This window comes from Salvelinus alpinus, chromosome 35 (genome assembly GCF_045679555.1).
Source record: "Salvelinus alpinus chromosome 35, SLU_Salpinus.1, whole genome shotgun sequence".
Lineage (NCBI taxonomy): Eukaryota > Metazoa > Chordata > Actinopteri > Salmoniformes > Salmonidae > Salvelinus > Salvelinus alpinus.
The window spans coordinates 25,117,891-25,189,979 of record NC_092120.1 but is presented as its reverse complement, the minus strand read 5'-3'; the positions used below and the strand labels follow the sequence as shown (position 1 = coordinate 25,189,979).

General features: G+C 42.4%; 1 protein-coding gene across 17 annotated transcripts; it reads left to right on the top strand.

Annotated features, from left to right (window-relative positions):
- The first annotated feature begins 26,491 nt into the window (after positions 1-26,491).
- Positions 26,492-52,820, top strand: LOC139564014 (transcription elongation factor A protein 3-like). 17 transcript variants are annotated; one of them, XM_071383156.1, is made up of 18 exons: positions 26,492-26,929; positions 30,276-30,514; positions 35,596-35,658; positions 35,923-36,028; positions 36,134-36,242; positions 40,471-40,557; positions 40,850-40,933; positions 43,797-43,853; positions 44,193-44,258; positions 47,676-47,744; positions 50,345-50,407; positions 50,570-50,644; positions 50,756-50,913; positions 51,155-51,215; positions 51,417-51,567; positions 51,712-51,858; positions 52,236-52,307; positions 52,458-52,820. In XM_071383156.1, exons 3-18 carry the CDS (start codon positions 35,638-35,640, stop codon positions 52,464-52,466), a joined length of 1,335 nt encoding a protein of 444 aa, XP_071239257.1. In that variant the 5' UTR covers positions 26,492-26,929; positions 30,276-30,514; positions 35,596-35,637; the 3' UTR covers positions 52,467-52,820. The 17 variants fall into 17 exon arrangements, with proteins under 17 accessions (XP_071239257.1, XP_071239250.1, XP_071239254.1 ...); XM_071383149.1 differs by lacking the exon at positions 30,276-30,514; XM_071383153.1 differs by lacking the exons at positions 30,276-30,514; positions 40,850-40,933.
- The last annotated feature ends 19,269 nt before the right edge of the window (positions 52,821-72,089 follow it).

Here is a 72,089-nt window from a genome sequence, read left to right as displayed (position 1 = left end):
TTTTTAACTGCATTGTTGTTTTAGGGGCTTGTAAGCACTTCACTGTGGCAAATACAATTTTATTTGATTTAAAGGGAATTCATTTAAGGGGAGTTATACTTGTAAGGGGTGCGTACTGGCGGCAGAGAAGTCAGGCGCAGGAGTGCAAAAACTGTGTTACAATGGTGCAGTTTAATAATAACAACCACCGGAAACCGAACAAACAATGGGTACAAAACCCGTTGCACACCAGATAAACCTGCACATGCACTTACAATAAACAGTTCCGGACAAGGACATGGGGGAAGAAGGTTAAATACACAACATGTAATGATGGAATTGAAACCAGGTGTGTGGGAAGACAAGACAAAACAAATGGAAAATGAAAAGTGGATCGATGATGGCTAGAAGACCGGCGACGCCGAACGCCGCCCTGGAAAAGGAGAGGAACCAACTTCGGCGGAAGTCGTGACAATCCTAAATGTTTATTGCATGACTACCTAGTAAAGTTCGGAATACTGCAGCCAATGTTAATTGGTGATGTGTCCCAAAAGTATTGATATATTAAGTTTCCGACAGGATCGGGCATCAGCAAAAAAAAGTTGTGTAGTGAAAGTTTTCAAAATTATTACAACCAACCAGAATCAATTATTAATACATAATGCAGCTTTAATATTTAAATAAATGTATGATTTCTTAGAGTGGGTAAACTGAGCATTATACAAAATAGTTATGTAATGTATGTCAAGGGACTATATAATGTTACAATATGGGCAATGTTACCATAAAAACATCTTAAAACTTCTTGGAAATAGGGGGCGCCCTTTTCACTTTTGGATAAAATGGTGCCCAAATTAAACGGCCTCGAACTCTGTCCTAGATCATATGATATGCATATTATTATTACTATTGGATAGAAAACTCTGAAGTTTCTAAAACTGTTTGAATTATATCTGTGAGTAAAACAGAACTCATTTGGCAGGCAAACTTCCAAACAGGAAGTGAAAATTCTGAAATGGGTCTCTGTGAAAGGCATCGCCTATTCAATTGCCTTGTATTTATGGATCTGTATGCACTTCATACGCCTTCCACTAGATGTCAACAGGCAGTAGAACGTGGAATGAGGTGTCTAGCCTGATGTGGGACCGAATGAGAGCTTTTGGAGTGACAGGTCAGCCATATTGGCAGTACTTGGAAACGCACCTGGGTATGTCATATCTTTGTCTGCAATGCGTTAGGTAGACACGAAGAAATGCTCCGTCTGGGACGTTATTGGATATATATGAGAAAAACATCCTGAAGATTGATTCTCAACTGAGTTTGACCAGTTTATTCGACTTTTATTATCACATTTAGAAGTTTTTATTCAATGCGTCAAATCTTCATGGACACGTGAGCTACACATGCTAGCCAAAGTTGCTAATTCGACAGAAGAAATGGACAATAAAACAAAACAACGATTTATTGTGGAACTAGGATTCCTGGCACTGCATTCTGATGAAAGTTCATCAAAGGTAAGGGAATATTTATGATGTTATTTCGTATTTTTGTTGACTCCAACATGGCGGAGAATGGCTGAGCGCTGTCTCAGATTATTGCATGCTGTGCTTTTTACTAAAGTAATTTTTTTAAATCTAACACAGCGGTTGCATTAAGAACCAGTGTATCTTTAATTATATGTACAACATGTATTTTTCAGCAAAGTTTATGATGAGTTTTTCTGTTAGATTACGTGGCTCTAAAATTTCGCCGGACATTTTGGAGCAATTTGTGACCATGGCGCCAATGTAAAACCACGATTTGTAGCTATAAATATGCACATTTTCGAACAAAACATAAATGTATTGTATAACATGATGTCATAAGACTGTCATCTGATGAAGTTGTTCAAAGGTTAGTGATTAATTTTATCTCTATTTGTGGGTTTTGTGAAAGCTATCTTTACGGTGAAAAAATGGCGTTGTGTTTTGGGCTATTGTGGTGAGCTAACATAAATATATGTTGTGTTTTCGCTGTAAAACATTTTAAAAATCAGACATGTTGGCTGGATTCACAAGATGTTTATCTTTCATTTGCTGTATTGGACTTGTGATTTCATGAAATTATATTATATCCCTGTGGCGCTAGGCTAGGCTATGCTAGTCAGCGTTTCTGATGACAATGATCCCGGATCCAGGATGGGTATTCCAGAAAGGTTAAAGTAAATATGGACAACATTTCATTTACATGTGCTATGGCAATAAAAACAGACACTAGCTGCTAGACAGCTTGTGGTGCAGCTAGTTGATGAGGGTTAGGGAGAAGCGCCGGTGGGACTTTTTGAGCTAAGTGTCCAAGGGCAGTAAAGGATATCAGGGTGCCTAGGAACTTGAAGCTGCTGATCATCTCCATGTCAATGTACAGTAGATGGGAGAATGGTCATTAAGTCTAACCATCTACTTTGTTTTGCTTACGCTGAGGCTGTTGTCCTCTCACCATTATGTCAGGTCCCACAGCTCCACATTTTTGTATTAATACAAATTTGTTATTACAGGGTTTTCACCCAGAGGCCTGAGTCTGCTAACCAGTTTGTGAGGCAGGATGGAAAGCAGAGCTATAAACGAAAATGCACTCTGACGCACGTAAAATGCATAATTGACAAATTTGTTTGGACAATAGGCAAACTGGAGTTGGTCCAGTGAATGTTTGCAACCATGTGCTACACAATATCTATTGTTCCAGTTTTTAAAATCGATATCTATTGTTCCAGTTTTTTAAATCGATATCGACCGGGCTGCAGTGGAGATGGTAAGAAGCGTCGATATCATGGGGACCTAACTTCTAACGTCCTTTCCTGGTACACCCACAGACACTGCAGTCAAAAATGCCAACCAGCAGCTCTCCATCCTACGGTAGCTGAAGAAGTTTTGCCTGACTTCAAACATGAACAAGAGTGTCGGATTGAAGTGTCTGAAAAAATTTCAACAGAACCATAAGAGCAGATTCCTTTAAAAAAAATCTTTACTGGCACAGTGGTTTTAAAATAATTCCTTGACTCCAAGAACCATAGATTATTTGTAGTTCATAACACAGTGGTGGGCCGTCAGGGCCAGCAACGCCTTCTCTGCTGGCCTAAACATCATCAGACTATAATTTTTTTTTTTTAATATATTTTCCCACAAATATGTATTAAATTATTCCCCAGAGTAAGAGTTATACTCTTCATTTCATAGCTTTCCTCTTGGTTGCACTGCTTCCAGCCCCAGGTTGAGATTTGGAGGGCTGGTCTTTATGTTAGATCTTTTATCCAATCATATTCAGCCATCATGTGTTGCCAGGGGTCTAAAATCTGCCCTCAGGCCTTCAGAATCAACAATGCGGGCGCTTGTAGCTTAAAGTGAATGGAAATGAAAATTTTGTGTCAACCAATCAGCTTTAGAGTTGGCTATTGTACGCCTGCTGGCTGGCTCCAGTGTTACACAGGAGCCAGCTAGCAGGCGTAGTGCGTGCACGTCTTTTGATTGGATTACCAATATTGAGAGGCAGGTCCTATGGGCAGGTCTATGCAGAACCTCAGAAATAGGAAACTGAATTTGACGAATTAATTAACGAATTAATTTGCGTACTACTTAGCTGTTTTTTCAACCCACAATGGCGGAAGGAGGAGAAGATATCGATTTGGTCGAGGATATAATTATAACGCCATTCTCAAGACGAACTTTTCAAGAAAAGTTAGACATTGTAAGGTAAGGTCGCCCGACGCCGACGCTACAAAGCCTGTCACAGGCGGGAAAGGGGTTCGTTCGCCACTTTCAAAGTTCCAACTACGAGCGCTATCAATGGCTCACAGGCTCCGAGAAGCACTGCAAACTGTACTGCTGGGAATGCCTATTATTTGCAAGTGATCGATTTGGTGTTTGGAGCCACATTGGCTTTGCAACTTGAGTTGTCTAACCAAGGCAGCAACGAGACACCAAAGTACGGCTGGGCACTTACAAGCAATGGTGCTTTTGAAAACTTTTGGGGACACCCGAGTGGATCTACAGCTCAACGAACAAGCGCGCAGGGCAACGGAGCTGCACAATGAAAAGGTGAAGAAAAATAGGGAAATATTGAAAAGACTCATTGTGTCATGTTTTTGGGTAAACACTGTTTACCCAAAAAATGTCAATTTTTGTCAATTTCAAGGTGACGCAACGCCTGGTTATACTCCGTTTCTGTCTAAATGTATAGTGTCTAGAGCCATGGCATCATAATGATGGTAATAAGAGGTGGATTAATTCGGGTGGGACTGTGTAGGACCTCACTGAAGGCCCAGGCCCCAGGCCCACGGCACGCCACTGTCATAACATTAACACACAACTGACATTAACTTCTACTTGCTACGCATCCCGGATCCGGGAGCACCCCCCACAGTAAAAAAGCTGACTAGCATAGCCTAGCATAGCGTCACAAGTAAATACTAGCATCTAAATATCATTAAATCACAAGTCCAAGACACCAGATGAAAGATACAGATCTTGTGAATCCAGCCATCATTTCTGATTTTTAAAATGTTTTACAGGGAAGACACAATATGTAAATCTATTAGCTAACCACGATAGCAAAAGACACAACTTATTTTTTCCACCATTTTTTTCCTGCATGGGTAGCTATCACAATTTCGACCAAATAAAGATATATATAGCCACTAACCAAGAAACAACTTCATAAGATGACAGTCTGATAACATATTTATTGTATAGCATATGTTTTTTTAGAAAAATGTGCATATTTCAGGTATAAATCACAGTTCTACATTGCAGCTGCAATCTGAAATAGTGCCGAAGCTGCCAGAATAATTACAGAGACCAACGTCAAATACCTAATTACTCATCTTAAAACATTTCTGAAAAATACACAGCGTACAGCAAATGAAAGCCCAACATCTTGTGAATCCAGCCAATGTGTCAGATTTTTTAAGTGTTTTACAGCGAAAACACAATATAGCATTATATTAGCTTAGCACAATAGCCAGAAACACAAGCAATTTACCAGCAGCACAGGTTAGCGATCGTAACAATACAGCAAAAGATATATAATTTTGGACTAACCTTGATATACTTCCTCAGATGACAGTCCTGTAACATCATATTACACAATGCATATAGGTTTTGTTCGAAAATGTGCATATTTAGCAGCACAAATCGTGGTTATACAATGTGATCAGTGGCAACAGGTCATGCAATCTGGGCGGCGCCATCTTGGAAAGGCACCTAATCTAATCAATAAATAATCGTAAACTTGACTAAAAAATACAGGTTGGACAGCAAATGAAAGATGCATTAGTTATTAATGCAACCGCTGAGTTAGATTTTTAAAATTAACGTTACTAGACATACAGTGTGCGTTACAGCCAGACTAGTGCCGCAATAATGGCGGACAAATGCGTTTACATTTTTCCACATAAATACGGAATAACATCATAAATAGCTCTTACTTTTGGACGAGCTTCCATCAGAATCTTGGGCAAGTGGTCCTTTGTCCAAAAGAATCGTTGCTTGGTTGTAAAACGTCGTCTTCAACTTCGGAATTAGCAGCTAACAATAGCTATGTGGCCACAACATGCCCAAATCCTCAAAACGCAATACTAAGGAAATTCCGAAAATAGCAATATACTCGCATAAACTGATATAACTCGGTTTAAAATAACTTCGTTATGATGTTTAACACCTATATCGAATTAAATTACAGACGGATATAGCTAAGGCCGATAACTGAGCGTTTCAAAATGCCATTCTGAGGTCTTGCTTTGCGCAATGACGAACGACGAAAAGAGAGCTCCCCTCGTTCCTTGGGCTTTTATAAGCTCTGAGAACTACGTAGAAACTCCATTCCACTTCTCATTGGTTACTGACATCCAGGGGAAGGCGGGTGCAGTTCATGTCGACCCATAGGATACATACAGAGCTTTAAACTGATCTGAGAACAGAGCCTCGTTTTCAGACCTTCGCAGTTCCTGTCATGGATTTCGCTGCAGAAAGAGTTCTGGTTCACCCACAGACATAATTCAAACGGTTTTAGAAACTAGAGATTGTTTTCTATCCAATAGTAATAATAATATGCATATTGTACGAGCAAGAATTGAGTATGAGGCAGTTTAATTTGGAGACGATATTTTCCAAAGTGGAAACAGCACCCCCTATATTGAGAAAAGGTTGCTTGACCGGTTCCCTTCTGCAAAACACAATTCATGGTTCCCTTCTGCAAGACACAATTGTGTAAAAATAAAGCAGAAGGAATGGGAACCCTATTCCTTTGAAGCAGTACTATATGGTACTGGGTATATACTTGAAGTTGTTATTTTACCCTAATAGGCTTCCATGGAATGTAAATATGACAAAAATGAAGTGAACGTGCACATTTAAGTCTACTCTGTTCGAAAACTGATATGTTGTAGATGTCAGCAAAGGTTTTACAAGGTTGTCACTGGCCAAATTTGCTTTATGTTAGCTTTTCAGTGTTTTCATGCTAATTGCGAGCTAACACTAGCGTTGAAATGACAGTCAGTCAGGCTGAAGAAGTTCCCTACCTTCAGCTGTTGTTTTGCTTAAATAAATGGCTTTGGGCTAAAAACGTAACTCAAAAACATGTCCTGCTTTAGTACTAGCTGATAAGTCACATTTAGGTTGCTTGTCTTCCTTTAGTCAATGATAAAGCAAAATAGAGACAACATAGTCCAAAAGTCGACAACTACCAGGATTTTGAGCAGAATGTTTTTGTAGTATCTCCATTGTCTAATCTATGTATGCCTGGCCCTGCATTCAAGCAACAATCTTGCTAGTATGTAATTTACCTTGATAGTATTAACATAGTCCAATGTGTTTCTGTAGCTGTTATAGTTGACATGTTTTTTCAGCAGGGCTTTTAATAAAACACAAGACAGCGCCGTTCACTGCGGCTAGCAGTATGGCCGGGCAGAGTTTGAGGCTAACTATATAATATGGCCGGGGTTCGAGGCTACCAACGTTAATTTAGTTAACTAGCCAGTATCTGACTTAGCTTATGCTAAGCACTGCTGATCCTGGTGCTAGATTAATGTTAGATGAAGCAGATGCTACGCTACAGCACTGTTTGCTAGCACAGATTGGAATATGTTCCGGGATTCCTCCGATGGCATTGAGGGGAACACCACATCAGTCATTGGCTTCATCAATAAGTGCATCGATGACGTTGTCCCCACAGTAACCGTACGTACATACCCCAACCAGAAGCCATGGAATACAGGCAGCATCCGCACTGAGCTAAAGGCTAGAGCTGCCGCTTTCAAGGAGCGGGACTCTAACCCGGAATCTTATAAGAAATCTCGCTATGCCCTCCAACAAACCATCAAACAGGCAAAGCGTCAATACAGGACTAAGATCGAATCGTACTACACTAGCTCTGACGCACGTCAGATGTGGCAGGGTTTGCAAACCATTACAGACTACAAAGGGAAGCACAGCCAATAGCTGCCCAGTGACACGAGCCTACCGGACGAGCTAAACAACTTCTATGCTCGCTTCGAGGCAAATAACACTGAAACATGCATGAGAGCACCAGCTGTTCAGGAAGACTGTGTGATCACACTCTCCGCAGCCAATGTGAGTAAGGTCAACATTCACATGGCCAGACGGATTACCAGGACGTGTACTGCGAGCATGCGCTGACCAACTGGCAAGTGTCTTGACTGACATTTTCAACCTCTCCCTGTCCGAGTCTGTAATACCAACATGTTTTAAGCAGACCACCATGGTGCCTGTGCCCAAGAACACTAAGGTAACCTGCCTAAATGACTACCGACCCGTAGCACTCACGTCTGTAGCCAGGAAGTGCTTTGAAAGGCTGGTGATGGCTCACATCAACACCATCATCCCAGAAACTCTAGACCCACTCCAATTTGCATACCGCCCCAACAGATCCACAGATGATGCAGTCTCTATTGCACTCCACACTGCCCTTTCCCACCTGGACAAAAGGAACACCTATGTGAGAATGCTATTCATTGACTACAGCTCAGCGTTCAACACCATAATGCCCTCAAAGCTTATCAATAAGCTAAGGACCCTGGGACTAAACACCTCTCTTTGCAACTGGATCCTGGACTTCCTGACTTCCCCAGGTGGTAAGGGTCAGTAACAACACATCCGCCACACTGATCCTCAACACAGGGGCCCCTCAGGTGTGCGTGCTCAGTCCCCTCTTGTTCTCCCTGTTCACTCATGACTGCACGGCCAGGCACGACTCAATCACCATCTATAAATTTGCCGATGACACAACAGCGGTAGGCCTGATCACCAACAAGACAGCCTATAGGGAGGCGATCAGAGACCTGGCCGTGTGGTGCCAGGACAACAACCTCTCGCTCAACGTGATCAAGACAAAAGAGATGATTGTGGACCACAGGAAAAAGAGGACCGAGCACGACGGAGCTGCAGCGGAGAAGGTTGAGAGCTTCAAGTTCCTTGGTGTCCACATCACCAACAAACGAACATGGCCCAAGCACACCAAGATAGTTGTGAAGGCACGACAAAACCTATTCCCCCTCAGGAGACTGAAAATATTTGGCATGGGTCCTCCGATCCTCAAAAGGTTCTACAGCTGCACCATCGAGAGCATCACTGCCTGGTATGGCAACTGCTCGGCCTCCGACCGCAAGGCACGACAGAGGGTAGTGCGAACGGCCCAATACATCACTGGGGCCAAGCTTCCTGCCATCCAGGACCTCTATACCAGGCGGTGTCAAAGGAAGGCCCTAATTGTCAAAGACTCCAGCCAACCTCATAGACTGTTCTCTCTGCTACCGCACGGCAAGCGGTACCGGAGCACCAAGCTTCTACACCCAAGCCATAAGACTCCTGAACATCTAGTCAACAGGCTACCCAGACTATTTGCATTGCCCCCCCTCTCTTCCTCTTTATACCACTGCTACTCTTGTTGTCATCTATGCATAGTGACTTTAATAACTCTACCTACATGTACATACTACCTCAACTAACCAGTGCCCCCGCACATTGACTCTGTATCGGTACCCCCCTGTATATAGTGTCGCTATGGCTATTTTACTGCTGCTCTTTAATTACTTGTTACAATTATCTCTTAGTCTTATCCGTATTTTTTTTAAACTGCATTGTTGGTAAGTAAGCATTTCACTGTTGTATTTGGTGCATGTGACTAATACAATTTGATTTGAACTATTCACCACATTTTATGTACTGCAGTACTAGATAGCTGTAGCTTATCCTTTCAGGACTAGATTAGTTGGGTGGACAACATGTCAGTTCATGCTGCTAAAGCTCTCATTAGGTTGGAGAACTTTCGTCATAATTACTGTGTAAGTCTGTGCAAGGGGGTGAGAACCATGAGCCTCCTAGGTTTTTTTAAATTTATTTTTAATCTTAAAAAAAAATATATATATATATATTTTTTTTTAAATTATTATATATATTTTTTTTAGGGGTGGATCAGCTTAATATTGCGGAAAGAATGTTGCTTCCAATGTAATTGTCTGCATCATTTCCAATCCCCCATATTTTTTGGGGTAAATATATATATCCATACACGCATGCATACATATACACATATATACATACACATACCTATATAGACATACATACTTTTTTAAAGAATATACCTTTATTATTATTCCCCGCAACCCTACCACCGCTCCCCCAATTGGAGTAAACTAATAAACACTTCTGCTTTTACCTTCAATTTATACATCTTATACCTATTTTACAGACACAGTCTACTTTACAATAGTTCTCTCTTGTTTGTTCTTAGTCCTTCCTCTATTTCTGTTGTCCATCCAATTTTATTTCCACTTGTAACTGTGCTATTTCACAAAAGCTCCGCACCTATACACATTTCACAGATCCCGCATGCCCTACATTGTTTATCCTGTTATTAGTCCCACCCTTCAGTTCCACTCAACCCCTCCCATCTATCTTCCAACATCATCCATTTCTGATTTTTATTTGCCATATATTTTTCAACTGTGCTGTGATGCTTCACAAAAGATTTGAACCTTCCTATTCTCATAGCTTCTACAGATTGTAAATTAAAAATAAACATTTTTGCTAAAATAATTATTATATTATTGATTGATTGACTATGGCTTTTCAAATCCCCCAGTATTGCTATCTGTAGCGTTAGTTCTAGGCAAAGACTCCTAAGTTTTGTATAGAAGTTAAATTAAATAGCTGTCCTCCGGCTACACCATGGTGCTACACCAGAGAGTGCTGTTGAGGCTACTGTAAACCTTCATTATAAAACAGTGTGTTTTAATAAATAATTTGATGACGTGAATATATTTAGCATAGTTTTATCTCAAAAGGATACATTTAAATAGGGAAACATTAAACAAGTTTTCTGAAATTCACTGAGTAGGATGGTCCTTCCCTTCCTCCTCTGAGAACCCTCACTGGTGCACACTGCATAGCACAGAAGAAGCCTATCGATCCCAATGGCTAGCTGACTACACGACCACTTTTGCTAGGTGAAGCTGACCAGCCTAAACTTCCTTTAAATGTTCATAAGTACACTTATTGACTCAGTGTAACTCACTTTCTACATCTCATGGCTCCTCATTTCACCCAACATTTCTCCTTCTCCGTTCTCTAAGTTCCACCTCTGTTCTCGTCTTTCCAGCAAACCGATTCGCTGAGAGGAAAACTTTTTGCAACTTTTTTTTGGTTGAGAAAACTGTCCAGTTCTCAGCAAGTGTCTCTTAAATCAGAGGTTCTTAAAGTGGGGTCTGCGGAGGTACTGCATGGGGTCGTGGCCAGATAAAAAAATATTACATACATATTACATAAAGCTTTTAGCACGATGTCTGGTCACTACAAGTACTTGGTGATGCCATTTGGCTTAGCCAATGCTCCGTCAGTGTTCCAGGCATTCGTCTAAGGAGGTGTTCCTGGACATGCTCGGATGCCAGGTGGTTGTGTATATCGACCACATCCTGGTCTACTTGGCTACCTTGGAGGATCACATTGCTCACGTCCGAGTAGTCCTGGAATGCCTCCTGGCTAACCAACTGTTTGTCAAGGCCGAGAAGTGCCAATTTTGTCAGGAGACTGTCTCCTTGCTAGGCTACCAAATGAGCCCACAAGGAGTGAAGATGGACGTCAAGAAGGTAGATGAAGTCAGGTTATGGCCAGTTCCAACCACCATAAAAGGGTTACAACAGTTTTTGGGGTTTGCCAATTTCTACCATCGTTTCATCAGGAACTTTAGCTCCATCGTCGCTCCTCTTTCCTCAAGGGTGGTCCCCGTAGGTTGGTGGGGAGTCCAGCAGCTGATGAGGCCTTCCGCCTATTGAAGTGACGTTTCACCTCCGCCCCATTGCTCAAACACCCAGATCCCACGATAGCCTTTGTTCTGGAGATGGACGCTTCAGAGGTGGGCGTGGGGTCAGTTTTGTCTCAACAACAAGGTAATTCACAAAAAGTGTGTCCGTGTGCGTATTACTCCAAGAAACTGTTCCCTGTAGAGAGGAATTACGACGTTGGCGATCGAGAGCTCCTGGCGGTGAAGTTGGCATTAAAGGAGTGGAGACACTGGCTGGAGGGCGCCTAGGACCCATTTGTCATCCTCACCAACCATCGGAACCTGGAGCACATACGAACAGCGAGGAGGCTGAATCCGCACCAAGCAAGGTGGGCCCTTTTCTTTACGAGATTTGACTTCACGCTAACCTATCGCCCAGGCTCAAAGAACACCAACGCTGATGCCCTGTCCCATCTCTACGATTCGGGAGAGGGTCCTGAATGCACCCATAATCCCTTCCTCTCGAGTTGTAGCCCCCCTGTGGTCTGGGACGTAGATGTGGACATTTGCCAGGCTCTAGAGAAGGAGCCCGCACCCACTACCTGTCCTCCTGAGCGTATCTACATTCCCACGGGGATAAGGGATCAGCTGCGGATCTGGGAGCACACAGCTGTTGTTGCTGGAAATCTATATTTTATTATTTATTTCACCTTTATTTAACCAGGTAGGCTAGTTGAGAACAAGTTCTCATATGCAACTGCGACCTGGCCAAGAGAAAGCATAGCAGTTCAACACATACAACAACACAGAGTTACACATGGAATAAACAACATACAGTCAATATTACAGTAGAAAAAAAAGGAAAACAAAAGTCTATATACAGTGAGTGCAAATGAGGTAGGATAAGGGAGTTAAGGCAATAAATAGGCCATGGTGGTGAAGTAATTACAATATAGCAATTAAACACTGGAATGGTAGATGTGCAGAAGATGAATGTGCAAGTAGAGAACTGGAAGGAAAGGTGGCCAAAGTATGAATTGGCTTTGGGGGTGACCAGTGAGATATACCTGCTGGAGTGCAAGGTACGAGTGGGTGCTGTTATGGTAACCAGTGAGCTGTGATAAGGTGGGCTTTACCTAGCAGAGACTTGTAGATGACCTGGAGCTAGTGGGTTTGGCGATGAGAGGGCCAGCCAACGAGAGCGTACAGGTCGCAGTGGTGGGTAGTATATGGGGCTTTGGTGACAAAATGGATAGCACTGTGATAGACCGCATCCAATTTGTTGAGTAGAGTGTTGGAGGCTATTTTATAAATGACATCGCCGAAGTCGAGGATCGGTAGGATGGTCAGTTTTACAAGTGTATGTTTAGCAGCATGAGTGAAGGATTCTTTGTTGCGAAATAGGAAGCCGATTCTAGATTTAATTTTGGATTGGAGATGCTTAATGTGAGTCTGGAAAGAGAGTTTACAGTCTATCCAGACACCTAGGTATTTGTAGTTATCCACATACTCACATAATCCATACAGAGTTGTGATGCTGGACAGGTGGGGGCAGTGATTGGTTGAAGAGCATGCATTTAGTTTTACTTGCATTTAAGAGCAGTTGGAGGCCATGGAAGGAGAGTTGTATGGCATTAAAGCTCGTCTTGAGGTTAGTTAACAGTGTCCAACGAAGGGCCAAATGTATAAAGAATGGTGTTGTCTGCATAGAGGTGGATCAGAGAATCACCAGCAGCAAGAGCGACATCATTGATGTATACAGAGAAGAGTGTCGGCCCGAGAATTGAACCCTGTGGCAACCCCCATAGAGAATGCCAGAGGTCTGGACAACAGGTCCTCCGATTTGACACACTGAACTCTATCAGAGAAGTAGTTGGTAAACCAGGCGAGGAAATCATTTGAGAAACCAAGGCTGTTGAGTCTCCCAATAAGAATGTGGTGATTGACAGAGTCTAAAGCCTTGGCCAGGTCGATGAATATAGCTGCACCATAACGTCTCCTATCAATGGCGGTTATGATATCAGTTAGGACCTTGAGCATGGCTGAGGTGCACCCATGACCAGCTCTGAAACCAGATTGCATAGGGGAGAAGATACGGTGAGATTCGAAATGGTCGGTAATCTGTTTGTTCACTTGGCTTTCGAAAAACCTTAGAAAGGCAGGGTAGGATAGATTTTGGTCTGTAGCAGTTTGGGTCTAGAGTGTCTCTCCCTTTGAAGAGGGGGATGACTGCTGCAGCTTTCCAATCTTTGGGAATCTCAGACGATACGAAAGAGAGGTTGAACAGGCTAGTGATACGGGTTGCAACAATTTCGGCACATAATTTTAGAAAGAGAGGGTCCAGATTGTCTATCCCGGCTGATTTGTAGGGGTCCAGATTTAGCAGCTCCTTCAGAACATCAGCTATCTGGTTTTGGGTGAAGGAGAAATTGGGAGGCTTGGGCGAGTTGCTGTGGGGGGTGCAGGGCTGTTGACCGAGGTAGGGGTAGCCAGGGGGAAGGCATGGTCAGCCGTAGAAAAATGCTTATTGAAATTCTCAATTTTAGTGGATTTATCGGTGGTGACAGTGTTTCTAGCCTCAGTGCAGTGGGCAGCTAGGAGGAGGTGCTCTTATTCTCCATGGACTTTACAGTATCCCAGAACTTTTTTGAGTTTGTGCTACAGGATGCAAATTTCTGCCTGAAAAAGCTAGCCTTGGCTTTCCTAACTGCCTATGGATATTGGTTCCAAAATTCCCTGAAAAGTTGCATATCACGGGGGCTATTCGATGCTAATACAGAACGCCACAGGATGTTTTTGTGCTGGTCAAGAGCAGTCAGGTCTGGAGTGAACCAAGGGCTATATCTGTTCCTGGTTAAAAAAAAATTGAAAGGGGCATGCTTATTTAAGATGGCACTTTTAATGAATGACCAGGCATCCTCTACTGACGGGATGAAGTCAATATCCTTCCAGGATACCCGGGCCAGGTCGATTAGAAAGGCCTGCTCACTGAAGTGTTTTAGGGAGCGTTTGACAGTGATGAGGGGTTGTCATTTGATCGCGGACCCATTACGGATGCAGGCAATGAGGCAGTGATCGCTGAGATCTTGGTTGAAAACAGCAGAGGTATATTTGGAGGGCAAGTTGGTTAGGATGATATCTATGAGGGTGCCCGTGTTTACAGATTTGGGGTTGTACCTGGTGGGTTCATTGATAATTTGTGTGAGATTGAGGACATCAAGCTTAGACTGTAGGATGACCGGGGTGTTAAAACCTCTTGAAGCTAGGGGGCAGTATTTTGATGGTCGGATAAAAAACGTTCCCAAAGTAAACTGCCTATTTCTCAGGCCCAGAAGATATAATATGCATATAATTGTCAGATTAGGATAGAAACCACTCTAAAGTTTCCAAAACTGTCAAAATATTGTCTGGGAGTACAACAGAACTGATATTGCAGGCGAAAACCTGAGGAAAATCCAACCAGGAAGTGCTGTTTTTCTGAAACTACTCTGTTCCATTGCAAGCCTATCCCCCATTTAAAGGGATATCATTCAGATTCCTTTCCCTATGGCTTCCACAGTGTGTGAACAGTCTTTAGACATAGTTTCAACCTTTATTCTGAAAAATGAGCGAGAATGATCACATCGCGTCAGTGGATAGCCAGATGTCCTTAGATTTGTTCATGCGTGCGCCACTGGTAGCGAGACATTTTCTTTCTCTCTTGTATTGAAAAGTTTAGCGTCCGGTTGAAATATTAGCGATTATTTATTGTAAAAACAACCTGAGGATTGATTATAAAAACTTTCAACATGTTTCAACTAACTTTACGGTACTATTTGGAATTTTTGTCTGCCCGTCGTGACCTGCACGAGCCTGTGGATTATTCAACAAAACGCGCCAACCAAATGGAGTTTTTTGGATATAAAAATAATCTTTATCGAACAAAACAAACATTTGTTGTGTAACTGGGAGTCTCGTGAGTGCAAACATCCGAAGATCATCAAAGGTAAGCGATTCATTTTATTGCTTTTCTGACTTTCGTGACCAATCTACTTTGCTGCTAGGTGTTTGTAATGTTTTGTCTACTGAGAGCTGTCCTCACATAATCGCATGGTTTGCTTTCGCTGTAAAGCTTTTTTGAAATCTGACACGCCAGGTGGATTAACAAGCTAAGCTGTGTTTTGGTATATTACACTTGTGATTTCATGAAAAGTAAATCTTTTTAGTAATTTAATTTGAATTTGTCGCTCTGCAATACAGCAGATGTTGACGAAAATTATCCCGCTAATGGGATTGGTGCGCCAAGAGGTTTTAAGCATGTCCCATGTCCCAGTTTAGGTCACCTAGCAGTACGAGCTCTGAAGATTGATAGGGGCAATCAGTTCACATGTGGTGTCCAGGGCACAGCTGGGGGCAGAGGGTGGCCTATAGCAAGCGGCAACGGTGAGAGACTTGTTTCTGGAAAGGTGAATTTTTAAAAGTAGAAGCTCAAATTGTTCGGGTACAGACCTGGATAGTAAGACAGAACTCTGCAGGCTAACTCCGCCCCCTTTGGCAGTTCTATCTTGTCGGAAAATGTTATAGTTAGGGATGGAAATGTCTGGGTTTTTGGTAGTCTTCCTGAGCCAGGATTCAGACACGGCTAGGACATCCGGGTTGGCAGAGTGTGCTAGGGCAGTGAATAAAACAAACTTAGGGAGGAGGCTTCTAATGTTAACATGCATGAAACCAAGGCTTTTACGGTTAAAGAAGTCAACAAATGAGAGCGCCTGGGGAATAGGAGTGGAGCTAGGCACTGCAGGGCCTAGGTTAACCTTCACATCACCAGAGGAACAGAGGAGGAGTAGGATAAGGGTACGGCTAAAGACTAAAATAACTGGTCGCCTAGTACGTTCAGAACAGAGAGTAAAAGGAACCGATTTCTGGGCGTGGAGAATTGATTCAAGGCATAATGTACAGACAAAGGTATGGTAAGATGTGAATACAGTGGGGGTAAACCTGTGCATAGTGACGATGAAAGAGATATTGTCTCTAGGAATATAATTTAAACCAGGTGATGTCACCGAATGTGTTGGAGGTGGAATTAAAGTGTTCACTAAGGCGTATTGAGCAGGGCTAGAGGCTCTACAGTGAAACAAGGCAATAAATACTAACCAAAACAGCAATCGACAAGGCATGTATATATTTCTTATAGTAGTCAATCTATCTCCGAGAAGTATTGGTGGCCTACCTTGGCATAGGACATTATTCGCTACGTCAACTCCTGTTTCGTATGTGCTCAAACCAAATCTCCCCGCCATGCTCCAGCAGGGAAACTCCGTCCCCTTCCTGTGCCTCAGCGTCCCTGGTCTCATCTATCCATTAACTTTGTCACTGATATACAGTGTAGACATGGTTAATGTTGTAAATTACTATTGTAGCTGGAAATGGCAGATTTTGTTAATGGAATATCTACATAGGCGTACAGAGGCCCATTATCAGCAACCATCACTCCTGTGTTCCAATGGAATGTTGTGTTAGCTAATCCAAGTTTATCATTTTAAAAGGCTAAATGATTATTAGAAAACACTTTTGCATTTATGTTAGCACAGCTGTCCTGATTAAAGAAGCAATAAAACTGGCCTTCTTTAAACTAGTTGAGTATCTGGAGCGTCAGCATTTGTGTGTTCAATTATAGGCTCAAAATGGCCAGAAACAAAGAACTTTCTTCTGAAACTCTTCAGTATTCTTCTGAGAAATTAAGGCTATTCCATGCGATAAATTTCCAAGAAACTGAAGATCTCTTACAGCGCTATGTACTACTCCCTTCACAGAACAGCGCAAACTGGCTCTAACCAGAATATAAAGATGAGTGGGAGGCCTCGGTGCACAACTGAGCAAGAGGACAAGTACATTAGAATGTCTAGTTTGAGAAACAGACACCTCACAAGTTCTCAACTGGCAGCTTCATTAAATAGTACCCACAAAACACCAGTCTCAAAGTCAACAGTGAAGAGGCGACTCCGGAATGCTGCCCTTTTAGGCAGAGTTGTAAAGAAAAATCCATATCTCAGACTCGCCAATAAAAATATAAGATTAAGATGGGCAAAAGAACACAGACACTGGACAGAGGAACTCTGCCTAGAAGGCCAGAATCCCGGAATCGCCTCTTCACTGTTGACATTGAGACTGGTGTTTTGCGGGTACTATTTAATTGTAGGCCTGGTCCTAGCTTTGTGATATATAGTAGGTTGGTTCCTGCTAGTACTATAAAGTATAGGGTAAGTCCCGGAAGGTAAGCTCGAGCAGGCTGGTACCTGTAGGGAAAGTCCTAGGGTGTAAATCCTGATTGGGTTAGTTCATGTGACTACTATAAGAACAGGGTGAGTCATAGAAGGTAAGCCCAAGCAGGCTGGAACCTGCAATGGGTAAGTCCTAGGAGGTAAGACCCGGGTGGGGTTGGTTCCCTGCTAAACCTTTAACGAGAGGGTGAAAGTCTCAGTGGCCATGAGGCAGTAGAATGTGTATGGATGGATAAAGTGACATGCTTGTCTACTAGGATAAAAAGTTGCAATTCAGGGTTAAAAGAAAAGCAATAAGATGTTTGAACACTGTTGAATTTGGGTGTATTAGCAGTAGCAATAAAGAGAGGTTGGTTGTATGCCCTGTTGGGGTGGTGAACCATGACAGATTATGTGGAAATAGGAAGATAAGCGTGAATAATTTTGGTAATGTGTGTTATCAACAGTGATATTTGAGGCGCAATACTGGAATAAGACATTAAGTAATCCTTATTCTCCAGTAATACATTTGCAGACGCTATGGTATAGGTTCCAATACAAGGTATTAAGTGCCGTGACCAATTAATAGGCACAAATACAAAAACTATTATCCGGGGAAGTGGCTAGTGCTACCTTGGAAAATTGTTAATAGAAGGTGTGTATTAGAGACAGGAGTGAGGAAATGTAAACACCCTGGGCACCGATGGGAGAGGTTTGGGAATAATAACTATTGATATGGCAACAGAGGGCCCGATTCTCCAAGCGGAGTTAGAGGATTTTAATAAAGCCATGGAGGCGCTGAAAGAAACTGACGAGCATTCTACCAATTCGGCTCGAATATGCGAAATTAATATATGTATTTAGCTACAAAAAGACTGGTACTTCGGCTTCGATGGCAGGTTTGAAACCTGTGATCAAAACGACAATAGTGGGGGTATTGGATGAAATAGAGCAAGATGTTTTAAGAGTGGAATATAACTCCGCTCACTTCGCAGACGAGCGAGGGGTTAATACGGCCACAGTGAAAGTCACCAACAGTGATTTCAATGGCCAAGGTAAGACAAAGAAACGTAGCGAAAAAACATCAAAGCGTAGGGAAATAGTCCCACATCTAAAACAGGGAGCTATCGGACTTTGGAAGAATGGAGGAATGGAATTGAGCCTACTGCATTCTGAGGAAATGCTGCCATGCAAACCTTCACATAGTGGTTTATGGCTCGGTTCGATCAATAGTGGTTCAGAGCCAACTTTTTAATAGAGGCCAGGGATCAAATATTGCGGATTCCTTATGATGAGAAATTGGCTAAATTTGCCACAGGAAATTATATTTTGGATTGAAGAATCTAGGCGAAATGCCAGGGGAATAGATTCTAGAGGTAACAAATTTAAATTAACTGGCCAAACACTCCTTGTAAACTCAGAAAGCCTTGGTTTTTCTTTGATGTCATGAGACATTTTATGTGGTATTACTCTGAAATAGATTAAAATTTGATGTCGTCTTATTCTGAAATAGATTTCTAGAATGTACGAAAGGGTGGCGGGGTATTGGCGAATTAGTGAAGGGATTACTAAACCTAAAATGAACTTTACACTTTTTTAGTTAGTTCATGAACATTGTGGTGCGGTGGTTATGGAGAATAGTACATTAACTTCTTTGGGATAGTTGGCAGTATTTTCACGTCCGGATGAAAAGCGTGCCCAGAGTAAACTGCATGCTACTCAGGCCCAGATGCTAGGATATCCATATTATTAGTATATTTGGATAGAAAACACTCTGAAGTTTCTAAAACTGTTTGAATGATGCCTGTGAGTATAACAGAACTCATATGGCAGGCAAAAAAAAACAATTCTGAGGTTTGTAGTTTTTCAACTCTTTGCTTATCCAAGATAGTGGAAATGGGGTCATATTGCACTTGCTAAGGCTTCCACTAGATGTCAACAGTCTTTAGAACCTTGTTTGAGGCTTCTACTGTGAGGGGGGGGGGGGGGGCGAATGAGAGGGGATTGAGTAAGGTCTCTCCCAGAGTGCCATGAGCTGACCACGCGTGATCACGTGAGAGTTAGCTTGAGTTCCATTGCATTTCTGAAGACAAAGGAATTCTCCGGTTGGAACATTATTTAAGAATTATGTTAAAAACATCCTAAAGATTGATTATATACATCGTTTGACATGTTTCTACGTACTGTAACGGAACTTTTTGACTTTGTCTGCACCTAGTGATCGCGCCTCATGAATTTTGATTACTGGGCTAAACGCGATAACAAAAAGGAGGTATTTGGACATAAATGATAGACTTCATAAAACAAACATTTATTGTGGAACTGGGATTCCTGGGAGTGCATTCTGATTTAGATCATCAAAGGTAAGTGAATATTTATAATGCTATTTCTGGCTTCTGTTGACTCCACAACATGGCGGATATCTGTATGGCTTGATTTTGTGTCTGAGCGCTGTACTCAGATTATTGCATGGTGTGCTTTTTCCGTAAAGCTTTTTTGAAATCTGACACAGTGGTTGCATTAAGAAGAAGTATATCTTCCATATATAAACACTTGTGTTTTCATCAACATTTATGATGAGTATTTCTGTAAATTGATGTGGCTCTCTGCAAAATCACCGGATGTTTTGGAAGCAAAACATTACTAAACATAACGCGCCAATGTAAACTGAGATTTTTGGATATAAATATGAACTTTATCGAACAAAACGTACATGTATTGTGTAACATGAAGTCCTATGAGTGTCATCTGATGAAGATCATCAAAGGTTAGTGATTCATTTTATCTCTATTTATGCTTTTTGTGACTCCTCTCTTTGGCTGGAAAAATGGCTGTGTTTTTCTGTGACTAGGCACTCACCTAACATAATCGCATGGTATGCTTTCGTTGTAAAGCCTTTTTGAAGGCTTTTGCCCTGCCATATGAGTTTTGTTATACACAGACATCATTCAAACAGTTTTAGAAACGTCAGTGTTTTCTATCCAAATCTACTAATAATATGCATATCTTAGCTTCTGGGCCTGAGTAGCAGGCAGTTTACTCTGGGCACCTTATTCATCCAAGCTACTCAATACTGCCCCCCAGCCATAAGAAGTTAAGCTTTCATAGTGTCTATCAAGTTTTTTCCCCCTGAGAATTAGAACTTAACATTATACATACTATACACATTTCATGGCACACAGTATATTTTACATCAGTTATCTTGTTATTTTTTTGTCCCACCCTTCAGCTTCCCTCAACTCCTCTCATCTACCTCTGAACACCATCCAATTTTCTATTTGTCATATTTTTCAACTGTGCTGTGATGTTTCAAAAAAGTTCTGATCCTTTATATTCTTATAGTTTCTACAGATTGTAAATGAAATACATGTTTTGCTAAGAGTATTATTATATATTATTAATTGATTACGACTCTTCAAATCACCCAGCAGATCTATTTGCAGAGAAAGCCCCAGGTAAATGTTGCAATTCTTCAGCCATTCCTGAACCTGTGCCCAAAAATAAGCTACATATGTGCAGTACCAAAACACGTGATCTAATGATTTGACCAAACATTTAGGAAGACGTCATGAAGTACACTCACCAGCCAGTTTTAGTACACCACACTGTTCACAAAAATGAATTGCTCCTACAGACAGGGAATGCAGTATAAAGCAGGCAGGTGGGCATTTTGGCATTCAGTTACTGTTAGATTGAACGTTAGAATGGGCAAAACTAGTGACCTAAGCAACTTTGAGCGTGGTATGATCATCGGTGCCAGGCGCCCTGGATCCAGCTTCTCAGAAACAGCCGCCCTACTGGACTTCTCACACATGACAGAGTCTAGAGTTTACCAAGAATGATGCGACAAACAAAAAGTCAGCGACAGTCCTGTAGGCGAAAACAGCTCATTGATGAGAGATGTCGAAGGAGAATGGCAAGAATCATGCAAGTTAACAGGGCTCCCGAGTGGCGTAGTGGTCTAAGGCACTGCATCTCAGTGCTAGAGGCATTGCTACAGACACCCTGGTTTGAATTCAGGCTGTATCACAACTTCCTCTGATTGGGAGTCCCATAGGGTGGCGCACAATTGGCCCAGCGTCATCGGGGTTTGGCCGGTGTAGGTTGTCATTGTAAATAAGAATGTGTTCTTAACTGACTTGCCTAGTTTAAAAAAAAGTTGGGGTCTCTATAAGCTTCAATATGAGGTCCTAAACCTAGCATGAAAGTATGGGCTAATATAGCCTAAATATTTGCCTTGGGGTAAGTTGAGGTGATGGTAAGTTGAGCAATTTTAAGTGTTTTCTTCCCAGGCCTAACGCAAGGAAAAACGCAGTGGTAATATTTCATTCAGTACAGAAATTTGTATGTGCTTAACTTACCCTGTCCAGCGTCTTAGCTCCATACAGACGTGACGCTTGGCATTCAGGCCAAAGAGTTCAATCTTGGTTTCATCAGACCAGATAATCTTGTTTCTCATGGTCTGAGAGTCTTTAGGTGCATTTTGGCAAACGCCAAGCGAGCTGTCATGTGCCTTTTACTGAGGAGTGGCTTCCGTCTGGTCACTCTACCATAAAGGCCTGATTGGTGGAGTGCTGCACAGATGGTTGTCCTTCTGGAAGGTTCTCCCATCTCCACAGAGGAACTCTAGAGCTCTGTCAGAGTGACCATCGGGAGCTTGGTCACCTCCCTGACCAAGGCCCTTTTGCCTCGATTTCTCAGAGTCTTGGTGGTACCAAACTTCTTCCATTTAAGAATGATGGAGGCCACTGTGTTCTTGGGGACCTTCAATGCTGCAGAGATTTTTTGGTAGCCTTCCCCAGATCTGTGCCTCAACATAATCCTCTCTTGATCTCTACGGACAATTCCTTCGACCTCATGGCTTGGTTTTGCTCTGACATGCACTGTCAACTGTGGGACCTTTTATAGACAGGTGTGTGCCTTTTCAAATCATGTCCAATCAATTGAATTTACCACAGGTGGTCTCCAATCAAGTTGTAGAAAAATCTCAAGGATGATCAATGGTAACAAGCCAGTGAATTGGTGCTCCATTTATCTTTAGACTTAAAGTGTGCCACTAGTGTATTTTCAGTATTTCAAAACATTCGGTGGTGATAAATACAAACAATTAAACTGTTCTTTACTTCCAAAAGCCTACCAACACCATTTTTCTATAGCTACGACAGTATTTGAGGGAGGATGGTTACTAACATCCTGTTGATGACATTGGGCTTTCCGGCTTCTCCTGTGAGGGTTTAAGAGGTGCCGCCACCTCCTGTAAGCAGTGTGCATTTCTCTTTTGGCAAAGTTGTAGGACAGTATAAATCATAGACTGTAGCAGCCTATGTAAACTCAGCAAAAAAAGCAACGTCCCTTTTTCAGGACCCTGTCTTACAAAGATAATTCGTAAAAGTCCAAATAACTTCACAGATCTTCATTGTAAAGATTTTAAACACTGTTTCCTAAGTTTGTTCAATGAACCATAAACAATTAATGAACATGCACCTGTGGAACGGTTGTTAAGACACTAACAGCTTACAGACGATAGGCAATTAAGGTCACAGTTATGAAAACATAGGACACTAAAGAGGCCTTTCTACTGACTCTGAAAAACACCAAAAGATGCCCAGGGTTCCTGCTCATCTGCGTGAACGTGCCATAGGCATGCTGCAGGGAGGCATGAGGACTGCAGATGTGGCCAGGGCAATAACTTGCAATGTCCGTACTGTGAGATGACTAAGACAGCGCTACAGGGAGACAGGACGGACAGCTGATCATCCTCGCAGTGGCAGACCACGTGTAACAACACCTGCACGCGATCAGTACATCCGAAAATCACACCTGCGGGACAGGAACAGGATAGCAACAGCAACTGCCCGAGTTACACTAGGAACACACAATCCCTCCATCAGTGCTCAGACTGTCTGCAGTAGGCGGAGAGAGGCTGGACTGAGGGCGTGTAGGCCTGTTGAAGGCAGGTCCTCAGCAGACCGGCAACAACATCGCCTATGGGCACAAACCCACCGTCGCTGAGCCAGACAGCACTGGTAAAAAGTGCTCTTCACTGACGAGTCGTTGTTTTGTCTCACCAGGGATGATGGACGGATTCACATTTATTGTCAAAGGAATGAGCGCTACACCGAGGCCTGTACTCTGGAGCGGTATCGATTTGGAGGTGGAGGGTCCGTCATGGTCTGGGGTGGTGTGTCACAGCATCATGGGACTGAGCTTGTTGTCATTGCAGGCAATCTCAATGCTGTGTATTACAGGGAGGACATCCTCCTCCCTCATGTGGTACCCTTCCTGCAGGCTCATCCTGACATGACCCTCCAGCATGACAATGCCACCAGCCAAGCTGCTCATTCTGTGCGTGATTTCCTGCAAGACTGACATTACTGTGTTCTTCCATGGTCAGCGAAGAGCCCGGATCTCAATCCCATTGAGTATGTCTGGGACCTGTTGGATCGGCGGGTGAGGGCTAGGGCCCCCCCATAAACATCCGGGAACTTGCAGGTGCCTTGGTGGAAGAGTGGGGTAACATCTCACAGCAAGAACAGGCAAATCTGGTGCAGTTCATGAGGAGGAGATGCACTGCAGTACTTAATGCAGCTGGTGGCCACACCAGATACTAACTGTTACTATTGATTTTGACCCCTCCCCCCCTTTGTTCAGGGACACATTATTCAATTTATGTTAGTCGCATGTCTGTGGAACTTGTTCAGTTCATGTCTGTTGTTGAATCTTGTTATGTTCATACAAATATTTACACATGTTAAGTTTCCTGAAAATAAACACAGTTGACAGTGAGAGGACGTTTCTTTTTTTTTGCTGAGTTTATATCTAATGCAAATAACTTTACTTGGTGAAGGATGTTCAAAAAGGGGGTAGTTTGAGTTTACCCTCCACAATGTGTGGTCACATTTCAAAAAGGCTGACATCCCCCCCAATAAAATGGCTATGGGTTCCTAACATTTAGCAGTGCTGGCTATTCATTGAAATGTACATTGCAAGTTGCAATGTTGTCTGTGGCTTCGATTTGAACATAGTTTGAAGCAATAAACAGGTCATGAAATTAAATTTACATTGGAATGTATGCTTTGTATTAATTAATGCACTCAATACGATAGACTAGAATTGGCTTGACCACAGACAATTTCACCCTTAATGACAGTGATCAACACTTTGTGTGAAGCGGTTTAGAGAGTAGCATCTCTTTAACAAAGCAACTGGAGTCAGGTTAAAGTGAAGACAAATATTCTTAAAATGGTCTGCGGCCGGGGTAAGCCAATCTAAGTTAAAATCCTCTAAAACAAATCATTTGGATGACAGAAAAGGTTTGTAAAGAACACTAAAGTTGTAAAGAACACTGTAAAGACACAACCCCAGCTCACACAACTTTGTCAAAATAGTCCTCATGATAAGAAACCCAATACCAGAGTGACATCTTCTGCACAATAAAGGGACTCCAACTTTCCTGCGCAATAACGTGACTCCAACTTTCCTCCATAGTAAATTAATGTGAACACTAGAAAACACTCCAACTTGTGTGTACACTTGTGTACTACCTACTAGTTATTTTTTTGCAGCTGTCAGAGCTGTGTAGCTTGTTAAAGTGGAGGTGTGTCACCACATGACTAGCACCCTACATGCCGTGTTCAATGATGTATATAAACACTGGATTGCTATTGGCCAATAAGAAGCCTTGAAGCCATTAGTTGCTATATTGACACTCCCCAGAAGCAGTCCTCTATAGGAATGAATGTAATTTTACAGTATTTCAAATAAATGTTTTAAGGACAAAATTACCGGTATTTAAGTATTTTTCTTGTTGTAGTGGGGACAGTAACAGTCAAACTTTCTATCTAAAAATTATACTTTAAGGAAAATGTTTTATTATATATTTTGTATTTGTATGTTTAGCTCACATAATATAATAAAAAATAATGCATTAAGGTGTATAATAGAATAAATGTGGCGAAAACAAATGTAGACATTAATAAATGCATTTCTAAAGCTTCCAAAATATTTGTTACAACGTTGGGGAATTGCCAAGATGGAGGCGCGGTGGCTTCAAAACAGCGCCCCCTGTTTTGTCATCTAGTGCATATATAAATGATTGGCCATATTTCAATGTATTAATCAAACATTAACTTCTGACCTTGTTTTAGGCTACATGGTTTACTACTAACGTATATCATATAACAATTATTCATTATATCTTCAAACTAAAGTGTAGACCCACAGAGTGGGATATTTTAGTGTGTGGATCGATACGCAACTAGAGAGAGCAATAGTAATGGGAAAATTAATGTTTGTTTTGGGATAAATGCCAATCACAGGCTTAAGAGATCATATATGTTTTGTTCTGAGATAATGTCATCAGCTAACGTCACTTCTTGTGAATTTTGAAGCATGTATGTAATAAAAACAAGCACATAATATCATGACCTTTATGAATTATGAAGCCTTTATGTGCTTTATCCCATAGAACAAAACAAAACATATTACTGCACCTGTACATAGCCCATCTATAGTTTAGCCCAAACAACTACCTCTTCCCCTACTGTATTTATTTATTTATTTTGCTCCTTTGCACCCCATTATTTCTATTTCTACTTTGCACGTTCTTCCACTGCAAATCTACCATTCCAGTGTTTACTTGCTATATTGTATTTACTTACTTTATATTGCCTTTACCTCCCTTATCTCACCTCATTTGCTCACATTGTATATAGACTTAATTTTCTACTATATCATTGACTGTATGTTTGTTTGTTTTACTCCATGTGTAACTCTGTGTTGTTCTATGTGCCGAACTGCTTTGCTTTATCTTGGCCAGGTCTCAATTGTAAATGAGAACTTGTTCTCAACTTGCCTACCTGGTTAAATAAAGGTGAAATAAATAAAAAATAAGATGTGTTAACGTCAAACATTATTTATGTCGTTTATCACAAAACTCCATTCTTTCCCCATTAATTCCCCCTATAAGAATTGCTGAACGAACCAGAGTAACTAATTTCCGGTTTTTAGGACTACAAACTGGCAATCTCTATTGAGCAAGGCTCATTGGCATTGGGGTTCTCTCCAAAGTCCTCTGAAAAAGTTTGCATAGCCCACTGTATTAAAGTAAGATCATATAAAGACGATATTAGTGTCAGACCCATAGAAACGTCTATATTTAGTTGTTGCCATGTGTCTCATGGGCATTTTGACCTGATGGTCAGACGATCCGACAAATGTCGTTCTGCCTGTAACTTAAGGACACGCCTCTTCGCCGAATGGAGTGGACCGCGCCATAACGTAAAGTCCTATCTACGTAGGATGAACATTTACATTTTTTATTATATAGCATTTTACATAACATATTATTGTACGTTTAATCCATGCCAGAAACTATGACGCGAGAAGAGGAGTTAATTCGGATTGCAAAAAAACTGGACAAGATGGTGTCTAGAAATAACACGGTGAGTGTATTTTGACGCATTGTTTTATGTCGCATGTTTTTCTGTCACCTCGTGCAGTCAAATGTATGAAATCATGTGTAGATACATGCTTTATTTTGAATTTGCAATGACGTATTCCATTTTATAGTTATCTACATTAATACAAAGTTTTACATTTCGAGGTTGTGCTTTAAAACGTTGTGCAAGTGGCAAATGCTGAACGGGTGTTTGGCACAGGATTGTCCAGCTTTTGCCTATTAAGCAAGACCGTGCGATATACACACACACACTGAATAAAACTACTAATGCAAAAGTGTGAGACTTAAAGCATTCTGGTATTCTACAACAACTCCGTGAATGGAACCGAAAGTAAAACAACGCACGGTCGTGACAATGGCGTGCTATGGGGCTGTATTTTGTTAGTATGGGCCAATTGTTCAGTTCTGTTTTGGCGGATTGTAGAATTCAAGTCGTTCACTGATACCTTTAATGATATTCCTTATTAACATAGTAGACTACATAAACACAACTATTTTGACTATTAGGCTACATTACTATTACAAGATTTGTACATAGTCATTATAGTATTACAGTTTGTTATTGATTGTAATTTTGATTAATACCATTGATTACATGTCAATAGTGTGATCACTTAAAAACAGACTGTAGAAACATGTGCAGCTGCTACAGTAGGGCTACTAATTACAGTACAAACCCGTCCTGCAGCATTAATTCAATAATACTATGCTCCCACCATCACCCTGCTCTTCCAAGTCAACACAGGGTACTACACAGAGGTGATATAATATTACCCTTTTGCGGTCACTTTGATTGTAAGAATATAATATATTTTTAAACACTTCTACATGAATGTGGATGATACCATGATTATGGATAATCCTGAATGAATAGTGAATAATGATTTTTTTTAATTTTTTTTTATTTTACCGTTATTTTACCAGGTAAGTTGACTGAGAACACGTTCTCATTTGCAGCAACGACCTGGGGAATAGTTACAGGGGAGAGGAGGGGGATGAATGAGCCAATTGTACACTGGGGATTATTAGGTGACCGTGATGGTTGAAGGCCAGATTGGGAATTTAGCCAGGACACCGGGGTTAACACCCCTACTCTTACGATAAGTGCCATGGGATCTTTAATGACCTCAGAGAGTCAGGACACCCGTTTAGCGTCCCATCCGAAAGACGGCACCCTACACAGAGCAGTGTCCCCAATCACTGCCCTGGGGCATTGGGATCTTTGTTTAGACCAGAGGAAAGAGTGCCTCCTACTGGCCCTCCAACACCACTTCCAGCAGCACCTGGTCTCCCATCCAGGGACTGACCAGGACCAACCCTGCTTAGCTTCAGAAGCAAGCCAGCAGTGGTATGCAGGGTGGTATGCTGCATGAGTGAGAAAGTTATAGATGCACAAATATCATATCTCCACTGCGTCTCCAGACTCTGTCACGTCTGTCACATGTACTCATGTGCTCAGTGTGAACCTGCTTTCATCTGTGAAGAACACAGGGCGCCAGTGGCGAATTTGCCAATCTTGGTGTTCTCTGGCAAATGCCAAACGTCCTGCACGGTGTTGGGCTGTAAGCACAACCCCCACCTGTGGACGTCGGGCCCTCATACCACCCTCATGGAGTCTGTTTCTGACCGTTTGAGCAGACACATGCACATTTGTGGCCTGCTGGAGGTCATTTTGCAGGGCTCTGGCAGTGCTCCTCCTTGCACAAAGGCGGAGGTAGCGGTCCTGCTGCTGGGTTGTTGCCCTCCTACGGCCTCCTCCACGTCTCCTGATGTACTGGCCTGTCTCCTGATTTTTTTTGACCACGTGGACTGGGATGTGTTCCGAATAGCCTCAGACAATAACATTGATGTATACGCTGACTCGGTGAGCGAGTTTATTAGCAAGTGCATCGGAGATGTCGTATCCACTGTGACTATTAAAACCTTTCCTAACCAGAAACCGTGGATTGATGGAAGCATTCGCACAAAACTGAAAGTGTGAACCACTTCTTTTAATCATGGCAAGGCGACTGGAAACGTGACCGAATGCAAATAGTACAGCTATTTCCTCAGCAAGGCAATCAAACAAGCAAAGCGTCAGTATAGAGACAAAGTAGAGTCGCAATTCAACGGCTCAAACACAAGACGTATGTGGCAGGGTCTACAGTCAATCACGGATTACAAAAAGAAAACCAGCCCCGCGACGTCTTGCTCCCAGACAAATTAAACAAATTCTTTGCTCGCTTTGAGGACAATACAGTGCCACTGACACAGCCTGCTACCAAAGCCTGTGGGCTCTCCTACTCCGTGGCCAACGTGAGTTAAACATTATAACGTGTTAACCCTCGCAAGGCTGCCGACCCAGACTGCATCACTAGCCGCGTCCTCAGAGCATGCGCAGGCCAGCTGGCTGGTGTGTTTACGGACATATTCAATCAATCCCTATCCCAGTATGTTGTACCCACATGCTTCAAGATGGCCACCATTGTTCCTGTTCCCAAGAAAGCTAAGGTAACTGAACTAAATGCCCCGTTGCACTCACTTCTGTCATCATGAAGTGCTTTGAGATACTAGTCAAGGATCATATCACTTACACGCTACCTGATACCTTAGACCCACTCCAATTTTCTTACCGCCCCAATAGGTCCACTGACGATGCAATCGCCATCACACTGCACACTGACCTATCCCATCTGGACAAGAGGAATACCTATGTAAGAATGCTGTTCATTGACTACAACTCAGCATTTAACACCATAGTACCCTCCAAACTCGTCATTAAGCTCGACCCAGCCTTGTGCAACTGGGTCCTGGACTTTCTGACGGGCCGTCCCCTGGTGGTGAAGGTAGGAATCAACATCTCCACCCCGCTGATCCTTAACACTGGGGCCCCACAAGGGTGCGTTCTCAGCCCTCTCCTGTACTCCCTGTTCACCCATGACTGCGTGGCCATGCATGCTTCCAACTCAATCATCAAGTTTGCAGACGACACTACAGTGGTAGGCCTGATTACCAATAACGATGAGACGGCCTACAGAGAGGAGGTGAGGGCCCTCGGAGTGTGGGGTCAGGAAAACAACCTCTCACTCGACGCCAACAAAACAAAGGAGATAATCGTGGACTTTGGGAAACAGCAGAGGGATCACCCCCCCCCCCCCACCCCCCCATCCACATCGACGGGACAGTAGTGGAGAAGGTGGAAAGTTTTAAGTTCCTCGGCGTACACAGACAAACTGATATGGTCCACCCACACAGACAGTGTGTTGAAAAAGGCGCAACAGCACCTCTTCAACCTCAGGGGGCTGAAAAAATGTTGGCTTGTCACCTAAAACACTCACAAACTTTTACAGATGCACAATCGAGAGCATCCTGTCGGGCTGTATCACCACCTGATACGGCAACTGCACCGCCCTCAACCACAAGGCTCTCCAGAGGGTAGTGCGGTCTGCGCAACGCATCACAGAGGGCAAACTACCTGCCCTCCAGGACACCTACAGCACCTGATGTCACAGGAAGGCCAAAAAGATCATCAAGGACAACAGCCACCCGAGCCACTGCCTGTTCACCCCACTATCATCCAGAAGGCGAGGTCAGTACAGGTGCATCAAAGCTGAGACCGAGAGACTGAAAAACAGCTTCCATCTCAAGGCCATCAGACTGTTAAGCAGCCATCTAGCACATTGGAGGCTGCTGCCTATAGTCATAGACTAGAAATCACTGCCCACTTTAACTTCTCTGCGCTACGGATCCCTTTTACGGGATCACTTTCCTAAACAACCGCTAGAATTGCAGGGCGCCAAATGCATAAATATTACAAAAAATATTTATAATCATGCAATCACAAGTGAAATATACCAAAACACAGCTTAGCTTGTTGTTAATCCACCTATCATGTCAGATTTTGAAAATATACTTTACAGCGAAAGAAATCCAAGCTTTTGTGAGTGTAGCAATCAATGCTACAACAGCTAGCCCCAAATTAGCATGGTCACGAAAGTCAGAAAAGCAATAAAATTCATCGCTTACCTTTGATAATCTTCAGATGTTTCCACTCACGAGACTCCCAGTTACACAACAAATGTTATTTTTGTTCAATAAATATTACTTTTATCACAAAAAAACGCCATTTGGGTTGCGCATTATGTTGAGAAAACAAAAGCCTTCTTCCGTTCGACAAATTCCAAAAAGTATCCATAATGGTCGTAGAAACATGTCAAATGTTTTTTATAATCAACCCTCAGGTTGTTTTTAACAAACACAATTGATAATATTTCAACCGGACCGTAACCTATTCAATAAGATAGAAAAGAAAATGAGGAGCCCCTCGCACGCAGGAAACATTCAGAGGACACCTGACTACTTATGAAACATCTCGCTCTTTTTTCAAAATAAAAGCCTGAAACTGTCTAAAGCCTGGTCACAGCCTGAGGAAGCCATTGGAAAAGGAATCTGGTTGATACCCCTTTAAATAGAGGATAGAGTAGACGGTCCAGGAAACATTTTTTTTAATAATAATCACGTCCGGGTTATATTTTCTCAGGTTTTCGCCTGCAGAATAAGTATTGTTATACTCACAGACAATATTTTGACAGTTTTGGAAACTTTGGAGTGTTTTCTATCCTAATCTGTAAATTATATGCATATTCTACGATCTGGGCCAGAGAAAATGTCCGTTTACGTTGGGAACATAAAAAATAAAAAAAATAAAAAAAGATTCTGACCCCTAGCGCTAAGAGGTTTTAAGGAATGGAACACTAGTCACTTTAATAATGTTTACATATCTTGCATTACTCATCACATATGTATATACTGTATTCTATACTATTCTATGTTATCTTAGTCACTCGTTCATATGTACAGTGGGGAGAACAAGTATTTGATACACTGACAATTTTGCAGGTTTTCCTACTTACAAAGCATGTAGAGGTCTGTAATTTTTATCATAGGTACACTTCAACTGTGAGAGAAGGAATCTAAAACAAAAATCCAGAAAATCACATTGTATGATTTTTAATGAATTAATTTGCATTTTATTGCATGACATAAGTATTTGATACATCAGAAAAGCAGAACTGAATATTTGGTACAGAAACCTTAGTTTGCAATTACAGAGATCATACGTTTCCTGTAGTTCTTGACCAGGTTTGCACACACTGTAGCAGGGATTTTGGCCCACTCCTCCATACAGACCTTCTCCAGATCCTTCAGGTTTCGGGGCTGTCGCTGGGCAATACGGACTTTCGGCTCCCTCCAAAGATTTTCTATTGGGTTCAGGTCTGGAGACTGGCTAGGCCACTCCAGGACCTTGAGATGCTTCTTACGGAGCCACTCCTTAGTTGCCCTGGCTGTGTGTTTCGGGTCGTTGTCATGCTGGAAGACCCAGCCACGACCCATCTTCAATGCTCTTACTGAGGGAAGGAGGTTGTTGGTCAAGATCTCGCGATACATGGCCCCATCCATCCTCCCTTCAATACGGTGCAGTCGTCCTGTCCCCTTTGCAGAAAAGCATCCCCAAAGAATGATGTTTCCACCTCCATGCTTCACGGTTGGGATGGTGTTCTTGGGGTTGTACTCATCCTTCTATTCCTCCAAACACGGCGAGTGGAGTTTAGAGCAAAAAGCTCTATTTTTGTCTCATCAGACCACATGACCTTCTCCCATTCCTCCTCTGGATCATCCAGATGGTCATTGGCAAACTTCAGACGGGCCTGGACATGCGCTGGCTTGAGCAGGGGGACCTTGCGTGCGCTGCAGGATTTTAATCCATGACGGCGTAGTGTGTTACTAATGGTTTTCTTTGAGACTGTGGTCCCAGCTCTCTTCAGGTCATTGACCAGGTCCTGCCGTGTAGTTCTGGGCTGATCCCTCACATTCCTCATGATCATTGATGCCCCACGAGGTGAGATCTTGCATGGAGCCCCAGACCGAGGGTGATTGACCGTCATCTTGAACTTCTTCCATTTTCTAATAATTGTGCCAACAGTTGTTGCCTTCTCACCAAGCTGCTTGGCTATTGTCCTGTAGCCCATCCCAGCCTTGTACAGGTCTACAATTTATCCCTGATGTCCTTACACAGCTCTCTGGTCTTGGCCATTGTGGAGAGGTTGGAGTCTGTTTGATTGAGTGTGTGGACAGGTGTCTTTTATACAGGTAACGAGTTCAAACAGGTGCAGTTAATACAGGTAATGAGTGGAGAACAGGAGGGCTTCTTAAAGAAAAACTAACAGGTCTGTGAGAGCCGGAATTCTTACTGGTTGGTAGGTGATCAAATACTTATGTCATGCAATAAAATGCAAATTAATTACTTAAAAATCATACAATGTGATTTTCTGGATTTTTGTTTTAGATTCCGTCTCTCACAGTTGAAGTGTACCTATGATAAAAATGACAGACCTCTACATGCTTTGTAAGTAGGAAAACCTGCAAAATCGGCAGTGTATCAAATACTTGTTCTCCCCACTGTATATAGTCTTAATTCATTCCTACTTAGATTTGTGTTTTGTGTATATGTTGTGTAATTTGTTAAATATCACTTGTTAGATGTTACTGTACTGTCGGAGCTAGAAGCACAAGCATTTCGCTACACCCACAATAACATCTGCTAAACACGTGTATGTGACCAAGAAAATGTAATTTGATATAGATAAGGAATAACAAAAATCCAATTATCGAACCCTGTGGCAGGATGTCTTGATCCTGGTTGATGCACAGCAGCTAGCATAATCAAATTGTTCTCTATCCTAAACATAACTATATAACCAATTATATGCATAATCATGAAAACCATAATATTGCAATTTAGAAGGTAATATTTCATGATCAAACGCTTTGGATAAATCAAAAAAAGATGCCAAGAGTGTATTCATTATTGTTCAGGGTGGTAAAAATTTTGTCCACAAGTTGCAAAAGATCCATCTCTGTGGAGAAGTTTTTTTAACGAAAACCATATTGGTGCTCATATAGAATACAGTTTTGATTTTAAATGTTTCAACATTCTCTTATACACCAATTTTTCTAGGATTTTTTAAAAACATGATGGTACAGATATTGGGAGATCATTTGTAAAATATCTTGGATCCCCAGATTTATAGAGGGGGATAACTTTAGGAACAATACCAGTTTGCATAGATTTGGTGAAAATATACGTTAGAGGCTCAATAATTTATTTACATTTAAACAGAGAAGGGAAATGTTCCTTCATGTAATCCAAGGGATTTCCATCAGTTTTCTCTATTTTCTTTGACAGAGAAGAACAAACATTCACAAAAAAGTTATTAAATTCACATTACATCAGGATCACTATAGGTCTTACTACCAACAATAAATTGAGATGGGATAGTTGTAGATTACTTTTTCTTATTCAGCAGTTGATTGATGATTTTCCAAGTTGACTTTATATTATTTAAGGATTCTTGGAATTAAAATACATTTTTGGGGATGTCCATTTTGGGGATGTTATATATTTTATACATCTGCAAAAGTTAACTTCAGCGCCATCACAGGCTGGTCTTCCCTGGTTGTCTGACTGTGCTGAGACCCCTGTCACCATTTGATTACCTTGGTGTACATTATATTATCCAAGAATAGAATCAATGATTCAATCATTTAAATTACCGTTATTCCCAGATCCCAGACTGTAGACTACCCATGAACTCAAGATGGAACTTTGTATCCATTCACTGATTGTTATAATATACTGCAACATTCACCTGACCTCCGTAGACTGGTCTTCCCTGGCTGTCTGACCCTGCTGGGACCCCTGTCACCATCTGATCCTGCTAAGACATGATGAGAATAGTGTTGTGTACTGACTTTGCACCATGACAGTGAAGCCTCTAGAGCTGTTTATTACTGTCAATGGGAAAAGTAGGGAATTACCTAGGGAAACTGACAGATCAATAACGTTTCATTGCTACTGTATACTGACTGTTGGGGGGAAAATAATATCAAACGTTAGCCAACATTTGGCTAGATCTAATGGTACATCAACTGGCGAGGCAAGTTAATTTACTTCTGTTGAAACGATTTCCATACACACAACAGCTGTTCGATACTGCTACCTGACAGATTGCTAGGCTAAACTGGCTGTGGTAGCTACTAGCTAGCTAGATAGCTAGCTAAGTTAGTTCATTCCCTTCAGACAGAACTTCAGTCGAGAGGGGATGAAACATTAGCTAACGTTACATGTCAGTTACACTACTAGCTCAGCTCTGGGAATATAATGTTTTCCTTTCTGTTAAGTCAAACAGCAGTTACCATGCCAGCTACATCAGTCAAATAAAGATTAGCCAGTTTCTGCCCTACTTGCTTTTACAACTTAGAAAAAAGCACAACACACACATATAACAGCTGCCTCTGTTCGCATGCTCTGTGGTCTCCGGACGGTCCTAAATCCAGCCGGTTGAAACCACCAAACAGCCAACCCGACCACTCTGAGTTGTCCGCATGGTCCTAAAGCACACCGGTGCCACTTATTTTTATTTATTTATCACAATGCAATGATAAAACTGGGGGGTGCCAAAAATGCAATTTCAGAATGAGGGGTGGGCCGCACGTCCCCAGTGAAAGTTGCACCCCTGGTACTACATATGTAATGAAAATAAATAATTCTGCTGCTCTCCCTGTTGGCTACAACTTCCAATACCATCATCTCCATGTTTGTGCACATAGGAGGGTGCCCTGGACCTGCTGAATGAACTGAAGAGCTTCAACATGACGCTGAAACTTCTGCAGGTAGAGGACCTTCAACAGGAAAATCCCACTCACCTGTTATGTATCATTTAGGTGTACAGAAGTTTCATATTTTAGGCTACTTCTACGTTCAACATTTAAATATTATCAAATGCATGGGGAATACAGTGCAGTCAATTTCCCCACAAACACGGAATGGATTATATAGTTATGCCTACTCCAAATGATAAGTGTGAACTCATTATAAAATTGTAAACTCATTATTTCAAGGATCACATGCAACAAAACATTCTCTCTGCTGAATAGGAAACGAGGATCGGCATGTCTGTGAATGGAATCAGGAAGCACTGCACAGACGACGTGGTCGTTTCCCTGGCCAAGATCCTCATCAAGGACTGGAAGAGACTGCTGGGTAGGATTGTAGGAGACTGTCTTTTAGAACGTGGAGCTGTCTGGAGTTGCGTTTTACAGTTTACACAGTACCTAGAGACAACATTTTACCCTCTTTTCCCCCTAGATGCTGCACGTACTCAGAGTACTGAGAGGCCCAATGAGATGAAGAATGGGGTTGACTCCAACAAAGCCACAGGGTCCCCAGTCAGGTCCCCTTTAGAGAAAGACACCAGGTAGGTGCATACACACACACTCAAACCATTGCCTGCGTGTGAAGGCAAAAATGTAAACATAAGAAAGGGGAAGATATGGTATCTGGTGTGGTCTGTGTTTTTTTGCTATAGTCACAAGAGGCTGGATGTTTCTGATTCAGATCCTCAATCTGAAAAGGAAGAACAATGTTGAATACAAAAAAAAAGACGAGAAAGCTGTTGACCTTTAAAAAGAGCAATATACAGAGGCATTCAAAAACAAACGGCATGCAGAACAATCCAAAAATGGAAAACATATAGAAGATGCCAGAAAATAAAGACCTGTAGAACACTCCAAAAAAGAACAACACTTAGAAGAACCCAAAAAGGAGAGACACTTCGAAGGATCCAGAAAAGAAAGACATGTACCTGTACATGACACAAAAAATGAAAGACATGTGCAAGAACCCAAGAAAGAAAGACATTTTGAAGAACCCAAGAAAGAAAGGCATTTAGAAGAACCCAAAAATGAGAAACACACAGACGAACCCAGAAGGGCGAGTTTTGCAGATGAAACGAGAAATGAAAGACACACAGAGGAATGCACAAAGGAGATACCATTGTACGAACCCCCACAAGAGAGACCTGTTGAAAACCGCAGACAAGGGTTTGAGAGGTGAGAGGTGCCTCTGTTAAGTTGATTCCATACAGTCTAGAGAGGACAAGTGCTGGGCCTCAGGGATGTATTGTGTTTTCAGGAGAAGCGTCTTGGATGATCTTTACCCCTCTTGTTACTCTCCTCCTTCGGCCTCCCCGACCACCCCGTCTTCCTCCCCCTGTCAGACGTATGTCTGAGGAGGTGAATAAACGGGTGAAGAAAGAGGTGAAGAAGGAGAGAGAGAGGTCAGGATGGATAGATACTCTAGTGTCAACGCATGGAACTTTTCTGAGAACACTATTACTTTCAGATGCTTTGGTACATTACTGAATGAGTGGTTTGTACAGATATAAGGCTACAGCTTGAGATGTTTATATTGGAAGCCCTTGAGATGGATTGCACACTAACCTTGTTGTTTCACTGAATTGTTCATACAGCATACCACTGGGCACAACATGTCATTTCAACGTAGAAATTTGGGTAATATTTGGTTGAGACGTTGATCAATTAGATTTCAACCTTTATTCACCCACTCAAAAAGTCAGACGGAAGTTTGTTGAATTACAAATGAGTTTTCACTGTGCTTGCAACCATCTAAAAGCATATCTATATTCCAATGGGGAAACAATGTCAGATTTTTGGTTTAGTCCTCATCTAAATGTGTTAGCAGTGTACTTTCAACCATTTTAAAAGCACCACAAAGTTGAAAAGGGGAATACAATGTCAGATTATTGGTTTAGTTCTCATCTAAATGTGTTATCAGTGTACCTTCCTATCAGTGTACCAGATATTTAGTATTTATACCTAAACGTAATGTTTTATCACTGTGCTTCATCTAATTGCACTACCAAATTACCTGGATTGCAGTTGAGATTACATTAAAAGTACATAGTGCAAGTGTACCAATGCTTTAGATATTCTGCACAGATTATTATAGCAATTGTGAAGATCTCCACAGAACGACAACTTTTGCACGCTATCTTGAACATGCACACGTTCTATGATTACATAAGAAGACATTTATAGTTACAGTAGGCTAACTTCAATGTGGCCCTTTCCTGCAGTCAAATGACCTAGTGGCCAAATGGGTGGAATATTATTCATAATTTCATAATTAATAAACAAATAAAATAATGTATCCGGTGTTTCTATGTCAAACGGGTTTGTTATAGTTCAGTCTTCTGTGATGTATATAAAGTGTAATATTGGAATGCAAACTAAACATTTTATACAGTGGGGAGAACAAGTATTTGATACACTGACGATTTTGCAGGTTTTCCTACTTACAAAGCATGTAGAGGTCTGTAATTTTTATCATAGGTACACTTCAACTATGAGAGACGGAATCTAAAACAAAAATCCAGAAAATCACATTGTATGATTTTTAAGTAATTAATTTGCATTTTATTGCATGACATAAGTATTTGATACATCAGAAAAGCAGAACTTAATATTTGGTACAGAAACCTTTGTTTGCAATTACAGAGATCATACGTTTCCTGTAGTTCTTGACTAGGTTTGCACACACTGCAGCAGGGATTTTGGCCCACTCCTCCCTACAGATCTTCTCCAGATCCTTCAGGTTTCGGGGCTGTCGCTGGGCAATACGGACTTTCAGCTCCCTCCAAAGATTTTCTATTGGGTTCAGGTCTGGAGACTGGCTAGGCCACTCCAGGACCTTGAGATGCTTCTTACGGAGCCACTCCTTAGTTGCCATGGCTGTGTGCTTCGTGTCGTTGTCATGCTGGAAGACCCAGCCACGACCCATCTTCAATGCTCTTACTGAGGGAAGGAGGTTGTTGGCCAAGATCTCGCGATACATGGCCCCATCCATCCTCCCCTCAATACGGTGCAGTCGTCCTGTCCCCTTTGCAGAAAAGCATCCCCAAAGAATGATGTTTCCACCTCCATGCTTCACGGTTGGGATGGTGTTCTTGGGGTTGTACTCATACTTCTTCTTCCTCCAAACACGGCGAGTGGAGTTAGACCAAAAAGCTCTATTTTTGTCTCATCAGACCACATGACCTTCTCCCATTCCTCCTCTGGATCATCCAGATGGTCATTGGCAAACTTCAGACGGGCCTGGACATGCACTGGCTTAAGCAGGGGGACCTTGCGTGTGCTGCAGGATTTTAATCCATGACGGCGTAGTGTGTTACTAATGGTTTTCTTTGAGACTGTGGTCCCAGCTCTCTTCAGGTCATTGACCAGGTCCTGCCGTGTAGTTCTGGGCTGATCCCTCACCTTCCTCATGATCATTGATGCCCCACGAGGTGAAATCTTGCATGGAGCCCCAGACCGAGGGTGATTGACCGTCATCTTGAACTTCTTCCATTTTCTAATAATTGCGCCAACAGTTGTTTCCTTCTCACCAAGCTGCTTGCCTATTGTCCTGTAGCCCATCCCAGCCTTGTGCCGGTCTACAATTTTATCCCTGATGTCCTTACACAGCTCTCTGGTCTTGGCTATTGTGGAGAGGTTGGAATCTGTTTGATTGAGTGTGTGGACAGGTGTCTTTTATACAGGTAACGAGTTCAAACAGGTGCAGTTAATACAGGTAATGAGTGGAGAACAGGAGGGCTTCTTAAAGAAAAACTAACAGGTCTGTGAGAGCCGGAATTCTTACTGGTTGGTAGGTGATCAAATACTTATGTCATGCAATAAAATGCAAATTAATTATTTAAAAATCATACAATGTGATTTTCTGGATTTTTGTTTTAGATTCCGTCTCTCACAGTTGAAGTGTACCTATGATAAAAATGACAGACCTCTACATGCTTTGTAAGTAGGAAAACCTGCAAAATCGGCAGTGTATCAAATACTTGTTCTCCCCACTGTACATCTCTATATCTGATATGGTACATGTCTTCTTTTTTTTAAGCCCATAACCATGTGTGTGAGGTGTATACTTTTGTTTCAAAGTATATTTGAAACACTCTGTGTGACCCTGTTTAGCCCACTGCAGTAAAAAGTTAAGGTTGAATAAATACTGTTACTTTAGTTTGTAAAATTGCCTTAACTTTATGCCATTTACTGTATTACAAAAGTCATATTGAATTGTGTTTGGTTGTCAACACAATCAAATATCAACATTTAAAGGATATACTGTATAATGCTTGGATGGTTTCATCTGAGCCACTGGCCTAATCCTATTCTTTAACGTTTTATTTTTTATTTAGTTGGAGATGTGAATCCAACATAATTTCTTAACTTGACAACACGTTATTATGCAATTTATTGTATTGCAAAAGGGATATTGAATTGTGTTCGATTGTCAACTCAACCAAATATCAAAATTTGAACATCAACATGTGTCTTTTGTGCCACTGACTTAGTCTGGCTTTAATTCCAGTTTGTTTACAAATGAATAATGTATATGTTGGATTAATTTCTCCATTTCAACCAAGAATCAAAGTTAAAGATTACGACTAAATCAGTTTGTGCCCAGTGGGTAGTGACCTTGAAGAGTGACTTACCCAGCACCCACTTCTGCATGGTGTGATCACGGTCAATGCATGCTTTCCTTAATCATTCGATTTGTGCTAGTTGTATTAGTTTTGGAAAGCATGGTTTGACTCAGATTTCATTTGGAATATTTCAATTTCCATTCAGGAGAGATTCTTCAGACACTCTGTCTCCTTCTCATCCTCGTCCCACCCCTCCGTCCAGATGTCACTCAGTGAAGGAGAAGAAAGAGAGGTCAGAGGGCATGCTGTTTGTGAATAGACTGAGTTGTCTATTTTGGTCCATAGTTTGTGATAGATCATCACTTACCTCTGTTTTATCAGACACAGTGAATTATGCCCTGAAATCACTGTTTTACGGTTTGTTTTGTTATCATAGGTTGTACTTTATACAGCACAGCAAAGTCAAAATCATTGCAACAATGAGCATGTTCCTCGTTTTTTGATGATAAACTCTCAGCGATACACAGAAAATGACAAAAGTTTTCAGAATTGCAATAGATTTAGTCTGTTGGTTTTTCATTTAGGAAAAAAGCTCCTCCTGACCCTAATGCCCCACTTCCTCCTCATCCTTATCCTTCTATGCCCACTGCAGCAGAGGTCAAGGAGAGGTCAGTCACTTCTCTTCTGTCAAACAAGACATATTGGACTACAGTATAAATTGTCCTTCCTGTATTATACTTTTGCTAAAATTTGTATTCTATTCTACTGAGCCATTTACTTTATGTTCGTTCGTATTCTTATCTTTTATTACTTCTTATAGTTGTTGCATTGTCGAGGAGCAACCTGCAAGCAGTGATGGCAAAAGTACGCAAATGTCATACTTGTGTAAAAGTAAAGATACCGTAATAGAAAATGACTCAAGTGAAAGTCACCCAGTAAAATACTACTTGAGTAAAAGTCTAAAAGTATTTGGTTTTAAATATACTTAAGTATCAAAAGTAAATGTAATTGCTAAAATATACTTAATTATATTTACTTGAGGCGGCAGGTAGCCTAGTGGTTAGAGCATTGGGCCAGTAACCGAAAGGTTACGGAAAATGGGTGTCAAGGAAAATGTATGGAGTAAAAAGTACATAATTTTTTTTAGGAATGTAGTAAAGTAAAAGTTGTCAAAAATATAAATTGTAAAGTACAGATACCGCAAAAAACTACTTAAGCAGTGAATTTTAACTTAAGTACTTTACACCACTGCCTGCAAGTAAGCGTTTGGTTGGATGGTGCATGTGTATCCCCTATATACGACTAATAAATCTTGAAACATGTGTGCTACTATACTATCGATAGTAATGATGAATAGTAGTGATGATCAAAAAGAGCCTCCGCGGATTTCTGTGGTTAGAAAAGAGACTCCAGACCCAATGCTCCTTTTGCACCTCTTCCTCTCCATCTCCATCCTCCCCCTCCTGTGAAGCGCCCGTCAGTGGAAGTCAAAAAGGAGAGGTCAAGGTCGCTTTGATGTTGCATGGTTGTTTTTTTGTGTGGTTACTTTTGAGTGTCAGCAATGTTTGTTATCTGTGACATTGTTGAACTGCTCCTATTGACAGATATGCTAAATGGATTATATTCATTCCGACACAACGCATTTTTGTTGCTTTTCCTTGTGAAGTTTCAAACATCACTTTCTTTGCTGTTTGCTACCCAGAGAGGAGTTGTCAGATTACAAACCCGTTTCTCTGAAGGTGATGTCATCTGACCATGTGAAAAAGGATGGGTCTGGGATCTGTAAATCATACTACCTCATTCATGTTGAGTGTGCTCAATTGTGTTTAGCCTTTTCAGTACATGTTCCTAATGTCATGATAAATATAGTATCCAACAGTCATTTAATAGTTCCTGTTATATAGTGCCTTCGGAATGTATCCAGACCCCTTGACCTTTTCCACATTTTGTTAGGTTACAACCTTATTTTAAAATTGATTAATAAAAAAATTATTCTAATTTCTCTCATCTCAGGGTAACACATTACCCCATAATGACTAAGCAAAAACGAGTTTAGAAATTATCGCTAATTTATTAAGAATAAAAACAAAAAAATATCAGTATTCAGCACCTTTGGCAGTGATTACAGCCTCGAGTCTTCTTGGGTATGACGCTACAAGCTTGGCACACCTGTATTTGGGGAGTTTCTCCAAGTCTTCTCTGCAGAGCCTCTCAAACTCTGTCAGGTTCGATGGGGAGCGTCGCTGCACAGCTATTTTCATGTACTAGAGATGTTCGATCGGGTTCAAGTCCGGGCTCTAGCTGGGCCACTCAAGGACATTCAGAGACTTGTCTCGAAGCCACTCCTGCGTTGTCTTGGCTGTGTGTCTTGGCTGTGTGCTTTGGGTCGTTGTCCTGTTGGAAGGTGTACCTTCACCCCAGTCTGAGGTCCTGAATAGTCTCCCAGTCCCTGCTGCTGAAAAACATCCCCACAGAATGATGCTGCCACTACCATGCTTCACCGTAGGGATGGTGGCAGATTTCATCCAGACGTGACGCTTGGCATTCAGGACAAAGAGTTCAATTTTGGTTTCATCAGACCAGAGAATCTTGTTTTCCCATGGTCTGAGAATCTTTAGGTGCCTTTTGGCAAACTCCAAACGGGCTGTCATGTGCCTTTTTTTACTGAGGGGCTTGCGTCTGACCACTCTACCATAAAAGCCTAATGGTGGAGTGCTGCAGAGATGGTTGTATTTCTAGAAGGTTCTCCCATCTCCACAGGAACTCTAGAGCTCTGTCAGAGTGACCATTGAGTTCTTGGTCACCTCCCTTGACCAAGGCCCTTCTCTCCCGATTGCTCAGTTTGGCCGGGTGGCCAACTCTAGGAATAGTCTTGGTGGTTTCAAACTTCTTCCGTTTAACAATGATGGAGGCCACTGTGTTCTTAGGGACCTTCAATGCTGCAGAAATGTTTTGGTAGCCTTTCCCAGATCTGTGCCTCGACACAATCCTGTCTTGGAGCTGTACAGACATTTCCTTCGACCTCATGGCTTGGTTTTTGCTCTGACATGCACTGTCCACTGTGGGACCTTATATAGACAGGTCATGTCTAAAAGTGCCCAAAAGAAAGGCAGGTCATGCCTTTCCAAATCATGTCCAATCAATTGAATTTACCACAGGTGGACTCCAAGTTGTAGAAACATCTCAAGGATGATCAATAGAAACAGGATGCACCTGAGCTCAATTTCGAGTCTCATAGCAAAGGATCTGAATACTTATGTAAATACGGTATTTTTGTTTTGCAAACATTTCTAAAAACCTGTTTTCGCTTTGCCATTATGGGGTGTTCTGTGTAGATGGCTGAGGAAATTGTTTTATTTGATCCATTTTAGATTAGGGCTGTAACAAAATAAAAATTGGAAAAAGTCGAAGGGTTTGAATACTTTCATGACATTCTCTAAATGTGGATGATGATGATATAATTTTGATAAATTAGATGAAGATTATTATGACAACAGTTGCAAAGCACTGCTAAACTTTCTCCTTTTGCAGAAAATACTCCGATAGCATAGTGCCCAAAAGACCATCTGTTGATGCCAAGGAAGAAAGGTTGGCAAGCCATAGTGCACAGGAGCATGCATAATTATACACTGCATGTGGGCCTATGTGCTTGTTTGAGTTGAATCCCACTGACATGAGTTGTGGTTGTATATTTGGTGATATTAGAGAGTTGTGTGTTAACCCCTTCATTGGAGCAGAGGTCTTCATAGGGAAATACTGTATGTGTGCATATTTATCTGTGCTTCGCCACCTTGTCATGTTGTCTGCCCTCTGCTGGTGAAGCTGTTTGATCAAGCATGCCTGCTCCCTGAATGCCGTGTGCTTTTTGCCAATCAGCAATGGCTGCAATACATGCAAATATTACATAAAAAATGTTTCCTGTTTTAGAAAGGATTTGTCAGATTCCAAACCAAAACCTGCTAAAAGGCCAAGTCTGGATGGCAAGAAAGACAGGTCTGCATAAGCAGCATCATATTATGTACCCAATAATTGGTGGATGTACAGTCGTGGCCAAAAGTTTTGAGAATGACACAAATACTAATTTCCACAAAGTTTGCTGCTTCATTGTCATTAGATAATTTTGTCAGATGTTACTATGGAATATAGTATAATTACAAGCATTTCATAAGTGTCAAAGGATTTTATTGACAATTACCTGAAGTTGATGTAAAGAGTCAATATTTGCAGTGTTGACCCTTCTTTTTCAAGACCTCTGCAATCCGCTCTGGCATGCTATCAATTAATTTCTGGGCCACATCCTGACTGATGGCAGCCCATTCTTGCATAATCAATGCTTGGAGTTTGTCAGAATTTGTGGGTTTTTGTTTGTCCACCCGCCTCTTGAGGATTGACCATAAATTCTCAATGGGATTAAGGTCTGGGGAGTTTCCTGGCCATGTACCCAAAATATCGATGTTTTGTTCCCCGAGCCACTTAGTTATCACTTTTGCCTTATGGCAAGGTGCTCCATCATGCTGAAAAAGGCATTGTTCATCACCAAACTGTTCTTGGATGGTTGGGAGAAGTTGCTGTCGGAGGATGTGTTGGTACCATTCTTTATTCATGGCTGTGTTCTTAGGCAAAGTTGTGAGTAAGCCCACTCCCTTGGCTGAGAAGCAACCCCACACATGAATGGTCTCAGGATGCTTTACTGTTGGCATGACACCTGACTGCCGGACAAGCTTTTTTCCGGTTGCCCCAAACAATCAGAAAGGGGATTCATCAGAAAAAATGACGTTACCCCGGTCCTCAGCAGTCCAATCTCTGTACCTTTTGCAGAATATCAGTCTGTCCCTGATGTTTTTCCTGGAGAGAAGTGGCTTCTTTGCTGCCTTTCTTGACACCAGACCATCCTCCAAAAGTCTTCGCCTCACTGTGCGTGCAGATGCACTCACACCTGCCTGCTGCCATTCCTGAGCAAGCTCTGTACTGGTGGTGCCCCGATCCCGCAGCTGAATCAACTTTAGGAGACGGTCCTGGCGCTTGCTGAACCTTCTTGGGCGCCCTGAAGCCTTCTTCACAACAATTGAATCGCTCTCCTTGAAGTTCTTGATGATCCGATAAATGGTTGATTTAGGCGCAATCTTACTGGCAGCAATATCCTTGCCTGTGAAGCCCTTTTTGTGCAAAGCAATGACGACGGCATGTGTTTCCTTGCAGGTAACCATGCTTGACAGAGGAAGAACAATGATTCCAAGCACCACCCTCCTTTTGAAGCTTCCAGTCTGTTATTCGAACTCAATCAGCATGACCGAGTGATCTCCAGCCTTGTCTTCGTCAACACTCACACCAAGAGAATCACTGACATGATGTCAGCTGGTCTTTTTGTGGCAGGGCTGAAATGCAGTGTAAATGTTTTTGGGGGATTCAGTTAATTTGCATGGCAAAGAGGGACTTTGCAATTAATTGCAATTCATCTGATCACTCTTCATAACATTCTGGAGTATATGCAAATTGCCATCATACAAACTGAGGCAGCAGACTTTGTGAAAATTAATATTTGTGTCATTCTCAAAACTTTTGTCCACGACTGTACTAAACTTCACTCTAAAAACACTTATTGACCTCACTTTTAAACCTGTATGAAGTGAACTTTGAAGGAAAATAATTAAATCAAGAAATATTGTAATTTGTAAAGCTCTTTTCTCACACCCAAGCACAGATTCTTTTTTTATTATATAATAATAAAAGCAGACCTCAATCAATGCTATATACAGGTGTTGTCCAATCCGTTGAACAGAATTAACATTGGTCATTGAAAGCTCTTCTGAACAGCTCAGTCATTTAGCTGTGCCTTAAGCAATGCCAGAGACTCTACAGCCCTGGCAGTGACTTTAAGTGCATTCCACATAGTCACCCATAGTTTTTTGTCTGCTGTGGGACTGCTGAAGGGAGATGGACCTGTAGGAGCGAAGGGAGTGTACGACGAAGTCAGACAGATACTTGGGTCCAGAGTTGAGGATAGCTTGGTAGGTGTGAAACATAATTTTAAAGTCAATGCGTGAGCATGTGGGGAGCCAGTGGAGGTTGAACAGAGCTGGAGTGATGTGCTCATGGGGGAAGTGTGGTTGAGGACACATGCAGCACAGTTCTGGACATATTGTAGCCTTCTTAGGCACTTGTCAGATTGTTCAACCAACACGGTATTACAATAGTCCAGACGGGATAAGATAAACGTGTGGATGAGTTGCTCAGCTGGAGGCTGTAAAAGCGTAGGTTACATAGGTCGTAACCTGGCAATGCTTCATAGATAGAAACATTTAACTTTGGTAACACTTCTGATGTGGGCCTCAAACGAGAGCTGACTGTCAAATATCACACCCAGATTGCGGACCTCACTGGAGGGTAGGACCTTGACACCATCAATATTGAGGCCGTAGCTGCTGATTTAGTCGATGATGCGAGTGCCAATCAGGAAGACCTCTGTCTTTTTGCAGTTTAACTGCAGGAAACTCAGCTGTAACCACGCTTTGATGTCCTGCAGGCAGCTGACCAGGAATGCAGTGGCATTGGCAGTGTTTGTGGCGATATACAGCTGAGTGTCGTCAGCATAAAAGTTAAAGACCAGTCCATGTTTCCCAGTGGCAGCATGTAGATCCAAAACAGTAGCTGCCCTAGGACCGAGCCTTGAGGGACCCCCTGGCGGATCAGTGAGATAGGACCTGAACCAGTCCAGGACAGTGTCTGACAGGCCCGGTAGCTTCACCATGCCATCCAGCAGAATGGCATGGCTGACCGTGGCAAATGCTGCATTGAGGTCCAGCAGTTTGAGGATGCTGGCAGCCCCAGAGTCCGCATTCATGAGGAGGTCATTGGTGACCCTTACCAAGGCAGTTTCTGTGTCTGAAACCAGACGGGAAGGGCTTGAGAAGGTTGTGATTGGCAAGATGTTGTTGGAGTTGGCTAGACATATCATGTTCGAGGAGCTTACTCAGCAAGGTCAGGTTGGAGATAGGCCTGTAGTTCTGGAGGTTGTCAGGATCAGATCCAGGCTTTTTAAGTACTGGTGTGAGTGCGGCGAGTTTGAGATGTGGAGGAACACATCCAGTGGTTAATGATTTCTGTAAAAAAGGCTCCAGAACAGATAACTAGGACTTGACAAGTGAGGTGGGGATAGGGTCAAGTGAGCAAGTGGTGGGCCTCATTATTCTAACCAGCTTGGTTACATCAGCTGCAGGGAGCGTAGGACTGTGTAGATCAACTACAGGGGCTGGAGAGGACAGGATGGTGTTATTTTAGATTTTCAATTTTGCTTTGGAAGAAACAAAGGTATTGATTGCACCGTTCTGGGGAGGCTGAGGTAGCAGAGTTGTTCACAGGCTGAAGGAGCTTGCTCAGGTTTTCCTCTCTCTCTCTCTCTCGTTGTTGTAGAAAGGACTCCACTGACTCCAAGCACAGTCTTTCTGCGAAACGTCATTCGACTGACTCCAAATCAGACAGGTAGGTACTGGCTCTCATTCAGATTCATTACTATGACTGACACTTCTCTGGTCATTACTGCTAAATGCCTTAATATGTTGCCATGAGCTATCCAGTGGGCGAAGTACATCCGTCAGCATCTAGTTTTAATTGATATTCGATTGAATTTCAAATAACATGACATCAATATTAAATCAACATAACAAGTGAAAAGGAGTGGGAAAGTACTCAATTGTCATACTTAAGTAAAAGTAAATGCTAGTAGATTATAAATTTTTTTACGGACAGACGGGGGCACACTCAAACACTCAGACATGATTTACAAACGCAGTATTTGTGTTTAGTTAGTCCGCCAGATCAGAGGCAGTAGGGATGACAACGTATTCTATGTGCGTGAATTGGACCATCATTCTGTCCTGCCTGAGCATTCAAAATGTAACGAGTGCTTTTTGCTACCAGGGAAAATGTATGGAAGTTAAAAGTACTTAGTTTCTTTAGGGATGTAGTGGATTAAAAGTTGCAAAAAATATACCAAACAAAAATATAAACGCAACATGTAAAGTGTTGGTCCCATGTTTCATGAGCTGAAATAAAAGATCCCAGAATTTTTTCATACACACAAAAAGCTTATTTCCCTTAAATTGTGTGCACAAATTTGTTTACATCCCTGTTGGTGAGCATTTCTCCTTTGCCAAGATAATCCTTCCTCCTGACGTGTGGCATGTCAAGAAGCTGATTAAACAGCATAATCATTACACAGGTGCACCTTGTGCTGGGGACATAGAAGGCCACTCTAAAATGTGCAGTTTTGTCACACAACACAATACCACAGATGTCTAAAGTTTTGAGGGAGCGTGCAATTGGCATGCTGACTGCAGGAATGTCCACCAGAGCTGTTGCCAGATAATTGAATGTTCATTTCTCTACCATAAGCCACCTCCAACGTCATTTTAGATAATTTGGCAGTACAACCAACTGGCCTCACAACCGCAGACCAAGTCTCACCATGTGAGCCCAGGACCTCCACATTCGGCTTCTTCACCTGCAGGATCGTCTAAGACCAGCCACCCGGAAAGCTGAGGAAACTGTGGGTTTGTACAACCAAAGAATTACTGCACAAACTGTCAGAAACCATCTCAGGGAAGCTCATCTGCGTGCTCGTCGTCCTCACCAGGGTCTTCACTTGACTGCAGTTCGGCATCTTAACCGAGTTCAGTGGCAAATGCTCACCTTCGATGGTCACTGGCACGCTGGAGAAGTCTGCTCTTCACAGCTGAATCACGTTTCAACTGTACCGGTAAGATGGCATTGTGTGGGCGAGCGGTTTGCTGATGTCAACGTTGTGAACAGAGTGCCCCATGGTGGCTGTGGGGTTATGGTATGGGCAGGCATAAGCTACGGACAACTAACACAATTGCATTTTATCGATGGGAATTTGAATGCACAGAGATACGTGACGAGATCCTGAGGCCCATTGTCGTGCCATTCATATGCCTCGTTTCAGCATGATGATAATGCACGACCACATGTCGCAAGGATCTCTACACAATTCCCTGGACGCTGAAAATGTCCCAGTTCTTCCTTGGCCTTCATAATCACTAGACATGTCACCCATTGAGCATGTTTTGGATGCTCTGTATCCATTTCCCGCTAATATCCAGCAACTTCGCACAGCCTTTGAAGAGGAGTGGGACAACATTCCACAGGCCACAATCAACTCTATGCGAAGGAGATGTGTCCCGCTGCATGAAGCAAATTATTGTCACACCAGATACTGAATGGTTTTATGATCCACTCCCCTACAATTTGTTTAAGTTATGTGACCAACAGATGCGTATCTGTATTTCCAGTCATGTGAAGTCCATAGATTAGGGCCTAATTTCTTTAGATGAACAGTAACTCAGTAAAATATTTTACTAAGTTGTTTCATTTATATTTTTGTTCAGTGTATAAATAGTAAAGTATAGATACCACCAAAAAGTGACTTATGTATATTTACTTAAAGGAAATTATTTCAAATTATGTATCCTGAGAACTTGATTGCTGACATACAAATTATTGTGGGTCTATATCAACAATGGACTAAGAAATCTAGCCCGTATGATGATTTTGGATCATATGATGCTCCGTTTTGCAACTTTCAATAATCAATGAATCAATTTCAGTAATCTTGTCCTGTAGGAAGCATTTTGCATCATATGAAGCCAAATGCATTTCTGTATTTTGAAAGTTAGGTAACTTGATTGCTTTCAGAATAGAGCAATCTGGCCTGTAATGATGCATTTTGTGTCATATGAAAGTTACGTATCTTGAAAACTTGATTGTTGACATGCAAAATATTTTGGGACTATATCAACAATGGACTGATGAAACAAATACCAAAAGACACATTTTGGGGTGTAGTTTTCCTTTAAGTACTTTACACCACTGCAAGCGAGCCATGTCATTGCATTTTAGTTAAAATGTTGATAAAAAAATATACAATTTCCGTGTACGTTTTCCACATTTTGACAAAGTTCGATTTTTTAAAAATTTGATTTGTTGAAATGACATTGAATCAATCAGTGGGTAGTAACCCCTTCTCTCTTTCAAATTGTCAATAATTTACTACCTCTCTTTAGGAGGGACTCAATGGGTTCCAAGACTAGCAGCTCACCCTCAGCTAAGAAGCTCCCTAGTGAGACGTAAGAGTGCCCCTTTCTTATGCATATAGAAAAGCTAATTTCCTTTTCTTATTTATTTTACTGCGTCATTAAGGCTTTTTTATTTACTTTGCATAATGGAGCGCATTAAGATACGGATGTTTGTTCACTCCATTGCTTTTTCTGTCTCTGTGTTTGTTTCAGGAAAGAATCTCATGGCTCCAAGTCCTCTCACCCTGGCCCTCTGCAGAGAAAGTCCTCAACGGACAGTATTGAACGGTACCCTTTTTAACTGGAAAATACTATCTACTGTACTACTGAAATCATTATGGATCAGATTTTAAACTCTTGATTGACGTATATGCTGTTTGGCTTGTGTACGATGACCAGGAGAAAGAAAGAGATGCCAAAGATCCCCACCACCCCCGCCAGTCCCATGTCCCCCTCCTTCAGCTCAGCAGGGGTTCCCCTGTCCCCTTGCCTGGCCACTGGAGAAACCATCAGGGACAAATGCATCGAGATGCTGGCTGCAGCTCTACGCACAGATGGTGGGGAAAAGACCAGCCACTAACTGAATGGATCAGAGTACAAGTACAGACACTCACAGAGATACAAGTAACAAGAGATCAATCTGCACATAAAGTGACTCAACGCACATTCATTCACACACACAGTACAGTATGGAAATTAACGGTTACATTAAATTAATAGCGGTTACATTACACAAAGAATGATAGATTTTGTAGATGAAAAAGAGTAAACGTAATACCCTCAGTTTTCTCTCCTCAGATAACTTCAAAGAATTTGGGACAAACTGTGACTCAATGGCAGCAGAGATTGAAGATCATATCCTTTTAAATCTGCTTGTGGTTCTGAAGTATTTTACCAATTTGGGTTGGTTTCAATTTGCAGTGTGTTTGCAGAGCTGCCATTTGCTCTCTTGGCTTTGAATATAACACATTTTATATTTGTTTGAACTTTGATTGTCACCGTTAGATATTTCAGCCAGGTGGTGATGAAAGCTTCCTTAACTGTCCTCCGCTGCACATATTTACAAGGAGATGGGAGCCACAGATATGAAGTATAAAAACAGGGTGCGGAGCCGCATCAGCAACCTGAAGGACTCCAAAAACCCTGGGCTGCGGAGGAACGTCCTGGCTGGAGGCATAGAGCTGAGACGCTTCGCCATCATGTCTGCTGAGGTACTGTAAACTTCTGTCATATCAACCCATGACCCACCCCTGCCTCTAACATATTCCTAAGATGTTGTATTAAAGAGAGAGTCAAGCACCTACCAAAACATTGAGTAGACACATTTCCCTCAGAGATTTTGTCTGTCTGTCTAGGAGATGGCTAGTGATGAGCTGAAGCAGCTGAGGAACAATCTGACTAAGGAGGCCATTAGGGAACACCAGCTGTCCAAAACCAGCGGTACCATTTCTGATCTGTTTCAGTGCAGCAAGTGCAAAAAAAAGAACTGCACCTACAACCAGGTAAACATACTATACTCTGCATACACACCATATTCTATTACAAGGTATATACTATATTTTACTTAAACAGATACACACGGCTCACTGCTCACTGCACTGAAAACATACATATGCTCTACATACTGACCCAATATCAGTTTTATATTGTACACTCCTCCAGTTACATTTTACACAGTGAGATACAGTGGAGACAGCCTGTGCTGTTGAATGAAAGCTGCCTTCGTATTAAGTGTGTGTGTGTGTGTGTGTGTGTGTGTGTGTGTGTGTGTGTGTGTGTGTGTGTGTGTGTGTGTGTGTGTGTGTGTGTGTGTGTGTGTGTGTGTGTGTGTGTGTGTGTGTGTGTGTGTGTGTGTGTGTGTGTGTGTGTGTGTGTGTAGATGCAGACCCGCAGCGCTGACGAGCCTATGACCACTTTTGTCCTCTGTAACGAGTGCGGGAACCGCTGGAAGGTGAGACATTTCCCTCACCAGTTCAGATAAAGCCCATTAAAATAGATAACGCTAGCCCAGCACATACAGTGGTGTCTCTGAGGCATAACAATGGTCCACAGACATAAATAATCTATCCATTTACTAATATTAATTTGTTTTCTATTCCAGTTCTGCTGATGTGGCCCAGCTCCAATGACGATGTTGCAGACCACATTTTTTCTATGAGGGGTTATAATGTTTAGCAATGAGTAATTTTACAAAAACAAAAATGAATACTTACAATTTACTTTTTAAGATGGGCTCCCGAGTGGAACAGCGGTCTAAGGCACTGCAAGAGGCATCACTACAGTCTCTGGTTCAATTCCAGGCTGTATCACATCTGGCCGTGATTGGGAGTCCCATAGGGCGGGGCACAATTGGCTCAGCATCGTCCGGGTTTGGCCGGGGTAGACAGTCATTGTAAATAAGAATTTGTTCTTAACTGACTTGCCTAGTTAAATAAAGGTTACATTTCAAATATGGTGCTTTTAATGGGGGTTGCATTTTTTTTGTAAGAGGCAGGGGTTGAGACAGTCTCCAGATTGATGGCAGTGTCATTTAATCTGTCCTGGTTGGACACATGGTGCTGAGGAGATTGAATGAGTAAACAGTATTGAAATTATGCTAATTAATACAAAATAATGTCTTTGTCAAATTGTGTTTGAACTACCGGTGAAATGGAAAGTCAATATACTGTACCACTAAGAGCAGCCACAAGATGGCGAGGAAGAGTAATTTATACTGTAAGAGCTCCCACTTGCAAATGACATATCATTTAGGGAGTGAATGTTATTTACAGTACCAGTCAAAGGTTTGTACACACCTACTCATTCAAGGGTTTTTCTTTATTTGAAATGTTTTCTACATTGTATAATAATAGTGAAGACATCAAAACTATGAAATAACATATATGGTATCATGCAGTAACCAGCATTTTTTTTAAACAAATCAAAATATATTTGAGGTTCTTCAGAGTAGCCACCCTTTGCCTTGATGACAGCTTTGCACACTCTTGGCATTCTCTCAACCAGCTTCATGAGGTAGTCACCTGGAATGCATTTCAATTAACAGGTGTGCCTTGTGCGTTTGAGCCAATCAGTTGTGTTGTGACAAGATAGGTCTATCTTCTGTATACCACCCCTATTTGGTAAAAGACCAAGTCCATATTATGGCAAGAGAAGCTCAAATAAGTTCATTAGAGTTAACTGCACCTCAGATTGCAGCCCAAATAAATGCTTCACAGAGTTTATGTAACACATCTCAACATCAACTGTTCAGAGGAGACTGACTGCATTAATATCAGGCCTTCATGGTCGATTTGCTGCAAAGAAACCACTACTAAAGGACACCAATAAGAAGAAGAGACTTGCTTGGGCCAAGAAACATGAGCAATGGACATTAGACTGGTGGAAATCTGTCCTTTGGTCTGATTAGTACATTTTTTAAATTTTGGTTTCAAATGCAGAGTTGGTGAACTGATGATCTCTGCATGTGTGGTTCCCACCGTGAAGCATGGAGGAGGAGATGTGGGGGTACTTTGCTGGTTGCACACTGTGATTTATTTAGAATTCCAGGCACACTTAACCAGCATGGCTACCACAGCATTCTGCAGCGATGTGCCATCCCACCTGGTTTTCCCTTAGTGGGACTATCATTTGTTTTTCAACAGGACAATGACCCAACACACCTTCAGGCTGTGTAAGGGCTATTTGACAAAGAAGGAGAGCGATGACCTGCTGCATCAGATGATGACCTGGCAATCACCTGACCTCAACCCAATTTAGATGGTTTGGGATGAGTTGGACCGCAGAGTGAAGGAAAAGCATCCAATAAGTGCTCAGCGTACGTGGGAACTCCTTCAAGACTGTTGGAAAAGCATTCTAGGTGAAGCTGGTTGATAGAATGTCTAGAGTGAGCAAAGCTGTCCTCAAGGCAAAGGGTTGCTATTGTAATGATTCTAAAATATTAAATATATTTTGATTTGCTAACACTTTCTGGTTACTACATGATTCCATATGTGTTGTTCCATAGTTTTGATGTCTTCACTGTTATTCTACATTGTAGACAATTGTAAAAAACAACAACAAAAAAAAAAAACAATGAGTAGGTGTGTCAACTATTGACTGGTACTGTACAATGAGGGTTACATGGAGAAAAATGGACCTCTGAAATGACAATAGACAGCCCTTCAGCAAAATATATTTTACCTAACGCTTTTTACCTAATGCCGAAAAAAACAAGTGACCCTTCGCTATACCCAAAATAATAATTAAATTCATAAAGTGGATAGCAGAGAACATGTCTACCGTTTACCCTCACTTCTTGGACAGACCAGAGCCTTCGATATGCAGTTTAGAAACTTTTCTTCATGCTTTAAGCATGGCAACGCAGGAATTTTGATAGCGCACACAGGGCTCAATTTGTAAAGCCTGATAAGCAACTAATTCTTAAACACTGAGAAATATTGACAATTCATCTATTACAAGTTAAATGACATGCCCCTACACTGACATTGAAAATAATACTAAACCCTCCCCATTTTCCTCCAGGTACCCATTATGCACATTTTGATCCATCCTTTAGTATCTGGCATTTTTCATGTTTCCAGCTGTGTGAAATTAGGCATTTTAAATCATTGACACTCTGTATTATCTCTTATCATTGATAAGAAAAACAATAGTTACAAATTCACTGAGGCTCTGTTTCAATATTTACAGTACTTAGAATTAAGTCATGTAGTTGGGCATGCATTCTAAGTAGGACATTGGAAGGTAGCCTGACAGGACATGACAGGATTAGGAGACAGACATGAAATATCAACAGACCAAATATAATAAATCATGTTGTTCACAGCTTCATTCTACAGCCCCTTGTACAGTAGTTATAAACCTATTACACGTATCGCCTCAAATCAGCCTCTGTCTATTGTGAGTGAGATGGTGCTGTCGAGCAAGATGAATCATCATTGAGCAAGCAAACACTTGAGTCGAGAGTGCAGAGGATGGGTCCCGCGAGCAGAGGATGAGTGCCACCAGAATACAGACCAGTCAGGAGCACATACATTTTGTGGAGAGGTTAGAAGGATGTGTTACGCGAGCGGACAGGCTTAACTTGACCACTTGCAAGTGTGACTTTGGTCGAGCAGAATATAATTGCCACAAATCAAAAAGAAAAATGTCTGATTTATAAAATATAGAACCATGAGCTAAGAAACAGTTCAAACAGGTAAAACATTTATTTAAAAGCATCAAATTGTCCACCAACAATAGTTACATGTCTTTGTCAAGTTTTCACTCTCAATTTCTCAAGTTGCTCTCTCGCAATCTATATAGAGGACAGGAAGATACAGACAATGGAATTAGTAGTATGAAGTCTAAGGGCTGAATCCCAATTTAAAATACTTGTAGCTCAAATTTTTATGCAAATGACATCAATGCATGATTTGTGTTTAACAGTGTCTGTATGTGGGAACTAACCAAGTCGATGAGTGTGTATAGGGACTGGTCATCACTGAGTGCAGAGTAGAGGGGTAAGCTCAGACGAACAGTGTACTCCATCCTTACCTCGAAACACAGGTCTGGGGAGCACCAAATATCTGAGGAGAAGAGAGGAATGTCACAAAACACTGCACTTAATCACAAACAAGAAAAGTGGGCAAACGAAAATACAGGCTTGTAATATAGGGTGTATACAGAGAGTGGAAAATAAAACAAAGGAAGGGCTAGAAAAGTAACGTTTTGGAAAGATTTGGTGAAGTGGTAAAAGAGGATGATAGCAGTGTTATGTGTGATGATTGTGAGGCGCTATACAAATTTGACAGTCACAAGATGGGGACTTCAAATAGGCCTATGGCACGTCATGGGAACTGTAGCCTGCTGGTCAGATATGTTAAACGGAAACTGAAATCTGAACACTGACTGCAGGTCTATAACCTCTCACATAGCCTCAGTGGCGTGTATTCATGGAAGCCTGGCTTCCCCAAAACATTTACCAAGAAAAAAACAAATTATTTTATCTTTCGTCTCTCTGTTTCATAACTTTCCTTCAATTCACAAGAGGCTGAATGTACTGTATCTCATGGGAGAAAGCATTCAAGCTAAACGGCGCCCCTCTGACTCTGTATGTGTAGGCCATCTATCTGATGCTGTCTGGTCCAAAATACTATGACATTATTGCCGCACTTAACATTGAAAGCAAGGGAAGTCAGCAAGCATTTGGCCTCCCTTGATAAAAAAAAGTGTAAAATAATTGCCAATCAGCATTGAGCTAAACTGAGTTTTTTTTAGTTTTTTATTTCACCTTTATTTAACCAGGTAGGCTAGTTGAGAACAAGTTCTCATTTGCAACTGCGACCTGGCCAAGATAAAGCATAGCAGTGTGAACAGACAACACAGAGTTACACATGGAGTAAACAATAAACAAGTCAATAACATGGTAGAAAAAAAGAGAATCTATATACAATGTGTGCAAAAGGCATGAGGAGGTAGGCAATAAATCGAATAATTACAATTTAGCAGATTAACACTGGAGTGATAAATCATCAGATGATCATGTGCAAGTAGAGATACTGGTGTGCAAAAGAGCAGAAAAGTAAATAAATAAAAACAGTATGGGGTGAGGTAGGTAAATTGGATGGGCTATATACCGATGAACTATGTACAGCTGCAGCGATCGGTTAGCTGCTCAGATAGCAGATGTTTAAAGTTGTTGAGGGAGATAAAAGTCTCCAACTTCAGAGATTTTTGCAATTCGTTCCAGTCGCAGGCAGCAGAGAACTGGAAGGAAAGGCGGCCAAATGAGGTTTTGGCTTTAGGGATGATCAGTGAGATACACCTGCTGGAGCGCGTGCTACGGGTGGGTGTAGCCATCGTGACCAGTGAGCTGAGATAAGGCGGCACTTTACCTAGCATAGCCTTGTAGATGACCTGGAGCCAGTGGGTCTGACGACGAACATGTAGCGAGGGCCAGCCGACTAGGGCATACAGGTCGCAGTGGTGGGTCGTATAAGGTGCTTTAGTAACAAAACGGATGCCACTGTGATAAACAGCATCCAGTTTGCTGAGTAGAGTATTGGAAGCTATTTTGTAGATGACATCGCCGAAGTCGAGGATCGGTAGGATAGTCAGTTTTACTCGGGTAAGTTTGGCGGTGTGAGTGAAGGAGGCTTTGTTGCGAAATAGAAAGCCGACTCTAGATTTGATTTTGGATTGGAGATGTTTGATATGAGTCTGGAAGGAGAGTTTGCAGTCTAGCCAGACACCTAGGTACTTATAGATGTCCACATATTCTAGGTCGGAACCGTCCAGGGTGGTGATGCTAGTCGGGCGTGCGGTTGCAGGCAGCGAACGGTTGAAAAGCATGCATTTGGTTTTACTAGCGTTTAAGAGCAGTTGGAGGCCACGGAAGGAGTGTTGTATGGCATTGAAGCTCGTTTGGAGGTTAGATAGCACAGTGTCCAAGGAAGGGCCAGAAGTATACAGAATGGTGTCGTCTGCGTAGAGGTGGATCAGGGAATCGCCCGCAGCAAGAGCAACATCATTGATATATACAGAGAAAAGAGTCGGCCCGAGAATTGAACCCTGTGGTACCCCCATAGAGACTGCCAGAGGACCGGACAACATGCCCTCCGATTTGACACACTGAACTCTGTCTGCAAAGTAGTTGGTGAACCAGGCAAGGCAGTCATTAGAAAAACCGAGGCTACTGAGTCTGCCGATAAGAATATGGTGATTGACAGAGTCGAAAGCCTTGGCCAGGTTGATGAAGACGGCTGCACAGTACTGTCTTTTATCGATGGCGGTTATGATATCGTTTAGTACCTTGAGCGTGGCTGAGGTGCACCCGTGACCGGCTCGGAAACCGGATTGCACAGCGGAGAAGGTACGTTGGGATTCGAGATGGTCAGTGATCTGTTTGTTGACTTGGCTTTCGAAGACCTTAGATAGGCAGGGCAGGATGGATATAGGTCTGTAACAGTTTGGGTCCAGGGTGTCTCCCCCTTTGAAGAGGGGGATGACCGCGGCAGCTTTCCAATCCTTGGGGATCTCAGATGATACGAAGGAGAGGTTGAACAGGCTGGTAATAGAGGGTGCGACAATGGCGGCGGACAGTTTCAGAAATAGGGGGTCCAGATTGTCAAGCCCAGCTTATTTGTATGGGTCCAGGTTTTGCAGCTCTTTCAGAACATCTGCTATCTGGATTTGGGTAAAGGAGAAGCTGGGGAGGCTTGGGCGAGTAGCAGCGGGGGGGGGCGGAGCTGTTGGCCAAGGTTGGAGTCGCCAGGAGGAAGGCATGGCCAGCCGTTGAGAAATGCTTGTTGAAGTTTTCGATTATCACGGATTTATCGGTGTTGACCGTGTTACCTAGCCTCAGTGCAGTGGGCAGCTGGGAGGAGGTGCTCTTGTTCTCCATGGACTCTACAGTATCCCAGAACTTTTTGGAGTTAGAGCTACAGGATGCAATTTTCTGCTTGAAAAAGCTGGCCTTTGCTTTCCTGACTGACTGCGTGTATTGGTTCCTGACTTCCCTGAACAGTTGCATATCGCGGGGACTCTTCGATGCTATTGCAGTTCGCCACAGGATGTTTTTGTGCTGGTCGAGGGCAGTCAGGTCTGGAGTGAACCAAGGGCTATATCTGTTCTTAGTTCTGCATTTTTTGAACGGAGCATGCTTGTCTAAGATGGTGAGGAAGTAACTTTTAAAGAATGACCAGGCATCCTCAACTGACGGGATGAGGTCAATATCCTTCCAGGGTACCCGGGCCAGGTCGATTAGAAAGGCCTGCTCGCAGAAGTGTTTTAGGGAGCGTTTGACAGTGATGAGGGGTGGTCGTTCGACCGCGGACCCGTAGCGGATACAGGCAATGAGGCAGTGATCGCTGAGATCTTGATTGAAGACAGCAGAGGTGTATTTGGAGGGCAAGTTGGTCAGGATAATGTCTATTAGGGTGTCCATGTTTACGGATTTAGGGTTGTACCTGGTGGGTTCCTTGATGATTTGTGTGAGATTGAGGGCATCTAGCTTAGATTGTAGGACTGCCGGGGTGTTAAGCATATCCCAGTTTAGGTCACCTAACAGAACAAACTCTGAAGCTAGATGGGGAGCGATCAATTCACAGATGGTGTCCAGGGCACAGCTGGGAGCTGAGGGGGGTCGGTAGCAGGCGGCAACAGTGAGAGACTTATTTCTGGAGAGATTAATTTTTAAAATTAGAAGTTCGAACTGTTTGGGCATAGACCTGGAAAGTATGACAGAACTTTGCAGGCTATCTCTGCAGTAGATTGCAACTCCTCCCCCTTTGGCAGTTCTATCTTGACGGAAAGTGTTATAGTTGGGTATGGAAATCTCAGAATTTTTGGTGGCCTTCCTAAGCTAGGATTCAGACACGGCAAGGACATCAGGGTTGGCAGAGTGTGCTAAAGCGGTGAGTAAAACAAACTTAGGGAGGAGGCTTCTGATGTTGACATGCATGAGACCAAGGCTTTTTCGATCACAGAAGTCAACAAATGAGGGTGCCTGGGGACATGCAGGGCCTGGGTTTACCTCCACATCACCCGAGGAACAGAGGAGTAGTAGGATGAGGGTGCGGCTAAAGGCTATCAAAACTGGTCGCCTAGAGCGTTGGGGACAAGGAATAAAAGGAGCAGATTTATGGGCGTGGTAGAATAGATTCTGGGCATAATGTGAGACAGGGGTATGGTGGGGCACGGGTACAGCGGAGGCAAGCCCAGGCACTGGGTGATGATAAGAGAGGTTGTATCTCTGGACATGCTGGTCACAATGGGTGAGGTCACCGCATGTGTGGGAGGTGGGACAAAGGAGGTATCAGAGGTACGGGGAGTGGAACTACGGGATCCATTGCAAACCAAAACAATGATAACTAGCCTGAACAACAGTATACAAGGCATATTGATATTTGAGAGAGACATACAGTAAGGCATAAAGTAATTGCAGGTCTTGATTGGGAGAGCTAGCTAAAACAACAGGTGAGATAACAGCAGCTAGTCAGCTAACACAGCAACAGCAGGTAAAATGGCGATGACTAGGCAGAGAGGGTCGGATTAACTACACACAGAGCCTGAGTTAAAACACAGAGCCGACAGATAAAACACAAATAAACAGAATGGAGTACCGTGAATTAATGGACAGTCCAGCAGGCATCAGCTATGTAGCCAAGTGATCATAGTGTCCAGGGGGCAGCCGTAGATGGAGCAGGGAAGCCGCCACTACGCTAGCATGCGGCATTTAAAGTTAGTAGCCCGGGGGTGGTCTGCTCAGATGGAGGAGGTCTGCTCAGACGGAGGCCGGTTGAGGGTACAGCGGATGGAGTATTCGTCGGCAGACCAGACGTGGTGGTGCGGCGGGGCGCCGTGTCGACAGAGAATCCAAGCCAGATGGCGAAAGAGGTATTGTAGAATTTTGTTTGCTAACTGGTGCTAGCTTCGTGGCAGTGGCGCTAGCTGCAAACTAGCTGTGAGGATCAGAAGTAGTGGCTCAGGGATTACCTGCGTTGTTGTGGAGAGACAGTCCGATGCTGGTAAATTAGTGAGTAATATCCAGGCTAATAACAGGGCTGGTGTCTGTGCAGAAGGTAAAAGCTGCTAGCAGTGGCTAAAAATGACTAAATAGCTTGTAGCTGATTAGCTGGTTAGCTACTGGAGGTTCTTGAATGTGTTCCAAAGTTAAAAAATAATAGCGATTCCGTATCACATTGGGTGAGGTAGGTTACCGGAAGGTATAATCGAATAAATAATTGAAAAGAGAGAGATATTTTTTTTTTTTTATATATATACAAAAAATACGAAAAATACAAGAATACACGAGAGGACGAAACAAAACACGCCTACACTGCTACGCCATCTTGGAGTGTGCTCAACAGTGAATGATCCTGGCTCACCCCCAAAAAAGCGTCAAGGGAAGCCAGTTTGGATTTGGCGTCACTCCTATCAAATCACATTGAGAGCATATGTGACCTGATTGTTGCAAGTCACGACTTCACAGGAGAGCCGTTTGAACGTAAAATATTTTTTATCAAAATGCGTTTTTTGGCAGAAATGCCTTCTCGAACGTGAACTTTCATGTGCCTTAATAACAAAGTTGTATACCATCTGTAAATACGAATACAATTGTTAAATTATGAGCCTTGTCGGTTAAGCTACAGAAAAAGGCAGCAACCTTCCCATTAGCCATGGTTGGCTGAGATAATGAGTGGGCTACATGCCGAGAGATGAGTTTGGATTTGTCTGCCATATAGAACGCTTCTGTCTATTTGAGCTTGTCAGTCTGTGTTGGTAATCCTGTCGAACGCGGCTTTTAATTTTTTTTTTTTGTGTAGTCGAGCTGCATAAGTGTTGCTCTCCACTTTCTGGAGGATCAAGTTTTGAAATCAGTAGAATTACAGTATGATAGCTAAAGAGATGGAGAAAACACCGTCTCTAGATTAAATCAAATCAAATTTTATTTTTTCACATGTGTAAAATACAACAGGTGTAGTAGACCTTACAGTGAAATGCTTACTTACAAGCCCGTAAATAAGTATTTTTGGGGATAGGGGGCAGTATTCGGAAGTTTGGATGACTGAGGTGCACAAAGTAAACTGCCTGTTACTCAGGCCCAGAAGCTAGGATATGCATATAATTAGTAGATCTGGATAGAAAACACTCTAGTGTCCGGAACTGTTAAAATAAGGTCTGTGAGTATAACAGAACTGATATGGCAGGCGAAAACCTGAGGAAAATCCATCCAGGAAGTGGGATATTTTTGATGTGGGTACTTTTCAATTGAATGCCTATACAGAATGTAATGGGTTAGGACCCAGATTGCAGTTCCTATGGCTTCCACTAGATGTCAACAGTCTTTAGACATTGTTTCAGGCTTGTTTTCTGAAAAATGAAGAAGAATGAGACCATTTTGTAAGTGGACTGTAGAATGAACCAGAGCTGGTTTGCGCGCGTGACCGATTGAGCCCCCTTCGTTGTTTTTCCTTACTATTGAATACTTTATTGTCCGGTTGAAATATTATCGATTATTTAGACAATAGACAACCTAAGGATTAATTATAAACATCGTTTGACATGTTTCGACGAACTTTACCGGTACTATTAGGATGTTTTCGTCTGCATGTTGTGACCGCCTTTGAGCCAGTGGATTACTGAACAAAACACGCCAACAAAACTGAGTTTTTGGGAAATAAAGAGGAACTTTATCGAACAAAACAAACATTTATTGTGTAACAGGGACTCTTGTGACTGCAACCAGATGAAGATCATCAAAGGTAAGTGATACATTTTATCGCTATTTCAGACATTCGTGACTCCTCTACTTGGCTTGAAAACGTTCGCATGCTTTTGTAAGCAGGGCGCTGTCCTCAGATAATCGCATGGTATGCTTTCGCCATAAAGCCTTTTTGAAATCTGAGACTAACAAGAAGTTAATCTTTATTCCGATGTATAACACTTGTATCTTTTATGAATGTTTATTATGAGTTTTTCTGTATTTTGAATTTGGCGCTCTGCAATTTCACCGGATGTTGTCGAGGTGGGTCACTAGCGGAACGCCTATCCCTAATTAACCAACAACACTTTAAAAATTAAAGTGTTAAGTAAAAAATAATGAATAAAAGTAACATAATTAAACAGCAGCAGTAAAATAACAATACAGTTGAGGTAATATGTACATGTAGGTAGAGTTATTAAAGTGACTATGCATAGATTATAAACAGAGAGTAGCAGCACCGTAAAAGAGGGGTCTGTGTAGCCCTTTGATTATTTGTTCAGGAGTCTTATGGCTTTGGGGTAGAAGCTGTTTAGAAGTCTTTTGGACCTCGACTTGGTGCTCCGGTACCGCTTGCCGTGCGGTAGCAGAGAGAATAGTGTGTGACTAGGGTGGCTGGAGTCTTTGACAATTTTTAGTGCCTTCCCCTGACACCGCCTGATATAGAGGTCCTGGATGACAGAAAGCTTGGCCCAAGTGATGTACAGGGCCACACGCATTACCCTCTGTAGTGCCTTGCGGTCGGAGGCCGAGCAGTTGCCATACCAGGCAGTGATGCAACCAGTCAGGATGCTCTCGATGGTGCAGCTGTAGAACCTTTTGAGGATCTGAGGACCCATGACAAATCTTTTCAGTCTCCTGAGGGGGAATAGACTTTGTTGTACCCTCTTCATGACTGTCTTGGTGTGTTTGAACCATGACAGTTTGTTGGTTATGTGGACACAAAGGAACTTGAAGCTCTCAACCTGTTCCACTAAAAATGGCGCTGGAGAAGAAGGCAGACGTTTTACTTGTCCCCAAACGATTGTGTTCTTTTTTTTTTTTTTTTGCAAATAATTTTTTTAACTTATTTTGTATACCGGGATTCCTCTGATGGCATTGAGGAGTACACCACATCAGTCATTGGCTTCATCAATAAGTGCATCGATGACGTCGTCCCCACAGGTACTGTACGTACATACCCCAACCAGAAGCCATGGATTACAGGCAACATCCGCACTGAGCTAAAGGCTACAGCTGCCACTTTCAAGGAGCGGGACTCTAACCCAGAAGCTTATAAGAAATCACGCTATGCCCTCCGAGAAACCATCAAACAGGCAAAGCATCAATACAGGACTAAGATCGAATCGTACTACACCTTCTCTGATGCTCGTCGGATGTGGCAGGGCTTGCAAACCATTACAGACTACAAAGGGAAGCACAGCCGAGAGCTGCCCAGTGACACAAGCCTACCAGACGAGCTAAACTACTTCTATGCTCGCTTCAAGGAAAATGGCACTGAAACATGCATGAGAGCACCAGCTGTTCCGGAAGACTGTGTGATCGCTCTCCGCAGCCGATGTGAGTGACCTTTAGACAGGTGACCTTTAGACAGGTCAACATTCACAGGGCCAGACAGATTACCAGGACGTTTACTGCAAGCATGCGCTGACCAACTTGCAAGTGTCTTCACTGACGTTTTCAACTTCTCCCTGTCCGAGTCTAATACCAACATGTTTCAAGCAGACCACCATAGTTCCTGTGGCCAAGAACACTAAGGTAACCTGCCTAAATGACTACCAACCTGTAGCACTCACGTCTGTAGCCAGGAAGTGCTTTGGAAGGCTGGTCATAGTTCACATCAACAAAATTATTCCAGAAACCCTAGACCCATTCCAATTTGCATACCGCCCCAACATCCACAGATGATGCACTCTCTATTGCACTCCACACTGCCCTTTCCCACCTGGACAAAAGGAACACCTATGTGAGAATGCTATTCATTGACTACAGCTTAGCGTTCAACACCATAGTACCCTCAAAGCTCATCACTAAGCTAAGAACCCTAGGTCTAAACACCTCCCTCTGCAACTGGATCCTGGACTTCCTGACGGGCCGCCCCCAAGTGGTAAGGGTAGGTAACAACACATCCGCCACGGTGATCCTCAACACAGGGGCCCCTCAGGGGTGCGTGCTCATTCCCCTCCTGTACTCCCTGTTCACTCATAACTGCAAGATCAGGCACGACGCCAACACCATCATTACGTTTTCAGATGACACAACAGTGGTAGGCCTAGTCACCGACAACAACGAGACAGCCTATAGGGAGGAGGTCAGAGACCTGGCTGTGTGGTGCTAGGACAACAACCTCTCCCTCAACGTGATCAAGACAAAAGAGATGATTGTGGACTACAGGAAAAAGAGGACCGAGCACGCACCCATTCTCATCGATGGGACTGCAGTGAGCAGGTTGAGAGCTTCATATTCCTTGGTGTCCACATAACCAACAAACTAACATGGACAGTCGTGAAGCGGGCACGACAAAATCTATTCCCCCTCAGGAGACTGAAAAGATTTGGCATGGGTCCTCAGATCCTCAAAAGGTTCTACAGCTGCACCATCGAGAGCATCCTGACTGGTTGCATCACTGCCTGGTATTGCAACTGACATTTACTCCTGAGGTGCTGGCTTGTTGCACCCTCGACAACTACTGTGATTATTATTATTTGACCATGCTGGTCATTTATGAACATTTGAACATCTTGGCCATGTTGGCCATGTTCTGTTATAATCTCCACCCGGCACAGCCAGAAGAGCCACCCCTCATAGCCTGGTTCCTCTCTAGGTTTCTTCCTAGGTTTTGGCCTTTCTAGGGAGTTTTTCCTAGCCACCGTGCTTCTACACCTGCATTGCTTGCTGTTTGGGGTTTTAGGCTGGGTTTCTGTACAGCACTTTGATATATCAGCTGATGTAAGAAGGGCTATATAAATACATTTGATTTGATTTGATTTACAGAATGTAGTGCGAATGGCCCAGTACATCACTGGGGCCAAGCTTCCTACCATCCAGGACCTCTTTACCAGGCGGTGTCAGTGGAAGGCACTAAAAATTGTCAAAGACTCCAGCCACCCTAGTCACATACTGTTCTCTCTGCTACCGCACAGCAAGCGGTACCGGAGCGCAAAGTCTAGGTCCAAGAGCCTTCTAAACAGCTTCTACCCCCAAGCCATAAGACTCCTGAACATCTGGTGAAATGTCTACCCAAACTATTTGCGTTGCCCCCCCCCCCCCCCCCCCACCTTTCCACACCACTGGCACTCTCTGTTGTCATCTATGCATAGTCACTTTAATTAACTCTACCTACATGTACATATTACCTCAACTAACCGGTGCCCCCGCACATTGACTCTGTACCGGTACCCCCTGTATTGTTATTTTACTGCTGCTGTATATACAGTTGAAGTCAGAAGTTTACATACAATTAGGTTGGAGTCATTAAAACTCGTTTTTCAACCTCTCCACAAATCTTTTGTTAACAAACTATAGTTTTGGCAAGTCGGTTAGGACATCTACTTTGTGCATGACACAAGTAATCTTTCCAACAATTGTTTACAGACAGATTATTTCACTTATATCACAATTCTTATCACAATTAAACTGGGTCAGAAGTTTACATACACTAAGTTGACTGTCCCTTTAAACAACTTGGAAAATTCCAGAAAATTATGTCATGGCTGTAGAAGCTTCTGATTGGCTAATTGACATCATTTGAGTCAATTGGAGGTGTACCTGTGGATGTATTTCAAGGCCTACCTCAGTGCCTCTTTAAACTCAGTGCCTCTTTGCTTGACATCATGGGAAAATCAAAAGAAATCAGCCAAGACCTCAGAAAAACAATTGTAGACCACAAGTCTGGTTCATCCTTAGGAGCAATTTCCAAACATCTGAAGGTACCACGTTCATCTGTACAAACAATACCACGCAAGTATAAACACCATTGGACTAGGCAGCCATCATACCACTCAGGAAGGAGACTCGTTCTGTCTCCTAGAGATGAACGTACTTTGGTGTGAAAAGTGCAAATCAATCCCAGAACAACAGCAAAGGACCTTGTGAAGATGCTGGAGGAAACAGGTACAAAAGTATCTATATCCACAGTAAAACAAGTCCTATATCGACATAACCTGAAAGACCGCTCAGCAAGGAAGAAGCCACTGCTCCAACACCGCCATAAAAAAACAGACTACGGTTTGCAATTGCACATGGGGACAAAGATTGTTCTTTTTGTAAAAATGTCCTCTGGTCTGATGAAACAAAAATAGTTTGGCCATAATTACCATTGTTATGTTTGGAGGAAAAAGGTTGAGGCTTGCAAGCCGAAGAACACCATCCCAACCGTGAAGCACGAGGGTGGCAGGAGGTGCTTTGCTGCAGGGGGACTGGTGCACTTCACAAAATAGATGGCATCATGAGGTAGGAAAATGATGTGGATTTATTGATGCAACATCTCAAGACATCAGTCAGGAAGTTTAAGCTTGGTCGCAAATTGGTATTCCAAATGGACAATGACCCCAAGAATACTTCCAAAGTTGTGGCAAAATGGCTTAAGTACAACAAAGTCAAGGTATTGGAGTGGCCATCACAAAGCCCTGACCTCAATCCTATAGAAAATGTGTGGGCAGAACTGAAAAAGTATGTGTGAGCAAGAAGGCCTACAAACCTCACTCAGTTACACCAGCTCTGTCAGGAGGAATGAGCCAATATTCACCCAACTTATTGTGGGAAGCTTGTGGAAGGCTACTCAAAATGTTTGACCCAAGTTAAACAATTTAAAGACAATGCTACCAAATACTAATTGAGTGTATGTAAACTTCTGACTCACTGGGAATGTGATGAAAGAAATAAAAGCTGAAATAAATAAGTTATGGTGTTAGCACTGAGGTGGTTTGCCCTAGTAGGAAGCCCCCTGTGTAGTTCACCATGCACTATCAACTCAAACATAAATATCACTGTCATGTCTACCTCCGATAAAAATCCCAGTAAAGCAATAAAAACAATCAAGCATCCCAGAAAAGCGCAAAAAATATCCCACATTAACATATGTAGCCTAAGAAACAAGGTTCATGAAATTGATACCTTGCTAGTAACATATATATATCCGCCGCTATGACTTCATGTTTTAGCATGATAGTGCACGACCACATGTCGCAAGGATCTCTACACAATTCCTGGAAGCTGAAAATGTCCCAGTTCTTCCATGGCCTGCATACTCACTAGACATGCCACCCATTCAGAATTTTCGGGATGCTGTGTATCGACATGTACGACAGTGTGTTCCAGTTCCCGCCAATATCCAGTAGCTTCGCACAGCCATTGAAGAGGAGTAGGACAACATTACACAGGCCACAATCAACAGCCTGATCAACTCTATGCGAAGGAGATGTGTCGCACTGCATGAGGCAAATGGTGGTCACACCAGATATTAACTGGTTACTCCACGCTCCTACCGTTTTTCAAGGTATCTGTGACCAACGGATGCATATCTGTATTGTCAGTCATGTGAAATCTATAGATTTGGGCCTAATGAATTTCAATTGACTGATGTCCTTATCTGAACTGTAACTCAGTAAAATCTTTGAAATTGTTGCATGTTGCTTTTATATTTTTGTTCATATAACTACTGTAACCTTTTTAGATTTAAAATCGCTCTAGGATATTGGGCTCCCGAGTCTAAGGTCTAAGGCTCTGCATCTCAGTGCTAGTGGCTACCCCCTGGCTAACCTCTCTGTCCCGAAGCAAGCACCTGTGAGCCTGGAACTAGCCTCGTGCTAGGCCCATCCCCCGGCTAGCTAAAGAGGTCCATCAGCCACTCCTTGGGCTACAATACATATTTTGCCAATTGTCCTAGACCCCTTTTACTGCCGACATGGAGCCCCGCCGATTCCATCACGACTGGTCTACAAACGTAACTGCCCGAGGGGTTTCAACAGGCTCCTCCGTCGCGATGTCCCTTGAAGGCCCATCTGCTAGCTTGCTATCCGCGGCCCGCTAACTGTCTAGAGCATATCGGACTGTTAGCTGAAGAAGACCATCAGCCAATTTCTTGTGCTACAATACCTATTTTGCCATTTGGCCTGGACCCTTTTACTGCCTACACGGAGCCCTGCCGATCCAACACGGCTGGTCTGCCGACGTAACCATCCAAGGGGGCTACAACAGATTTCTTCTGTCACGACATCCCCCTAAGGCCCATCTGCTAGCCTGCTAGCCCTGGCCCGCTATCTGTCTGAATCGCCGTGTCTCCAGCTCGCCTAGCTTCCCACTGGTCCCTATGATCACTCGGCTACGCATACTTCTCCCTAATGTCAATATGTCTTGTCCATTGCTGTTTTGGTTAGTGAGTATTGTCTTATTTCACTGCAGAGACTCCAGCCCTGCTCAATATGCTTTAGCTAGCCCTTGTTTCACCTCCCACACATGCGGTGACCTCACAGGGTCTAAATGATGTCTCTAGAGACAAAACCTCTCTTTTCGTCACTCAATGCCTAGGTTTACCTCCACTGTACTCACATCCTACCATACCCTTGTCTGTACATTATGCATTGAATCTATTCTTCCGCGCTCAGAAACCTGCTCCTTTTATTCTTTGTTCCGAAGGCACTAGACGACCAGTTCTTAAAGCCTTTAGCCGTACCCTTATCCTAATCCTCCTCTGTTCCTCTGGTGATGTAGAGGTTAACCTCTAATTCCTCCCAAACCCGGATCCGGAAGCACCCCCATCAGTAAAAAAGCTGACTAGCATAGCCTAGCATAGCGTCACAAGTAAATACTAGCATCTAAATATCATTAAATCACAAGTCCAAGACACCAGATGAAAGATACACATCTTGTGAATCCAGCCATCATTTCTGATTTTTAAAATGTTTTACAGGGAAGACACAATATGTAAATCTATTAGCTAACCACGTTAGCAAAAGACACCACTTTTTTTACTCCACCAGTTTTTTACTCCATCAGTAGCTATCACAAATTCGACCAAATAAAGATATAAATAGCCACTAACCAAGAAACAACTTCATCAAATGACAGTCTGATAACATATTTATTGTATAGCATATGTTTTGTTAGAAAAATTTGCATATTTCAGGTATAAATCACAGTTCTACATTGCAGGTGCAATCTGAAATAGCGTCGATGCAGCCAGAATAATTACAGAGACCAACGTCAAATACCTAATTACTCATCATAAATCATTTCTGAAAAATACACAGCGTACAGCAAATGAAAGCCCAACATCTTGTGAATCCAGCCAATATGTCAGGTTTTTTAAGTGTTTTACAGCAAAAACACAATTTAGCATTATATTAGCTTACCACAATAGCCGGAAACACAAGCCGTTTACCAGTAGCAAAGGTTAGCGATCGTAACAATCCAGCAAAAGATATATAATTTTTGACTAACCTTGATATACTTCATCAGATGACAGTCCTGTAACATCATATTACACAATGCATATAGGTTTTGTTCGAAAATGTGCATATTTAGCAGCACAAATCGTCGTTATACAATGTGATCAGTAGCAGCATTTCATGCATTCTGGCCGGCGCCATCTTGGAGAGGCACCTAATCTAATCGATAAATAATCGTAAACTTGACTAAAAAATACAGGTTGGACAGCAAATGAAAGATATATTAGTTATTAATGCAACCGCTGTGTTAGATTTTAAAAATTAACGTTACTAGACATACAGTGTGCGTTACAGCCAGACCAGTGCCGCAATAATGGCGGACAAATCCTTTTTCATTTTTCCACATAAATACGGAATAACATCATAAATAGCTCTTACTTTTGGACGAGCTTCCATCAGAATCTTGGGCAAGTTGTCCTTTGTCCAAAAGAATCGTTGCTCGGTTGTAAAACGTCCTCTTCAACTTTGGAACTAGCAGCTAACAATAGCTACAGTGGGGAGAACAAGTATTTGATACACTGCCGATTTTGCAGGTTTTCCTACTTATAAAGCATGTAGAGGTCTGTAATTATTATCATAGGTACACTTCAACTATGAGAGACGGAATCTAAAACAAAAATCCAGAAAATCACATTGTATGATTTATAAGTAATTAATTTGCATTTTATTGCATGACATAAGTATTTGATACATCAGAAAAGCAGAACTTAATATTTGGTACAGAAACCTTTGTTTGCAATTACAGAGATCATACGTTTCCTGTAGTTCTTGACTAGGTTTGCACACACTGCAGCAGGGATTTTGGCCCACTCCTCCCTACAGATCTTCTCCAGATCCTTCAGGTTTCGGGGCTGTCGTTGGGCAATACGGACTTTCAGCTCCCTCCAAAGATTTTCTATTGGGTTCAGGTCTGGAGACTGGCTAGGCCACTCCAGGACCTTGAGATGCTTCTTGCGGAGCCACTCCCTAGTTGCCATGGCTGTGTGCTTCGTGTCGTTGTCATGCTGGAAGACCCAGCCACGACCCATCTTCAATGCTCTTACTGAGGGAAGGAGGTTGTTGGCCAAGATCTCGCGATACATGGCCCCATCCATCCTCCCCTCAATACGGTGCAGTCGTCCTGTCCCCTTTGCAGAAAAGCATCCCCAAAGAATGATGTTTCCACCTCCATGCTTCACGGTTGGGATGGTGTTCTTGGGGTTGTACTCATACTTCTTCTTCCTCCAAACACGGCGAGTGGAGTTAGACCAAAAAGCTCTATTTTTGTCTCATCAGACCACATGACCTTCTCCCATTCCTCCTCTGGATCATCCAGATGGTCATTGGCAAACTTCAGACAGGCCTGGACATGCACTGGCTTAAGCAGGGGGACCTTGCGTGCGCTGCAGGATTTTAATCCATGACGGCGTAGTGTGTTACTAATGGTTTTCTTTGAGACTGTGGTCCCAGCTCTCTTCAGGTCATTGACCAGGTCCTGCCGTGTAGTTCTGGGCTGATCCCTCACCTTCCTCATGATCATTGATGCCCCACGAGGTGAGATCTTGCATGGAGCCCCAGACCGAGGGTGATTGACCGTCATCTTGAACTTCTTCCATTTTCTAATAATTGCGCCAACAGTTGTTTCCTTCTCACCAAGCTGCTTGCCTATTGTCCTGTAGCCCATCCCAGCCTTGTGCAGGTCTACAATTTTATCCCTGATGTCCTTACACAGCTCTCTGGTCTTGGCCATTGTGGAGAGGTTGGAATCTGTTTGATTGTGTGTGGACAGGTGTCTTTTATACAGGTAACGAGTTCAAACAGGTGCAGTTAATACAGGTAATGAGTGGAGAACAGGAGGGCTTCTTAAAGAAAAACTAACAGGTCTGTGAGAGCCGGAATTCTTACTGGTTGGTAGGTGATCAAATACTTATGTCATGCAATAAAATGCAAATTAATTATTTAAAAATCATACAATGTGATTTTCTGGATTTTTGTTTTAGATTCCGTCTCTCACAGTTGAAGTGTACCTATGATAAAAATTACAGACCTCTACATGCTTTGT

Excerpts from the sequence above, each read along its gene's own strand:
- LOC139564014 (XM_071383149.1), top strand. The coding sequence starts at position 26,849 with ATGCCAGAAACTATGACGCGAGAAGAGGAGTTAATTCGGATTGCAAAA. Across the intron at positions 35,659-35,922 it reads TGACGCTGAAACTTCTGCAG|GAAACGAGGATCGGCATGTC; the intron begins GTAGAGGACCTT and ends TCTGCTGAATAG. Across the intron at positions 40,934-43,796 it reads GCAGCAGAGGTCAAGGAGAG|AAAATACTCCGATAGCATAG; the intron begins GTCAGTCACTTC and ends CTCCTTTTGCAG.